General features: G+C 32.5%; 4 protein-coding genes and 1 long non-coding RNA gene across 6 annotated transcripts in view; 3 read left to right on the top strand and 2 right to left on the bottom strand.

The window, feature by feature from the left end:
• Positions 1 to 4,633: 4,633 nt before the first annotated feature.
• Positions 4,634 to 6,037, bottom strand: LOC139500137 (uncharacterized). The gene is made up of 2 exons (XM_071288875.1): positions 5,510 to 6,037; positions 4,634 to 5,242 (listed from the first exon to the last, which is right to left on the bottom strand). The coding sequence occupies exons 1-2, from the start codon at positions 6,035 to 6,037 to the stop codon at positions 4,634 to 4,636; spliced, it is 1,137 nt and encodes a 378-aa protein (XP_071144976.1).
• Positions 6,038 to 16,776: 10,739 nt separating this feature from the next.
• On the bottom strand, positions 16,777 to 43,748 carry LOC139501618 (GMP synthase [glutamine-hydrolyzing]-like). Its single transcript, XM_071290737.1, has 16 exons — positions 43,650 to 43,748; positions 37,618 to 37,707; positions 36,455 to 36,546; positions 34,132 to 34,246; positions 33,440 to 33,537; positions 28,829 to 28,932; positions 27,906 to 28,099; positions 26,329 to 26,494; positions 25,588 to 25,739; positions 24,931 to 24,991; positions 24,190 to 24,408; positions 20,935 to 21,050; positions 20,321 to 20,446; positions 18,898 to 19,013; positions 17,886 to 18,189; positions 16,777 to 17,532 (listed from the first exon to the last, which is right to left on the bottom strand). Exons 2-16 carry the CDS (start codon positions 37,699 to 37,701, stop codon positions 17,431 to 17,433), a joined length of 2,049 nt encoding a protein of 682 aa, XP_071146838.1. The 5' UTR covers positions 37,702 to 37,707; positions 43,650 to 43,748; the 3' UTR covers positions 16,777 to 17,430.
• Positions 43,749 to 50,718: 6,970 nt separating this feature from the next.
• On the top strand, positions 50,719 to 62,648 carry LOC139502118 (uncharacterized). Of its 2 annotated transcripts, XM_071291483.1 has the most exons (7): positions 50,719 to 50,804; positions 54,654 to 54,757; positions 55,240 to 55,459; positions 56,031 to 56,183; positions 58,130 to 58,334; positions 59,517 to 59,546; positions 61,626 to 62,648. In XM_071291483.1, the coding sequence occupies exons 2-7, from the start codon at positions 54,662 to 54,664 to the stop codon at positions 61,663 to 61,665; spliced, it is 744 nt and encodes a 247-aa protein (XP_071147584.1). In that variant the 5' UTR covers positions 50,719 to 50,804; positions 54,654 to 54,661; the 3' UTR covers positions 61,666 to 62,648. The 2 variants fall into 2 exon arrangements, with proteins under 2 accessions (XP_071147584.1, XP_071147586.1); XM_071291485.1 differs by lacking the exon at positions 59,517 to 59,546.
• Positions 62,649 to 65,743: 3,095 nt separating this feature from the next.
• Positions 65,744 to 66,163, top strand: LOC139500136 (profilin-like). Its single transcript, XM_071288874.1, has one exon. The coding sequence runs from the start codon at positions 65,744 to 65,746 to the stop codon at positions 66,161 to 66,163; it is 420 nt and encodes a 139-aa protein (XP_071144975.1).
• Positions 66,164 to 69,237: 3,074 nt separating this feature from the next.
• Positions 69,238 to 72,089, top strand: part of LOC139501411 (uncharacterized) — a 4,390-nt gene continuing 1,538 nt past the window's right edge. Inside the window, exon 1 of the long non-coding RNA XR_011658556.1 lies at positions 69,238 to 69,285. This is a non-coding gene — a long non-coding RNA (uncharacterized lncRNA). The remainder of the gene's footprint in view (positions 69,286 to 72,089) is intronic.

The raw sequence follows: 72,089 nt of genomic DNA, 5'->3' as shown, positions 1-72,089 counted from the left end.
AATGTTTCTATATAAGCGGGAGGTTTGGCTAGCCATAAAACCATGTTCAACCAACTTTCTTTTTCTTTAAAGGTCCTGTACCAAGTCAGGAATGTGGCAGATGTTATCAAATAGTTCGTTTCTATGTATGATGCATTGGCGTTTGTTTATTTTGCACTTCAGTATCTGTTGTAACGTTGTTTTCTCTTATAGTTTGTGTGTGTCCCTCGTTTCAATTTGTGACTCGGATTTGTTTTCTTTCAAGTGATCCTGTTGCTTTTATTTAAGTTATGCAAGAATTCATTATGATTCAACTTATTGTTCGTTCAGGCTGGTGGATATCTCATTATCAATAGTGCACAATTGTAGAATATATTTTTTCTAAAAAATGTTTTCAACTTCAAATATGATTCAGCAACCAGGTTTATCTAGGGAATACGAGGGCCATAAATTGGTATTGCCATCAGCCAATTATTGTCTCTCAGTCTAGAATCTGACAAATAAGTCAGTTTTGCAGTTGATCTATTATTTTTCATTTCTAAACGAAACTACATGAAAAGTGCAAGGGGTCTCTTATTCCGTCAAATAACTCCGGATCATGTATCCTCATTCTAATCATTCATGAAATATTTTACACTGGACTTGAAAGAGTCAACAGGAAATCAATTAGTGACTCTCATTGATCAAAGATAATTACTTAATTTACAAAATACAAAAATAGTAACTATTAAGAATTCATCAATGACATTTCCAACTTAAGACTCGTAATTGATATGGTATTGAAGCGTTATATTATCACTAAACAGCTATCAAAGGTATTTTCGTGGGTATCAGCTGAATTGCTTAATCTATATACAGAAAGTAAACAAACAAGATAGAATTAACTACATATTGCTCAAGGTCCTTTTTGACAGCTATACGTCTTTTATAATGTAATGATGTGCTAATGAGTTGACGTCTTATTGATGCGAGAATATGGGTAACACAAACACAATTACTTAATACATAAATAAAAATTAAACAAAAAGTTTAACGTTTACTGTCAATTGTTCAAGGTTAATGTTGACGGTTATATGTGCTTTTTCTAGTGTTATTGTGTGTTAATAAGTTAACGTGTTATTGACGCGGGTATACATGCAAACATTTCATTAATTCATGTATTATTTCCCGAGGTTATCACCAGCCCAGTAGTCATCACTTATGTGCTGACATGAATAATCATTGATATGGTAATATTTATAAATTAACTGTTAGAATTCGAGCGATACTGATGAGTTTTTGTAACGGTAAATTTTGTCTCTTTTTCTGATATGTTTAATAACGATACATGAATTGAAAAATATTGCACCACTTCTCACAAAATGTTTCAATATAGTATTGTTATATAGGTTGCATTTCTGTAAATATTGACAATGCAATTACCCATAGGAACTCCTTTTACGACTAAAACTGTACCACTCTTACCATGAAGTTTTGAAAAAAATCTTATCCTAGAATTGAAAGTTCATATGCACTACAATTTTTTTCAACAGGTCAAAATATAGGGCTGTGCGGCATATTTTCAACGTTTATATACCCTGAACTTCTCAGAGTTTAAACTTACACTAATTTTCTTAACTACCCCAACCTCGAATGAAGGGTTAACACATATTTCAATGTAAACAATGTGCACATGTATATTTACATATTCAAAAAAAGCACAACTAGGAACCAGCATATAAACAAAATTAATTTTCTATGCATATTCAAGATCTCCCCAAAAGAGGCGTGGTTTGAGAATCAGCTGTATTTACAAAGCGCAACCTATAACGATTGCATTTTTTTCATATGTTGTTCCATAAATATTAATTGTTTTGATTTGGTTACAGCGAGTGTGTGTTAATTTGAAACTTTTATTCGATTTGGCAATTTTTACTTTTACTTTCACTTTTACTGAGAAAAAATCTTTTTCAAGAGTTTTAAATACTTGTATGTTCAGAGAGACGAACAAACACATGCTATCATTGCTAAATCGTTATTTCATTATGTTTCATATGTCTTGTTAAAGTGAAATTAGTCTTTGGTCTGGTCACCCTCAAACCAATAGGCTGCTGTCCTTCCCTTTATTTAAGATCTGCAGAGGTTGCATACTATTCAAGCAAGGGGTACTCAATTAACAATCACAAAACCATCCCCTTCACCCTGAAAAACACGTTCTGAACTCAACGATTATTCTATAAACACTAAAATCAATCAATAATTTACTTCCCCTCCCTATTTATTCTATCAGTTAAAGCTAAATTCCAATCAAACAATTCCAGGTATACAAGTTCTATTGCTTGTTAAAATATTGTGTTACTTTAGATAAGACAGTTTTTTTAGACAAGGATAAACTGTCTTTTTATGATATAAGTTAACTGTTCGATTATGGCGTACTCTGTCATTATATATGAGGACATTGTCTTTAAAATCACAATAGATGTCGTCTTTGAATAGCTTATCGTGCCTGTTATATCCTATTGGTTACTGTCAATTAGCTTTTAGGGAACTATGTCTTTTAAATAACAAAGATACACTCTATTTGGGTTAATAGCCTGCTAAATCCTCAACAAAGCTTGTTAAATCACATAACATAATGGATTTACTTTATAAAAAAATGATTAATCGGTTCACTATTGTGTGTTTTTTTTTTTGCTCATTCATTTCATGCTCTCAATAAAGATTCATTAAACACATTTTCGTTGGTTACAACTTTACCTTATTTATAAACATAATACATAAAACAAGAGGCTGTCAAGTGACATTAAACCGTTTTATCCTGCAGATGTCGAATCCAGAACAGTTGAGCCGGTATGGACACAACATTTAAGCTTAAAACCTCTCTGAATTCGGATTGTGATTATATATCAAAAATGGATTATTATCTAAATAATAATGAATATGATATTTGCAAATCTAAATCCCTAACAGGATTATGAAAAAAATATTTATACAACCAACCAACCAACAGCTGTGACATCTACTTTCATAACTCACATGACTTAAAAAATAGTATGTAATCATTACTGGTTAATGGAATAAGTTTGAGTTATTTCACTTTGAACAGAAATGTGATTAAACATGATTTAACATAGCACTCTTACATTAAATATGATGTGACTTACTTGACTTAATCCACTTCGTCCCAAGGGGGACATAGGGCGACTACAGTTTCTCTCCATTTCTTCCTGTCCATGGCTATTCGTTTTGTTTCTTTCCAGGTCATCCCAATTTTACTCAGCTCGGTTGTTAGTCTCCTGCGCCAGGTGATTTTTGGCCTTCCCCTTTTTCGATGTCCTTGGGGGTTCCACTCTAGGGCTTGCTTGGTAATGTGTGTGTCTTTTTTTCTGAGGGTATGCCCGATCCACTTCCACTTTCTTGCTCTTATTGTCTGGGTTGTTGGCTGTTGTTTGGTTCTTCTCCATAATTCATTGTTGGATATTTTGTTTGGCCATCTGATGTTGAGGATGTTTCTCAAACATTTATTGACAAAAGTCTGGATAGATTTGATGGATGCAGCTGTTTCTCTCCAGGTTTCTGATCCGTATAAGAGTACAGATTTGACATTGGTGGTAAATATCCTTAGCTTTGTGCTAGTTCTTAAAGCATTACTCCTCCAAACAGGTTTAAGCATGGAAAATACCTGTTGAGCTTTCTTTTTTCTTGCCGATATGTCTTCATCTGTGCCTCCTGATGTACTGACAAGACTTCCAAGATAGGTGAATTGTTGAACATCTTCAACAGTAGAGTCGTCGATCTTAAGACAATCTTGCTGGTTTGTATTTAGTCTTATTGATTTAGTTTTCTGTGCGTTGATGTATAGGCCTGTTTGTTTTGCTACTGTTTCAAGACTTTTGGTCCGATGTTGTGCATCTTGAAAGCGATGGGATAGTGCACAAATGTCATCAGCAAATTCGAGATCTTCAAGACGTGTTGTGAGGGTCCATCCGAGGCCTTTTGGATCTTTGTAGGCTGATTTACCAACCCAGTCAACTACAATTAGGAAAAGGAGAGGAGAGAGAAGACAACCTTGACGTACCCCAGTTGTAACAGGGAATGATTCGGTCATAGTTCCACCATGTATAACTTGACAGGAAAATTGGTCGTAAAGCAGTTTTATCATTTTGATGATCTTTTGCGGGATTCCATAGTGTGCCAGAATGTCCCATAGAACCTGATGGTCAATGCTATCAAAAGCTCTCTGGAAATCCACAACATTTAGGTATAGTGTCGTCTGCCATTCTATTGTCTGTTCTATAATAATTCTCAATGTGGCTATTTGGTCTACACATGATCTTTCTTGTCTAAAGCCAGCTTGTTCATCTCCGAGTATCTTGTCGACTTCATTTTTCATTCTGCTAAGGATGGTGCTACAGAGCAGTTTACTAGGTATGGACAATAAAATGATACCTCTCCAGTTTTTGCAAAGCGACTTGTTACCTTTCTTAGGGATTTTTACCAAAAGTCCTTTACTCCAATCATCTGGTATTTCTTCTTCTTCCCAGATCTTATTTAGAAGTTGTAACAGGCTAAGGACAGATGTATCATCCAAGACTTTTATAGCTTCTGGTGGTATGTTATCAATGCAGCCTGCTTTTCCATTTTTTAGACTTTTAATAGCTTTGTTAACTTCAGTTTATGTTATTGTGCTGGTTTTGATGTTTAATATTGGACAATTTTGTAATTCAGGTGGATCTGTAGGTCGGGGCCGGTTAAGAACCTGCTCGAAATGTTCTTTCCACCTTTCAAGTTGATCTTCCAGTTTAGTGATGATATTGTTGTCTTTATCTTTGATAGGTGTATTTGAAGTTGGTGGTTTACCGCTTAATTGCTTGGTAATGTTGTATAGGGTATTGGTGTCTTCCTTGCTACAAGCAGCGTCGGCTTCTTTGGCTAGTTTTTCTACGAAGTTTCTTTTATCTTGTTTGCAACTTTTCTTCTTTTTTTTTTGCTGTCTAGTTATAGCAGTTAGAACTTTTTCTTTCACTTGTATTCTTTCGTTGACAATTTTCCAGGTATTTTCTGACATCCATTGCTTGCGGTTTTGTTGGAGATAGCCGACAGTTTCTTCACATGCTTGAACAATAGAATCTCTGGTCATTTCCCATGCTGTGTTGATGCTAGTTTCTTCATCATGTAGATTTTCAAGTACACCAAATTTGTTTTGCAGTAGAATGTGGTAGTCTTGAACAACTTTAGGGTCTTTGAATAGATCAACATTAAATTCTTCTAGATTTTGCTTTTTCTGTTGAAAGTAGTTTTAGTTGTATCTTTGCAATGATTAGGTGGTGATCTGATGCTATATCTGCTCCTCTCTTGTTTCGCACATCTTGTAGAGATGACCTCCATCTTTGGGATATAGCGATATGGTCTATCTGATTTTCTGTCACTCCATTCGGCGAAACCCAAATAACCTTGTGGCAGTTTTTATGGGGGAAGAGTGTACCGCCTATTACTAGACTGTTGACAGCACAAAAATCAGCAAAGATTTCACCGTTCTCGTTCATTTCACCGATTCCATTTGGTCCCATTTCTCTTTCTCTCTCTCTGTCCTGTCCTTACCCACTTTTGCATTGAGGTCTCCTAGTATCATGAGGATGTCTCGTTTTGGCACAGAATTTACAATGGTTTGCAGAGAGTTGTAAAAGTCGTCTTTCTCTTCTTCATCTGCATTATTTGTTGGTGAGTAAACCTGGATTATGGTTGTTTTCTGAAATTTTGTGTCAAACCTGGCAGTGATTATTCTAGAAGACACAGGATTCCATTCTAAGAGAGACAGCTTTGCCTTTGTAGTAAGCATGAATCCAACACCTTTATCATGAGTGTCAGTGGCGTTTTTGTTACCAGAGTAGATGATGGTATGACCAGTGTTTAACGTTGTCATGCCAGATGTATTCCATCTTACTTCACTGAGTCCTAAAATTTCAATACTGTATCTGTCCATTTCTTTGGCTGTCTGCAAGCTCTTTCCACTTTGATACAGTGTTCGTACATTCCAAGTCCCAATTTTAGTTGGATATTTAGGTGAGAACAACTTCATCGGCCTTCGCGTCATATGTTGTCCTCGTGGTTTTGATTTTGTGTTTACCTCTATCTCAAGCCGTTGACGAGTAAGACGGTTTTCTTCTGTAGTCGTTTCTGTAACGTAATATTTTTTACAAGTTAGGGGTGTTGGCCCTAAGCTAAACCTTCTACGTGAAGGGTCGGGTTGTTCTGTAGGGGTTTTCCATCCCTTAGACGATTGCTGTTGCTAACGAGTTCCATCTACCCGGATTTTCTATTTGGATTTACTTCCATAGCCTTTGACTATTCCCAAGTCACCCACAAGGCAGTGGGGCATTTAATCCATAGCTGGGGCAAGGTTGATGAGAGCCAGGGCGTGTCCACTCGCCGATGGGCCTGCACTCTGCATCTCTAAGGCCCTTGCTGCTCTGAGATCCCTTGCAAATTAGCCTGAGATAAATATGATGTAATGACTAAAAATAGTTCTATAAAATTAGATATGATGTACATGTAACACAATGTATATATATTTTCAAATTATAATCAAATAAAAATAAAAGTTCCAAATAGTTTTTCTTTCATTTGTCACAAACTAATATAGATCTGCAACCTATCTATCAATATTAACAACTTTAAATGTAATGAAATATATCTTTATATAAAAATATATTATTATCCAATTAAAAATGTTCACCTCAGAAAAACAAATTATATATATATAGCATTTAGAAAACTAGTTTGTAAATATGATGTAATTCAAAAATTTAGTTTGTACAGAATATCAAAGAAAGAAACCGACCACAAAATTCTTCAAACATTTACCAAAAAAATCCAATTAAAAAAAATGCCATTTATCATTAAAACAATGTCTAATTAAAATCTTTTGAAAGTGAGTTATTTTGTACAGAAATGGATTTATTCATCGAACATTGATTTTTTTTAGCTAAAACTGAACAACGACAAAAGCTAAAATCGTGAAAATTGAATTTGACCTTTGTCACTGAAAACATTTCTAAATTTGAAAAAAGTCTTAATAGCATTTACATGTGAATGAACGGACACTGTTTGGCAGACGCCTGCCCGCCCGCCGTACAGCCCCAAATTATTAATCGATTTTTACCTCTAAAATCCGGCTAATAACAGGGTAGAGTTGTTCGCTGTTCTTTGTTGACAGGTAGATGTCTTTTCTAAAGTTATTGTGGTAATGAGTTACCAGAACCATCTAATTAACGCGGGTAACATATATCTTATTTTGTTCTTGTCTTACTTGAAAGCCGTAAAAGATAGTTTCGTTGGTAACAAGATACAGTATTTATTAACATAAAGTTAACAGTTAGAATACGATAACAGCTAGATTCTTTTCCAGTTTTATTTAAATGATAAGTTGTCATTTCATTGATTTTTGCCATAGGCGAACGTCTGTATTTTGGTTCCTCATTTCGTTATTCTATAATTTTGTTTTGTCATTTTGTAATTATTTTTTTTGTTTTTGGCTTTACTTCTCGATCTTTTTCAGTCCCCATTATTCTTTCCTAAATGAGTGTGGCTCCTATTTTTCTTTTCTATAATTGTTTTGCCCAATATTCTCTATTTTGAATCCCTATCAAGACCCTTATTATATCTTAGTTTCCTCTTGCAAATTACTATATTAAGTTAAATGACGTGCTTTGAAAGAAAGGAGAAGACCCGCTAGCATATAGTCAGCTATTAATGGCCCTAGCATATTAATAAATGAGTACAATTCCTACGAATAACTAATGGCTTAATTTATGAAAAAGCAATAAATTGTTCTTATCATTTTTACTGGCCTTGAACAAGCTTAAGCCTTTTAGTGACTGTCAAATTTGTGTCTTTGTCGTTGGGATTTCAACATGTATAAATGCCCTACCACGTCCGGTCAATGTTTTGTTGATTTTTTTCTGCTTTTTTATCGATCTGATGAGTTAAGCCATTCCAACTGATATTTGTAGCTTGATTTATGTTTTACCGTTACACCATTGTCACAGGTCAGATGGATGGTCGGCGCTTTCAAACATGTGTAATCCTCTGTATTATTTATGTGTGTATCTGAACTAGAAGACTGCAGTTAAAGTCATATGAAACCTCAAATTAAAAAAAAAGTGCATGTTTTTTATAACTAAAGGGATAGTTTTCATTATACAACTTATGTTCTTTAATTCGTCCACATTTAGAAGTACTTTACTTTTTTTGAATTGCTTCCTTCCAGGAAACAATTCGCCCGACATATTTTCCGTATGCATAGTGACCTGAGCGTGACACTCCTCGTAAAACTGCGGTGATCGCAATACGCATGAATCTGTCATTGAAATAAACAATTATCTGATTATACATGTTTAACACGTGCGCAATACCCATGCCTTTTGTTATTTGTTTACTATAAGGTGACAATCGGTAAACGTCGGCTTCAAAACACGGCATTCAATGAGCAGCCATATTTGTTAAATCATAACAGACAGAGAAAAAAACAAAATGACGATTATACGATATATTTGCGTATAAAAATGATAAAAATCTTGCACAGAGGACTAAGTTTATGATAAATACATGCATTGGTTCAAGAATTGGATAAACATTATTTTTCACCACTCACTTATGACTGTAAGTGGTTGTATTTGGTTCATATGTCTGTTATATTTGTAATTCATAAATTGATTTGTTATAAATTAGATCGTTAGATTTCTCGATTGAATTGATTTACATTTTTCCTGTCGGGATCTTTTATAACCGACTATACGGTATTGGTTTGTTAAAAGCCGTACAATTGCCTATAATTTCTTAAACCCCGATATTTGAACGTTGGTGGAAAGAGGTCTCATTGTCAATCCTAATGCATCTACCTATTTTTATAATGAAAAAAAACATGACTGCGGAAACTACTTTACACCCTCTTGGCTCTAGAAAGCCACATACAGAATTTTTGTATAGTTGCTTTCAGATTGTTAATTTGATATGCGGTGAATAATAGTTATCAAAGGTACCAGGGTTATAATGCGATACGCCAGACGCGCGGTTCGTCTACACAAGACTCATCAATGACGATCAGATCAAAAAAGTTATAAAGCCAAACAAGTACAAATTTAAGCGGAAGAGAACTGAGGACCCAAAATTCAAAAAAAAGTTGTGCCAAGTACGGCTAAGGTAATCCATTCCTGGGATAAGAAAATACTTAGTTTTTCGAAAATTTTAAGTTTTTTCAACAGGAAATGTATTAAAATAACAATATAATGGATATTCATGTCAACACAAAAGTGCTGACTATTGGGGTGGTGATACCCTCGGGGACGAAACGTCCACCAGCAGTGTCATCGACCCAGAGGTGTAAATAGATATTATTAAGTGTCTCACTGGCAATGTTTATTTTCATGGTGTGAGTGCTCAATTCTCGCCTAACTTGGAACAGTGGTATAACAGCACTGCACACACAATTTGGGTTCAGATTGGCACTAAGCACAGAAACAACTAATATAGACAGAAGATGCAAAGTACAAATCTAAGAGTACTGCCAGTTACTGAAAGATAGTTTTGGTATGTAAGTTAATAAGAGAGTGTGGCGTTATTATTAAATCCCTATAGTTCACAGTCGTATAACTGTTTAACTGTATTATCCAATAAATAGAGTATACTGTTAATCGACGAATCGAGTTTTGGTTTATCAAAAACAGGAAATACGATCTATGTGACGACAGACGAATGATTTTCGGAGGAAAAGGCGTGATAATTTCTATATAAATAAAATAAGCATCGACATTAAATGATTTTAATGCTCGGTTTGTCAATGCAGTATTTGTGCAAAATCACATAATCCATAAGCAAAGGTTATTTGTCGGAAAATTTCCATTTTATTGCGTTGTATTTGTGACCGAGTTTTTGCTTAGTTCTTCGTCTTGAACTTATATATTTATGGAAGTCTTTGTCTCCTTTGATATGCTTTGCTCAGGTACAGAAAGTCCCTGGTCTTGCAACAATTTAACATTTCAAAACCTACCAATTAAACCCCCTACATAAAAAATATAGTAATGATTAAGAACAAACAAATTTGTTAAGGTCCAATACCTACAAGAGCCATCAAATCTACCATCTGCATTCCGATAGGACATGTCTTGAAGATACACTGTATTTTAAACTTAGCCTTCGTAAAACTAAGATTTTACTGTCGCAATTCTAGTTTACCTATTGACGCGTAATATCGCGGGATTATTTGTTGGTGGGTTTATAAAACTAGAGGCTCTAAAGAGCCTGTGTCGCTCACCTTGGTCTTGTGCATATTAAATAATGGACACGGATAAATTCATGACATAATTGTGTTTTGGTGATAGTGATGTGTTTGTAGATCTTACTTTACTGAACATTCTTGTTGCTACAAATATCTCTGTCTATAATGAACTTGGCCCAGTAATTACAGTGGAAAATATTTTCTACAAATTTACAAAAATTTATGAAAAATGTTAAAAATTAGCTATAAAGGGCAATAACTCCTTAAGGGGTCAATTGACTATTTTGGTCATGCAAACTTATTTGTAGAGCTTATTTTGCTGAACATTATTGCTGTATACAGTTTATCTCTATCTATAATAATATTCAAGATAATAACAAAAAACGGCAAAATTTCCTTAAAATTACCAATTCAGGACAGTAACCTAACAACGGGTTGTCCGATCCATGTGAAAACATCAGGGCAGATAGATCTTGACCTGATAAACAATTAAACCCTGTCAGATTTTCTCTTAATGCTTCGGTTTTTGAGTTATAAGCCAAAAACTGCATTTTACCCCTATGTTCTATTATTAGCCGTGGCAGCCATTTTGGTTGATTGGCCAGGTCACGCCACACATTTTTAAAACAAATTACCCCAATGATGATTGTGGCAAAGCTTAGTTTAATTTGGCCCAGTAGTTTCAGAGAAGAAGATTTTTGTAAAAGATAACTAAGATTTACGAAAAAATGGTTAAAAATTGACTATAAAGGGCAATAACTCCTTCAGGGGTCAACTGACCATTTTGGTCATGCTGACTTATTTGTAAATCTTACTTTGCTGAACATTAATGCTGTTTACCGTTTATCTCTATCTATAATAATATTCAAGATAATAACCAAAAACAGCAAAATTTCCTTAAAATTACCAATTCAGGGGCAGCAACCCAACAACAGGTTGTCCGATTCATCTGAAAATTTCAGGACAGGTAGATTTTGACCTGATAAACACTTTTACCGCATGTCAGTTTTGCTCTAAATGCTTTGGTTTTTGAGTTATAAGCCAAAAACTGCATTTTACCCCTATGTTCTATTTTTAGCCATGGCGGCCATCTTGGTTGGTTGGCCGGGTCACGCCACACATTTTTTAAACTAGATATCCCAAAGATGATTGTGGCTAAGTTTGGATTAATTTGGCCCAGTAGTTTCAGAGGAGAAGATTTTTGTAAAAGATTACTAAGATTTACGAAAAATGGTTAAAAATTGACTATAAAGGTCAATAACTCCTAAAGGGGTCAACTGACCATTTTGGTCATGTTGACTTATTTGTAAATCTGACTTTGTTGAACATTATTGCTGTTTACAGTTTATCTCTATCTATAATAATATTCAAGATAATAGCCAAAAACAGCAAAAATTCCATAAAATTACCAGTTCAGGGGCAGCAACCCAATAACGGGTTGTCGGATTCATCTGAAAATTTGAGGGCAGATAGATCTTGACCTGATAAACAATTTTACCCCATGTCAGATTTGCTCTAAATACTTTGGTTTTTGAGTTATAAGCCAACCAGATGCTCCGCAGGGCGTAGCTTTATACGACCGCAGAGGTTGAACCCTGAACGGTTGGGGCAAGTATGGACACAACATTCAAGCTGGATTCAGCTCTAAATTTGGATTGTGATTAAATAGTTGACACAGCATAGGTTTCTGACACAGAATGAATGTGTTCTAATGAACTTAAAATTTGTGTTTTCTCTAAGAGCAATTCACTATGCTGTTGAATATTAATCCTCTCAAAAAAATGTTTGAAGAAATTTTCTTTTTTATTTATGAAATTTCAAATGAGAAAAATTGAACCCAATTTTTTTAATCACATCCCCCTTTCCCTTATTCCAAAACTAATCTCAATTGAAATTTCTAATGGAGTTTGCAACAATAACTACTCATTTAAATACATCATAAAATATTAAGATGTAAAAAAACTGCTTGTTATCACTGAATGGTAAAGATTATTTTAATTTATCAGTTGGTAGTAAAAAGTGAATATACATTGTATATTGTATATAACAAAGATTTAAGTTGATTCTGGACAAAGAAAGATAACTCCAATTAAAAAAAATCTTGATATTGCACAATATTTTGCAATTAGATATTTCTTGCTTACTATTCTGGACAAAGAAAGATAACTCTAATTAAAAAAAAAATTGCTATTTCACAATATTGTGCAATTAGATATTTCTTGCCATTGCGCAATACTGTGCAATTGAAAAGACTTGCTATTGCACAATACTTAATATAATAATTTTAGATCCTGATTTGGACCAACTTGAAAACTGGGCCCATAATAAAAAATCTAAGTACATTTTTGGATTCAGCATATCAAAGAACCCCAAGATTTCAATTTTTGTTAAAATCAGACTAAGTTTAATTTTGGACCCTTTGGACTTTAGTGTTGACCAATTTGAAAACAGGACCAAAAATGAAGAATCTACATACACAGTTAGATTTGGTATATCAAAGAACCCCATTTATTCAATTTTTGATGAAATCAAACAAAGTTTTATTTTGGACCCCGATTTGGACCAACTTGAAAACTGGGCCAATAATCAAGAATCTAAGTACATTTTTAGATTCAGCATATCAAAGAACCTAACTGATTCATTTTTTGTCAAAATCAAACTAAGTTTAATTTTGGACCCTTTGGACCTTAATGTAGACCAATTTGAAAACGGGACCAAAAGTTAAGAATCTACATACACAGTCATGACAGTTAGATTCGGCATATCAAAGAACCCCAATTATTCAATTTTGATGAAATCAAACAAAGTTTAATTTTGGACCCTTTGGGCCCCTTATTCTGTTGGGACCAAAACTCCCAAAATCAATACCAACCTTCCTTTTATGGTCATAAACCTTGTGTTTAAATTTCATAGATTTCTATTTACTTAAACTAAAGTTATTGTGCGAAAACCAAGAATAATGCTTATTTGGGCCCTTTTTTGGCCCCTAATTCCTAAACTGTTGAAACCAAAACTCCCAAAATCAATCCCAACCGTTCTTTTGTGGTCATAAACCTTGTGTCAAAATTTCATAGATTTCTATTAACTTAAACTAAAGTTATAGTGCGAAAACCAAGAAAATGCTTATTTGGGCCCTTTTTGGCCCCTAATTCCTAAAATATTGGAACCAAAACTCCCAAAAACAATACCAACCTTCCTTTTGTGGTCATAAACCTTGTGTTAAAATTTCATAGATTTCCATTCACTTTTACTAAAGTTAGAGTGCGAAAACTAAAAGTATTCGGACGACGACGACGCCAACGTGATAGCAATATACGACGAAAATTTTTTCAAATTTTGCGGTCGTATAAAAACTGCATTTTACCCCTATGTTCTATTTTTAGCCATGGCCGCCATCTTGGTTGGTTGGCCGGGTCACGCCACACATTTTCAAAACTAGATACCCCAATGATGATTGTGGCCAAGTTTGATTTAATTTGGCCCAGTAGTTTCAGAGGAGAAGATTTTTGTAAAAGTTAACGACGACGGACGACGACGGACGACAGACGACGACGGACGACGACGACGACGACGGACGACGACGACGACGACGGACGACGACGACGACGACGGACGCCAAGTGATTGGAAAAGCTCACTTGGCCCTTCGGGCCAGGTAAGCTAAAAAAAGAACATTACGAAGTTTTACCTTAAATTTACGTTGCTAATGGTAACTGTTATAATCTTTGAAAAACAGTTTGTATTTTTCAGTACAACATTGAAAATTGACAAATAATCTATCATCACACCGAATGAAAATATATAGCAGTTTTTACCCTTAATTGCCATGAAAACAAGCTTAAAGCTTTGTCTACACCTTTGTCAAATATCTTTAAATGTCTTATGAACATGGCGACAAAATATTGTACCACCAATCAAAAATGTTTCAATATTTTCTTGTTTTGCATTATCAAGATTTCATCTTTTTATATGGTGTTTCATAAGTACGGTTTGTTTTGATTTGCTTATTTACAGGCTGGTTTTATTTATAACTTTCTTTAATTCAATTTTGCGATCTCGAAATTTGACTTTATATTTTAAATAACCAATGTATTGGTCTTGTTGAACTGCACTTTAATTTCAAGTGTCCAAAATAGTATTATACTAGCTATGGTCTGATTGGAATGGCAAATACAACGGTACTATAATTAATGTAAATCCCTCATTCCTTTAGTTTTCTATTTCTTTCTAAGTGACCTTGGCCTTTGGCAGTAAGACCCTAACGCCAATAAGCTTCTGTCTTTCACAGTATCTGAAATCTGTAGAAGAGTTGTTCTAATCAAGCAAGGGTTGTACAAGTAATACAATCTGGAAACATTTTTTTTTCGGATTCAGAGACGTAACGATTACATGAACCATGTGCACTATTTGCTAAAAAAAAAACTCACCTCATTAACATAATACCATTTTGATATTTATTTTTACCTTTATTGCAATCAGTTATATTAGTTAATCGTAATTAGTGACATCCTTGTTTATCTTGCATTGATAATCATATTTACTGTTTTTGGGCATCTTGACTTATTTGTTAATATAATTGTGCTGATTTGTTTTGGCTTTTTAATATTTCTCTCGACCTACATTTCCGCAAAAAAATACGCGAATTTGGCACAAATCACCTTTCAAGAGAAATAACTCTTCTGAGGGTCAATTGTCAATTTAAACAGATTGACTTATTGTTGATCGTATCTTGCTTTACATTTAAATATGTATTGTTGCTCACTATCTCCAAACTACATAAATTGGTTATTCAGGGGCAATTTCTTCAGTATAAGACGTCAGTTGACAATTTCGGCCATTGACAATTATTTGTAGATCTTTTATTGTTCTAGTCATTAAATTTATCAAAATTTTCTAATACTGTTATAAGGACTTCGAAATTTGGAAAACAAAATTATGAAAAATTTCAGCAGATTAAAGAATTTACTTCGTCACAATGTGTATCTTAAAAGAATATATTGTTTGTCAAATATCTGTGTACCTGTAGGTACATGTAACATAGCCTTTTAAATAAAGATAAACTGTCTTTTTATGGTGTCAATTAGCTTTTTGATAATAGCGTACTCTGCCAGAATATGTTTCAGGACACCGACTTGTAAACACAATAAAATGTTGTCTTGAACAGCCTTTTGTGCCTTTATACAAGTGTTTACTGCCAATTAGCTTTTAAGGAATGAGGCCTTTTGAGTGACAAAGACACAATCTCATTAAGTAAATAGCCTGCTAAATATTCAACACAGCTTATTAAATCACATAGAATAATGTATTTAATAGCGTATAGTCTTTATAAAACAAGAGTGCACACACTGAAATGTCTCGCCTTCTTTACTGACCATTGATTTTATGTTGATAGTCATAAGTATAAAGCTTTGCTACAACTATCACATAAACAAAACATGATTCAAGAAAATGTGGTCATTCTCAAATAAACCCAACATGAAACAAGAAAATGTGGTCATTCTCAAATAAACCAAACTGACAATACATGAACACATTACAATCATACCATTCACCAAATATGCTTTAAATAAAGTTGACCTACATTTTGTTTTACACAAAGTATGTTATAAACAAACTAAGGTAATCAGGTAAATTTATCATTCATCAATGAACTATAAAAATGAGATCAGGGTCACATGAGCCCTGCCAGACAGACAGATCTATTGTATATAGTATCTTAGAAACAAATTTAAGCAGGAAAACTTTAGATCGACTAATGAACCATGAAAAGGAGGTCTTTGTCTGGTGATAATTGCCAGACAGACATATCACCTTAAAATCATTCCTTCACAAAATAAAGTTGATCTATTGCTTATAGTATTTGAACACAGACCAGAAAAAAACTTAATATTGAGCAATGAACTGTAAAAATTAGTTCACAGTCAAATAATACATGCCAGACTGACAAGTATATCTTAAAATATTTTCATACACCACCTCAGCAGAAAACTGACTGGAGAAGAACGCACCTGCCAGTTGCAAGTTCAAACTCACAACCCCTAAAAATGACAGGATATTAATAAAGTAATTGAAATACTCAAACCAATCTGCCACTGAGGTCCCTGGGAAAAAATAAATGTTAATATGTAAGAAAAAGATAATGCAAATAACAAGGATTTTATCAAGAGTCTATTTGACAGATCAACTAAAAGAATTGAAGAAATTCAGGGGTTTCTGAGCAAAACTGTTTGATGCATTGCATACTGTAATCCGACTCATTTTCGCCAATACTCCTTTTCACATATAGCCTTTTCTGTCCCAATTTGAGGAGATTTCATTTCCGCATTTTCAATTAATTTGATGTATATAGTTAGCATATATATATGTAGACAAGGAAAAATCCAGGTTTTCAGTATTTGCAACAATGTATATTCATGTTTTACTACCGCTCACAAATGTCCTGAAAATAATTTGCTCACCAAAATTAGTTGGTTTACAGTACTTATAAGGTAGAGACAATGGAGTAACACAAGTCATCTGTTAAGTTGGAAATGTAAGAAGTCAACAATCTTAATGTGTTTATTGAGACAATTTCTAGTCCAAAAAGAGACTGCTTCTTATCAACAAAAACATTCAATAAGTCAACAGTTTTACTAAACAAGTAACAGTAAATTTGTTCTGTAATTGTCAACCCTGGTGTTGCTAGAATAGTACAGCAGAATGATCATGTGAAAACTAAATATTTCTATTTTTTTTAGCATGTACTGGTAACACTGCTCTTATGTTTGTGAATATTGAGGAATCTTTGAAGTTCATGGGTACAAATGTTTTGTGGATCCAGAAAAAATTAAAATTTGCATGGATATTATCATAGTTTTGCCAAAGTCTATGTGATAGCCTTTTAAAATTTGTACTGAACATTTAAATAAGTGGTTCACCTATGCACACAAAATGCATAAAAATTGGTTACCTACAAACAATAATGAATCCACAGTGCTTATAATTTTTGTTTTTGACTTGCATTGTTAACACTCTCTTATATTTATGAGTAATGAATTTATGAGTAATGAATTAACAACCAAACTGGTTTTCACAATATGTAGCACTTAAGATAGATACAATTGTATCGTGAAGCATCTAGACAGTCTTTTGATCTGCCTTTTTCAATTGATTCAAGACAAAGCTCAGTTTTAGCAATGACAATTTTGGCAAATGTTCTTATTCCCATTCTGTAGTACCAGGAGGCTTGGATGTCAGATCATACATAACTCTTGATAATCCTGGCACTGTTAAAATCTCTGTGACCATTCTATCTAGCACCTGGAAATAAAAAACATTATGATTGAATGATATTTGTTGGTTTAAATGCCACTTTTAGCACTAATGGCTTTATAATGGGGGTCATAAATAATAATTGACCAAAATGACCAAATCATAAACTAGTAAATTGCTGACGACATTACCGCCATGGAAACAGGACAGTAGAGTCTTGTTTTCTAGAATTCATAAAGGTGAGACATTAAAAAAAAACACCTTTATTTTAAAAGGCATAACTAATTGTACAGGTTTTTCAAGCCCAATAATGGCTCTTATTGAACCTCCTCCTTTGCCCTTTCCTTGAAAGAATACTGTCATTTCAATATCACTATACAAGTAAGGTTAAATCAAATTACCTTTGTGTCTATATGCTGTCCAGGTGTCGCTGGTATACCTGTCATGAAATCATTTGTAATGAATGTGCGTATTGCAATTGACCTTTGACACGATGGAAGGTTCAGCGCAGGATCACGATCAAAATGTAATGGCGTTATAATCACTGGCATTTGACTCAGTTTATGAACACATTTTTCTTCTATTAATACTTTTGTACACAAATAGTCAGCTTGTCTCAAGGTACTTAGCACTCCACTTGTGAGGTATGTTGGTGTTATATCCTCCAATGGGTATTTAACACTACCACCGAAGATATAGACAACCCTAAACATCAAGAAGACAATGTCAAATGAATGTTAAACAACATGAAAATTAATTCTGTAAATTCAGAAATTTGGTCAATGTTGTGATTATTGCTTAAAATTGCAAGGGAATACATATATCAACTACGTGTTCATGTCCAATTTAAACTGTTGACATCTTAACTCCAGTATGCATATAGGATGTATAAAAATTATTTTAATATCAGAAGCAACTTAATCACAAAACACATAATAGAAAAAAACATACATTGTTTCAATTTATGACACAAAATCAATACATTTACTTGTGTAACCAAAAGCATGCCTCAGATTTTTGTCTTAATCTGATAGACAACTTTTGAGTTTGATGCATTTCCGTCAAAAACTTTTGTTTTAGTGAACAGCATGAGTGCATTTAGGGGCATCCTCTCTCCTGTTAAAATGTTAAGCAAGTGATTGAAAAAATATCATGCTATGTTATTAAATTAAATTCTTATAATTACTCATCAGCACTGCTGTCATTAGAGAATTGTGTTGAATTACATACAGAAAAAACATTATTTCTAGTTTATCCTGCATAATGATGATTACAAAGAGGTTTCATGAACTTTAATAGTGCAGGGATAAAAGTGATCCCCTCTATATGGTAAATGATATCATAAAAATTTGCAAAATTGACGAATTTATATGTAGGACATAAATCAAAAGTGGTCTATTGGATTCCATTTACCTGTTTATATTGTGACAGATACGTGGTATAAGCTTGGCAAGATACATAAGACTTGTCCAGGGTGGTTTCTCATCTGTTGATAAACCAACAACATAACTGTAGGTTCTACAATCACCCTAAAATAAATAGGTGTAAAGATTTAACATCATTAACTTGATTATGCACAACCATGTTTTCTTTTCATTCATGAAGCCTGGGTTATCTCCAATTAATTCTTGAACAAATAATTCATTTGAAATATAAAACAACAAAATTTTTGCAGTTTCGATAGAAAAATATGTTCTATTCAAAAGATTAAAGTTGATTATCAACAATTTGAATATCATTAGCTATAATTGTGAAAACTTTATGAAAATGCCTACAGCACACAGAAGTTAAATCAGTAAAATCAGAGAATCTGTGTGATTGCTGATGATTGAATGGTGAAAACATATTGATTTCTGTGACCTTATGCAAAATAATCATAGAATATACCACAGCCCATAGTGGGCAAGTTGAAATGACAAAGTACATGTGATCTATTGTTTATAGAGTTGTGTATCTGTACTTGATGATAAAAGGTAAGTAAAGGATCATCATGCAGCATAATACTGTAAACAGGGAAATTTTCACGGTAGTTTTATTTTCGAAATTTTCACAGTAAGAATTGAAACGCGAAAATAAAACGACCATGAAAATATCAAGGAAAAACTCTTTTTATTACATTTACTTTTACAAATTGTGACTTGGTTAGAGAGTTGCCTCATTGGCACTAATACCACATCTTCTTATATCTACGTATAAGAATAGAATATCTATAGGACTACTGTATAACACTGATTTTTAAACGACACATATATAACTGAAATCATAACTGTATATCTCTTAATGAAAAGCTTTGTTAGAAGTCATGTCTTTAACTCAAAGCAGTAATCTCAAAAACATGCAAGCAAACATTACGGATATTGTTATGTAAACAACACACATTACAATTACATGTATGTTAATGACACCTGTCGATCAGTAATAAAAGTATCACCTCGTTGATCTACTACAAAGATTAATCAGATCAAAAGATCGATTAATAAGCATTAATCCTGACAGTTTTTTATTATAATTCATTCCTAATTAGGTCTACTTTTCTATTATTGTGTTTGTGTTTTTACAAGCATTGAAACACGACAAATTTTTAATCTACTTCAACATTAATGAACCAAAAACAAAAGATTTCTGATTGATTCCATCACTTGATTTAAGATATGTATAAAGCTGTTCACTTTCCAAATCATTTATGAAAATATTTTTATAGGCCACTGGGAAATCGTGAATTCAAAATGGCAGGAATTTGGATTATGTTAGTAAATCATGAAATAAAGATGGCGGGAAAATTTCCCAGTTTACAGTATCCAGTTCTCTTCTCTTTTTTCTTTAAAATACATAATACCTGTACACCAACAGTCTTTATTGGCAGTAACGTGGACGTCAAGTTACACTTGGAACTTATTCTTTTTAACTCTTCTCTTTCTTCTTCTGTTGTACTATCTTTTATTCTTGTAATTAGTAAATGAGGCTGAAAATAAAATAAAGTCAAATACATCAAGGAAAATTATGCATGAAGTTAAATGCTATACATTGTACATGTGTGACAAGATACTCATTTCAAGTCTTTCAGATGTAACGTACTATTTAGTTATTTCAAAATAAACATTATCTTCTAGCCAATGCTTCAACTAATTTTAAAAGATTGCACACAAGTTTTGTATCAGAAATGCAATACAAGTCATTCAATTGAAAACAATTCACTATATTGTAACAAAATTGTCCAGCTGCCATTGTTAAATCTACATATGCAGATAAATTAAAAAAATTCTCTTCGTCTATTCTAAAAATTATAAGGACAATAGACTCCATCAATCACCTAAGTTGCACAATATAATATTTATTCACTGTTGACAGTGGAATTTTGAATATCTTAAAAGCTAAGAAAGCCTCATGTTTAAATTTCAGAATTTAAATATCTCATTGCAGTGGTAGAATCTAAATATATATTCCACCTACCGTTTTTAATGCATTTTCATAATCCACTATAAATCTGAGTAGTACACTGGTTTCTCCAAAGTCTTTACACATGTATGGATGATCACCACAAATCACACGAATAGCTAAACCAGGACCTAGTAACAAAAAGTAGATTCATGCTTATAATTCTAGCTTTGAAACTTTCTAGGTTGTATAAAAGAGCCTGTGTCGCTCACCTTGGTCTATGTGCATATTTAACAATGGACACAGATAAATTCATAACAAAATTGTGTTTTGATGATGGTGATGTGTTTTATACATCTTACTTTACTGAACATTCTTGTTGCTACAATTATCTCTATCTATAATGAACTTGGCCCAGTAATTACAGTGGAAAATATTTTCTAAAAATCTACAAAAATTATATAGGGCAATAACTCCTAAAGGGGTCAACTGACCATATCGGTCGTGTTGACTTATTTGTAAATCTTACTTTGCTGAACATTATTGCTGTTCACTGTTTATCTCTATCTATAATATTATTCAAGATTATAACCAAAAACAGAAAAATTTCCTTAAAATTACCAATTCAGAGGCAGCAACCCAACAACTGGTTGTTCGATTCATCTCAAATTTTCAGGGCAGATAGATCTTGAACTGATAAACAATTGAACCCCATTTCAGATTTTCTCTTAATACTTTAATTTTTTAGTTATAAGCCAAAAACTGCAATACCCCTATTATCTATTTTTAGCCATGGCGGCCATCTTGGTTGGTTGACGGGGTCATCGGAAACAATTTTTAAACTAGATACCCCAATGATGATTGTGGCCAAGTTTGGTTTAATTTGGCCCAGTAGTTTCAGAGGAGAAGATTTTTGTAAAAGATTACTAAGATTTACGAAAAATGGTTAAAAATTGACTATAAAGGGCAATAACTCCTACAGGGGTCATATGACAATTTCAGTCATGTTGACTTATTTGTAAATCTTACTTTACTGAACATAATGGCTGTTCACTGTTTATCTCTATCTATAATATTATTCAAGATAATAACCAAAAACAGCAAAATTTCCTTAAAATTACCAATTCAGGGGCAGCAACCCTACAACGGGTTGTTCGATTCATCTGAAATTTTCAAGGCAGATAGATCTTGACCTGATAAACAATTTGTCAGATTTGCTCTTAATGCTTTGGTTTTTGAGTTATAAGCCAAAAACTGCATTTTACCCCTATTATCTATTTTTAGCCATGGTGGCCATCTTGGTTGGTTGACCGGGTCACTGGACACAATTTTTAAACTAGATACCCCAATGATGATTGTGGCCAAGTTTGGTTTAATTTGGCCCAGTAGTTTCAGAGGAGAAGATTTTTGTAAAGGATTACTCAGATTTACAAACTAGAGGCTCTGAAGAGTATGTGTCGCTCACCTTGGTCTATGTTAATATTAAACAAAGGACGCAGATGGATTCATGACAAAATTGTGTTTCGGTGATGGTGATGTGTTTGTAAATCTTACTTTTAATTACAATTATCTCTATCTATAATGAACTTGGCCCAGTAGTTTCAGAGGAGAAGATTTTTGTAAAAGATAACTAAGATTTACGAAAAACAGTTCAAAATAGACTGTAAAGAAAAAAAACTGAATTTTACCTCTATGTTCTATTTTTAGCTGTGGTGGCCATCTTGGTTGGTTGGCCAGGTCACGCCACACATTTTTAAAACTAAATATCCCAATGATGATTGTGACCAAGTTTGGTTTAATTTGGCCCAGTAGTTTCAGAGGAGAAGATTTTTGTAAAAGATTACTAAGATTTACGAAAAATGGTTAAAAATTGACTATAAAGGGCAATAACTCCTAAAGGGGTCAACTGACCATGTTGACTTATTTGCAAATCTTACTTTGCTGAACATTATTGCTGTTTACAGTTTATCTCTATCTATAATAATATTCAAGATAATAACCAAAAACAGAACAATTTCCTCAAAATTACCAATTCAGGGGCAGCAACCCAACAACGGGTTATCTGATTCATCTGAAAATTGCAGGGCAGATTGATCTTGACCTGATAACAAATTTACCACATGTCAGATTTGCTCTAAATGCTTTGGTTTTTGAGTTATAAGCCAAAAACTGCATTTTACCCCCATGTTCCATTTTTAGCCATGGCGGCCATATTGGTTGGTTGACCGGGTCACGCCACACATTTTTTAAACTAGATACCCCAATGATGATTGTGGCCAAGTTTGGTTTAATTTGGCCCAGCAGTTTCAGAGGAGAAGATTTTTGTAAAAGTTAACAACAACGACGACGGACGACGGACGACGGACGACGACTGACGCCGGACGCAAAGTAATGGGAAAAGCTCACTTGGCTCTTCGGGCCAGATGAGCTAAAAATGGTTAAAAATTGACTATAAAGGGCAATAACTCCTAAAGGGGTCAACTGACAATTTCGGTAGTATAGACTTATTTGTAAATCTTATTTTGCTGAACATTATTGCTGTTTACAGTTTATCTCTATCTATAATATTATTCAAGATAATAACCAAAAACAGCAAAATTTCCTTAAAATTAACAATTCATGGGGCAGCAATCCAACAATGGGTTGACCGATTCATCTGAAATTTTCAGGGCAGATAGATCTTGACCTGACAAACAATTTAACCCCCATGTCAGATTTGCTTTAAATGCTAGGTTTCTGAGTTATAAGCCAAAAACTGCATTTTACCCCTATGTTCTATTTTTAGCCATGGCGGCCATCTTGGTTGGTTGATCGAGTCACTGGACACAATTTTCAAATTAGAAACCCCAATGATGATTGTGGCCAAGTTTGGTTTAATTTGGCCCAGTAGTTTCAGAGAAGAAGATTTTTGTAAAAGTTAAAGACGGAAGACGACGACGGACGCCAAGTGATGAGAAAAGCTCACTTGGCCCTTTGGGCCAGGTGAGCTAAAAATGGTATTTGTACATTGAAAATAAATATAATTCGCTTTTCATGATCAAGATCCCCTTTATGTTCCATTGTCCTATTCAAACTTTTTTCAAAATCAGCATAACTGGAAATTTTTAATTACATTTTCTGGTACCATTTCATTTTTACAATTCATGATCTTTTTCAAATAACTGTTTAAAAGACCTAATAATTCAAAGTTAAATGTACATATACATGTATACAATTCAGCAGTTTCTTTTTAATTTATCTCTTTCCTATAATTTAAAATAGACTTAAAACATGGGATACGAAATCTGACTTCATGGAAAACAACTAAGAAATGTGGTGTTCTTGTAATACCTGGGAAAGGATGTCTTTGGACCATCTCATCTGGCAGTCCTAAGTCTTTTCCAATCTGTCGGACCTCATCTTTATGAAAATCTTTCAAAGGTTCAACAACTCTGCCTTGTTTTCTCAATTCCCGTACTAATTCTGTGTCGTTATGATGTGTTTTAATGGCGTCTGCTTTACCACTGGCTAATTCTGATGCACTTTCTATCAAGTCAGGTCGTAATGTACCTAAATAGTTTGTCATTAAATGTTAATATAAGGTATTGGCACCTATTCCTTGATAACTATGAATCATTAGGGAATTTGTGTTTTTTTATACAATATTTGCTCAGTGTAGGAAAATGTCAAATATATTTTGTACCCGTTAAGCTTTTCTCCTATTTCTTAGTGAGTTATCTGTACACATTTGAAAGTATGGTAGAAAGTTACTTTTGGGAATGAAGTGTTGACAGCAGATAGAACTTTCATAATTCCTGTTCAATTTATTATCTACCTTTTAGATTTGGGGGTGATTTAATGCTAATGGTTTACTTTTTTAAAATTGTTATTTGGATAAAGAGTTGTCTCATTGGCACTCACACCACATCTTCCTATATCTATTGGCTTAAACTCTAACATATGTCTATCAATGAAAACTGCATGTAGACCTTTAGGTGCCTTTTTGTTATTTTTGTTGAGTTGCTGAAACTTAAAGGCTTGCATACAAAATTCAAAATCCTTTGAAAAAGTTTCATAGAAAGCAAATTTTACCTTGACCTAAATATACATCTTCTGTCTTGAGGTTTAGCTCTTCAACAAAATCATTAGCTACCTACAAATATAAAAATCTTTAACTTATTTTACCAAAACACAGTGGATTTATTATTCTTCATGGGATGCAAATTTTCACGAATTTCATGGGTGAAGCTAAACCATAAATTTAAATGTTAAACAAAGAAGAAACAAGAATGTGTCCAAAGTAAACGGATGCCCCACTCGCACTATCACGTGTTCAATGGACCGTGAAATTGGGTAAAAAATATAATTTGGCATTTAAATTAGAAAGATCATACCATATAGAGGGAACATGTGTACTAAGTGTCAAGTTGATTGGACTTCAGCTTCATCAAAAACCACCTTGACCAAAAACTTTAATCTGCAGCGGGACAGATGGACGAACGGATGCACAGACCAGAAAAAATAATGCCCCTTTACTATCGTAGGTGGGGCATAAAAATGTATAAATGCTTGTTTGCAGACTTTAAAACTTTTCATCAATCTAAGAACATAAATGAATCCACAGTAGCTATTAAAGTAATTTGTACAAAATGTCAACAAAAAAATCCTACGTTAAGTTTGTGGCAGCAGTTATTTATTCTAAGAAGACAAATCAAGTTAACAAACATAAATGAGTGAATCCTAACTGACCTTCATAAAGGTATCCCCAATGATATTTCTTTTTTCCTCAGGATTTTCTGTTGTATTCAGAGTACTTGTTTTCCGTTTCCGTGAGGTACCATCTGACTGTGTAACAGGCACTGCTGTACTCCCAGTATAAAATGTGTGAGCTGAACGGATCACTGAAATGATAATAAAGTTTAATCATATTGTAATCATAATCAACATGTTTGTTTCAGAATTAAATTCTTCATTTTTTAAATTTTATTGGAGTGTAAATGAAGTGACTGACGTACATTTTGAATGAAGTGCGTAAAATTACAAGAAAAACATTCTCATTTACTTGCTACAACCATTCAATTACAAATTTAATCAAGTGTTTCATTTATTTTATTTGCATTCTTACTGAGAACACCTGCATAGTTGTTGCATTTTATACATATATTAAAACTTGATCATGTGTCTGTCCTATTTCAGTAATTAGTGTGATGTTAGATCTTTCACAATACATTCTCTGTTCAATTTATTCTCTCCTCCAACTTTCCAAGCTGGAATTTTAAGGAACAGTCCAACAAGTCACCCTATCTTACTTAAAGTCTGAGCTCAAAAATAAATGGTCCCTTAATTATTTGGTATGAAGTGACACTTGAGGTCAGGGCTAATCAATTAAATCAGATGTGATTTTATAAAGGACTTTAAAAATCTGTGACGTCTTATTAATTCATAATGGAAATTGGTGCTGGCTTGGGAGTTACGGTATGGTTTTTATACCTTTGACATCAAGACCTATTTCTCTCAAGGACACTTCTACATGGTTACTCTCATTTTTCCTCATAAAACCATTGTCTATGTGTACTGCTATCACTTGGTCATCTTTCAGAGCTTTGTGAAGTAATGCTGCACAAACTGTTGAATCAACACCACCACTCAGTAACATCTGAAAGACACAAAATATAAAATCAATTGTTACATCATTCAGTTATCATGGTTATATTTGAAAAGAAAAGAAAACAAAATTTTTAGTGATTTTTTTTATCAACAAAACAGCCGAAAAGAAGGCATATTTTGAGACTCGTTTATACTTTGAAAACATAATCTAATTTCAAAAAGTACCAATATTGAGTGCATATTGTATCCTTTAAATTTTTTTTTTTTTACCAAATTTCAAAACTTTGAACAATCATGACAATACCAAAATTGGGTGCATATTATGTAAGTTTTCCGTAAACAAATGCTAATAAGTGAAAACACATCTGACACACAGAAAAGCATACTCTCAAGCTTGATTCCAAACTTCAGAAAGCCTTCAAAAATGTGTAGACCCTGAGAAAATTGCAACTAGAATTTCTAATGATTATGATCCCCAGCAGTTTCTCTGATGTATTTGACACAAGTTTCCTCCCTAGATTCCATGGTATACTTACTAAAAATTTATGATCCCCAGCAGTTTCTCTGATGTATTTCACACAAGTTTCCTCCCTAGATTCCATGGTATACTTACTAAAACTTTATGATCCCCAGCAGTTTCTCTGATATATTTCACACAACTTTCCTCCCTAGATTCCATGGTATACTTACTAAAACTTTATGATCCCCAGCAGTTTCTCTGATATATTTCACACAAGTTTCCTCCCTAGATTCCATGGTATACTTACTAAAACTTTATGATCCCCAGCAGTTTCTCTGATATATTTCACACAAGTTTCCTCCCTAGATTCCATGGTATACTTACTAAAACTTTATGATCCCCAGCAGTTTCTCTGATATATTTCACACAACTTTCCTCCCTAGATTCCATGGTATACTTACTAAAACTTTATGATCCCCAGCAGTTTCTCTGATATATTTCACACAACTTTCCTCCCTAGATTCCATGGTATACTTACTAAAACTTTATGATCCCCAGCAGTTTCTCTGATATATTTCACACAACTTTCCTCCCTAGATTCCATGGTATACTTACTAAAACTTTATGATCACCAGCAGTTTCTCTGATATATTTCACACAAGTTTCCTCCCTAGATTCCATGGTATACTTACTAAAACTTTATGATCCCCAGCAGTTTCTCTGATATATTTCACACAAGTTTCCTCCCTAGATTCCATGGTATACTTACTAAAACTTTATGATCCCCAGCAGTTTCTCTGATATATTTCACACAACTTTCCTCCCTAGATTCCATGGTATACTTACTAAAACTTTATGATCCCCAGCAGTTTCTCTGATATATTTCACACAACTTTCCTCCCTAGATTCCATGGTATACTTACTAAAACTTTATGATCCCCAGCAGTTTCTCTGATATATTTCACACAAGTTTCCTCCCTAGATTCCATGGTATACTTACTAAAACTTTATGATCCCCAGCAGTTTCTCTGATGTATTTGACACAAGTTTCCTCCCTAGATTCCATGGTATACTTCCCTTCAATCTTGGCTATGTTATGTAAGAAATTTTTAATCATCTGTCTACCATTGTCTGTAAGATCTACTTCTGGATGGAACTGTACACCATATAAATTCATCTTCTCATTGGCTATTCCTATTGAGAAAGAAATAAGGATAATTATAAAATCTGGATTGACTACAATAACATCTTAAACATTCAATGTTAGGGGAAAACTTGCACTCCTCCACCTAAAAAAAAGTAATGTACTAGCACTTCTCTTGTCATGGAAACACTTACATTCTACAATATCATTTTAATCCTTAAGCAACTCCAATTTTAAGGAAACATCACATCAAATAGTCAAGCCTACATAAATGATTACAACACCCATGTCCAAGAATAAAACACTCCTTTCTAAACACCCCTTCACACATTCACTCAAAATTTAAAATCCTCACTGACTTTCATATCTTGTGAAAACACTGCATTATTTTCAAAACATGTGCATTTTGGAAACATTACCTATTCTATTTCCACAGAAACCTAAATTACAAATGACATTATTTTTATTTTGGATTATACCATAGTCCATTAGATTCTAAAACAGCAAACAGCTAGAATAAAATTTATTTGACAATTTAAATTTCTTAAAATTTTGACAAATATTTACTTTGGCCCTTTTTTAAAAAAAAATTTTGAACTATACACTTTTTCAGAAAACTTTCATTAGATATATAACAGTTTGATGAACACTAATTTTGATTAATGAGAAACTTAATATTTCCTTAACAATCAAAGGTGAATAAAAAATTCAGCTGATTTTTTTAAAGTTATCTCCCTGTACATAGTGTTATGTACAACTTTAATACTATAGAAACCTACCTGCTACAATATCCCCTGAACTAGAAATTGATTTAAATCCTTTAGCTACTTGGTCTATACTGTCACCATGTGTTAGTAAGACTGACTGCTGCTTGTTTAGACCCCTGAAAACAAATAAATTATATAAATATTTATAGAATTACAGAGTTCTTGAATTTGTTTTTATATCTGGTGAAAAGTGCTGGTCCTCACTATCAATCTTTTAGAAAGTACCAAAATCATGTCGGTCCTTTGCAAATTTTGGTGGTCAAATCCCTCGGACCACCAATTTTCGAGAACTCTGGAATTGTGGTTATCAATTTCATTGGTCATACAGCAAAATATAATTAATATTGCACAATCGCTTTGATATTCTAATACCATATCAGAGGCGGATTAAGAGGGGTTTATTTAAGGGCCCGAGCAAGGATCCGGAAATTTTTTCACCTAATTTCGGTCATTTTCATATAACTTAAAAGTTGGCGTCCCTTTTAAAAAAATGATTGTCAAAATCACATTACTGCAAGAGACTCGTGATGTCACTGATGAGTATGCTCATACTCGTAGCTTCAACAAACTCGTTTCACTGTTGCATCGCATTTACTTCATGATTTATCCTACCATTTTCCTAAAATCGATCAAGAGCAATTAAGGGAAGGCAACAGTTTAAAAATAAAATGATTTTAATGACTCAAAACGATAATTTTCTCAGTCATCGCTTAGGTTTCTTTCGATTCTGAAGTCGAAATTCAAACCGGATGTAATGCAACAATACTAAAACGAACAATTCCGGACTCATTTTCGGGATTAGTTTTGTTTATCAAATTCACAAGAAGTCATCGGCTTTTTAATATTTACGAAGACTATCAATGAAAATAGTTGTACTTGCTTTATTTAGCATGAAATTATTTTAAATTTACGATTTAGTGTTAAATCTGCGGAAGAGAATTTCAAGCATGCATATTACATAGTAAACAAAGCACGTGCGTTTGTAGTGAAAAAATATTTTTTCCTACGTATATAAATCAAGTTTTAATTTAATTTTAAATCATAATTGACAATTGTCTTAGCTGTTAAGTAATTAAATAATGAAGCCAGTTTGTATGGAATTTTTATTACTTCATAATATTTGTTCAGAGCTTGTGATTAATTACCAGGTGTGAATTGAAAACACAGGTAAAGAGATAAGCGATCATTAGCCAATAGCTCCCCGAGGCATTACTATAGTTATTAGGAGGATTATAACACTTTACTGGAGTGGCAGTTTAATTACAGGAAATCAATAACAAACCAAAAATATGTTCAAAATGGCGATTTTGAAACTTGATCTCAACGAAATGACCAAAATTATTACTGTTGAAAAAATAAAATTTGACCTAAATCCCAATTAAAAGTTTAGGACATTAAACTTTAAGTTTAGGACAAGACTGGCAAATATGACTGTTTCCAGACCCTTGGGCCCGGGTCCCTCCCACCTTTTGTGGGAAAAATTTGGTTGATTATATAGGGAACCACTGCAGCATGACTGAAGCGGGCTCCCTCTTAGGCAGTCATTGGGCTCCCTCTTACCAAAATTTCTGGATCCGCCACTGCATATATCAGATTGTTTTTGCACCAGTAGTGTTTTGGGTTAAGATGGCTGTTCAATATTCATGTTTTGGATTTTGTATATAAATACCAGAAAAATGGTCATGTAAGATAATTTTGCCTTAGGCCACACCAATTTAATTTCTTGTTCTACGGATTTTTGGACTCCAAAATTTGGGGCGAGCGAGCGATTTGAAAATTTTAATAAAAAAATATTTAATTTGCAAATTTTTGAGGCAAAGCTTGAAAAGTAAAGGCGAGCGATTATAATTTTTTTTGTAAACATAAAATAGTAGGTTTTGACAATATTAAAGCTTGATTTCTCACTTGTACTTTGACATTTCTTTAATTTCTGAAGTATTTTTTCCCTGTTCACCAAGAAATAATTAAATCTGGTCTATGTATGTGCGACTGACAATGAGACAATTCCCCATCCAAGTCATAATCAGTTTGGGGACAACCCCTTAATGTTATAAATATCCCTTTTACATGTTTTATGAGGGATCAATATAAGTTATAATATATTTGTTTGTACAAAAGGGCTCATATTTTCTCAAAGAACTATTTATCTATCTGGTATTAAATGGTCAAAACATGTCCAAGAATTTTGTAATATTCCTGGACTTGAACCATGTTAACACATTTACTTTAACAGTTTAATATTATTCAAAATAAGTGGACCCCTCTTTTAGAAAAAGTTGTTTAAAATATGATGTAACTCTCCTCTTTTTGGGTACAAAATTCTAAGTTTTCAAAGGTTTTGTATAGAAGAACTATACAAATCCTTGGTATTTCTATTTTCTTTTCTACATCAGTAAAATGACCCCTTGTCTGAGGGAGGGTTGTTCTCAACCTGATAATAACAAACACAGGTCAAAGTACGGCCTTTTACACAGGGCTTTGATACAGACCAAACAGCAGGCTATAAAGGACCCCAAAATTATTAGCGTACACAATTCGAACAGGAAAACCAACGATCTAAGTTATATATCATGTATATCCAAACGGGAAAATACCAATGAACAACATCAACAAACGATAACTGCTGAACGACAGGCCCCTCAATCAATCAGGACAGGTGCATAAACATGCAGCGGCTATGGATAGTTTTGTTTCGCCAGCATACAATATAATTGCAGTTGAAGGCAAATCCTTCAGAAGTTCTTTGTACTTTATTCTAACAACGAAATTTTTTTGATAGAGAATATAAGTAAGGGGGAAAGTAACCAATTTTTTGTTCTTTACAGGTATTCCCGCTGATATAAATTTATATCGGAGCACTCCCGCTTTAGATAAATAGGTTTCATGCTGAAACAAATATTCTCACAGATATTTACAAAGTGTGGTGGGGTGCTTTTATGTTTAAAATCGTTATATACAGGTTAGACTGTGATTTTAAAAACAAATGTTGATATCTTTTTATAATATTTACAAAAAAACTGTGCGGGAAATGGACATGATTACATTTCCGGATGCTGGAAGCGGGAATATAAAAAAAATAAAAAAATTCTGTTTTGAAAAAAATAGGTGCGGGCGGGTCCGTCGAACAAGGAATCAAATTGGTGTGGCCTTATTATCTAATAATGAATCCACAGTAGGCAAAGGGAAACCATTCAATATTTCAAACAAGCTTAAATTCTTTGAATGTTTACTATGGTAGAATTAATCAGATGATGAAATTTTAATTACTAGAACTGACTTTGTTTGGCTAATTATCAATGATCCCTTATTGTCTCTCTTTGGTCAAGTTCAAAATCATAAACCAACAAATTTTTATAAAACCATGTTAGAGGGCTATTTTTCTGACCATGATATGTTCTAAGGACAAAGGCCTAAATCGTATACATGTAGTTCTAGACCACATTTACCAATACTTAAAAAAACCTGCTATAAACTACATTTGGTATCCACAGTGATTCAAGTATTATTAAATGAAGTTCAAACAACTGTAAGAGTTGAGAAAGATACTTATGGCATTTTCTACACACAGTGTTAAGAGGTCTCTGTAAAGGGAAGATATTAAAATTAATTACAAAATATTTATAGACTCTTCTGATCAGGGGACTTACTTAAATGAGTGATTTTCTAAATCACTGATTCAAGTAACATTTTGTTCATAAAGGTTGAAAGTAAGAGTTGTCTTTCTTTAATAATCACCTATTTAAGTAGTACAAATTTATCACTAGACTAAGTGATTTAATTTTATTGTAGTTTTAAATATAGAATACTAATGATCCAGGGACTAATTATGTTTCTAAACTTATCAGAACCAACATCTGTGTTGTCTAGGATGACCAGGTCATTTCAGGTGATGACCTTGTACTGAATCTAAGATAATGACATAAAAATCACTTATTTAAGTACATTGAAGTACCAGACCTCAATTTCCTTCCCAAAAATCACTTCTTTAAGTATCATTATTTTAATAACCCCCACTAATTTCAACATCCCCGAACAGTGAAATTTTTTATCGCGAACAGTCGAATTTTATTACATAATCTGAAAGATGAAACCTTGAACTTCACAGGAAAAATACTCCCACTGCTGGGAAAAATCTTTTAAGAAAGTATCAGTTCATTATGTAAAAAAATCACTTATTTCAGTAAGTCCCCTGACTGCTGATTTCTTTATAGAGTTATAAAATAGGTAAACATATGGATACATATATTAATGTGGAAAGAAACTAGCTATACACTGAGGAATGACAACTTTTAGTATTATATTGTAAATATATGGATACATATATAAATGTGGAAAGAAACTAGCTATACACTGAGGAATGACAACTTTTAGTATCATATAGTATTATGAAAACAGATCTTTTTTATAGCTGACTATGCAGTATTGGGTTTGAAGGCAGTATAGTGACCTATCGTTGTTAATTTTTGTGTCATTTGGTCTCTTGAATAAAGTAGTCTCATTGGCAATCACGCCATACCTTTTTTTTATACTTATATAACTATTTCGTATTTACATTTTTCACCTTGAGTATCAATGTAATGTTTGTCGCTGGAAATTTAGACCATCAATAACAAAGTATCTTACTTAAATAAACTACATTTGGTATCCACAGTGATTGTGAATTGGCCATCTTCCCTGGCCTCTTTCTTTTTTACAGTACCATTAAATTCTTTGTTTAACATCTGAAAAATTTCAATTATGTTAAGATAACATATACATGATCTATATATGTATATAAAATAAAGAAATCATGCCTCTTTCTGTAGATTAAAATTTCTCGTATTTAACAATTTCATACCAGACATTTCTGTAAGAAATGCAAGTAAAAAAAATCATGAATAGCAATGACTGTCAGGAACATGAAAAACTTTAAAAGATCTTCCATTTTTGTATGATGTAATTTGAGTTATGAGTTATTTTCCCTTGGCTACTATTGTGTATAAATCAAATCAGTGTTTACCTGCTTTCTGTAATAAATTTACTAACTAGGAACACCAAGCGTTTGAGATGTCAATGGATAACACATCTTTAGCTACCTGCTTCCCATAACAAATACCCAGGACTAGAAGTCCACATCTGAATATGTCCTTAATAGGAGAACCACATTTGGATCACATAAATGTATTTACCATTTACCTACATCCCATTATAAATACCCAGGATTTGACGTCCACACTTAAACATGTCTGGATCATATTTGCATTTACCTGCTTTACACAACAACTATCCTTAATAGGAACACTTTACATGTCTATGGATCACATATCTTTATTTACCTGCATTCCATAACAAATCCCCAGGACTGGAAGTCCACATCTAAATATATCTGGATCATATCTTGGAGCATCTTCAGCATAAACAGAACTAGGCCCACCTGATATTATAATAGCTCTGGAAGTAGAAATTGATGAAATTCTAATTTAGTAGAAGAGGAAAACAGAGTTTCTTACCCTTTAGAAGCACCTGAGGTCATCTCTGTTTTTTTATTGGGTTTTTGGTGCTTAGTCTTTTTAAATACCTAATATGGTTTTTTTCAGTAATTTGTTTGTCTTTTGGTCATTTTCATTTTTTGCAATTTTATAATACATGTAATATAACATCCTTTAAGTTATCAAATATGCACTGCTAAAATGAAACCATAGTGTTTCCATACATGTAGCTTCACCCTGTACTTCAAGACCTCTCTTCTTTGTACCCGGTGCTTTGCTTTTGCGCCAATTGGCATTTCATTTGCGCCAAAAAAAATTTCATTTGCACCACAAACAATATTTCATTTGCGCCAAAATAAAACCTTTTAATTGCGCAAATATTACAGGTAAATGCAGGTAAATAGCGTAAAAAATATATTTAAAAAAGACTTTTGATAATAAAAGTTTTTGTTTGCAAAATTAAATATATTCCTCAGAAATCAGTCGACATTAAACTACACAAGTAGTGTTAAAACCTTAATGAAACACAGTTCTGTTATATAAATAAACGTGATCATATACCTAATATGAAACATGAAAGAAAACAGTTTACACTGGAGTTATTCTAAGCATGATACAACTATTGTAAAGTTATACGTCTACCCTGGCACCAAACTTGTAAGCAACGGCCATGATGTATTCATGTCTGGAAAATTCCTCCTCTCAAGTGCATACCATATTGATAAAAAAGATAGTCCGTTTTTTCATGAACTGCGGTCAATTTCAGTTGTTATACTGGCTTTGCAAGGTTTTATTTATTTGGAGTACCAATAAATGACTTGGTCTCCATTTTTCAGAACGTATGATCTGACAATAAACTAAAAGTGTGGTCATCAAATATTACACACTTAATTCTCCTGTTTTATGTCTAAATTGTTTATGTTCATCTTGACACCTCGATCATGTGAACACTATATAATTATAAACCTTAGTGACTCTCAGCTTCAGAAATGAGTGTGGCATTGAACTCACCCCATTATCCAGAGAAATACTGTAAAGACAAACCTTTTAGTGCAATAAATATTTTAACGCTTCAGTTATTGCTTGCCTGAATTACCTGTTAAATGGCGCAAATGAAGTTTTTATTTTTTGGCACAAATGAAATATAACCTTGTGGCGCAAATTTAAGATTGTAATTTTCAAAAATTGGCGCAAATGCAATGGGCCCCTTTGTACCTTGTCCTGAAAACACAGATATTTTCCATGAAACCTTGGAATTTACTCAAAATTTGGAGAACAATATTTGTGCTAGAAACACTGAACCCAGTTATTTGATTGGTTGATTTCGGAGTCTTAGAATGAAAATTGTACCCCAATTTTTTTTTACCACAAGGTCTGCTGCTCAAAAATTTTGCAGTCTTTTTTTAAGTATTGTTAAATAAATGGATTTTTTTTCTCAAAAATAACACCCCTGTATCATAACTGTTTCCACTTAACCAACTTGTTGCTTTTTGAAAGAATAAACTTCCATAACTCCTAGAGTCATCAAAGTTCTAAAAGTTGTGAGTTGTTGTAGTACAAATGTTCTATAGCCTTTTTTGCCAACTTTGACAAAAAATAGAAATCCAATATCCACGAAAATACATATTTTCCCCAAAAACACAAAAATAAATGAATCCTCATCAGTAACCAAGTGATTTAAAAGAGGCATTAAGGTGGTACCTAACACTACAGGGAGATAACTCTGTAAAGTCAGCTGAACGTTTTAATTACATTGTGTTGTATATATTAATATTAATATTAAGCTTCTCAATGATCAAAATGATAAAAACAGTTGGTTCAAAATTTTTTATATTTTTTAATATTTTTGTTAAAGGGTCAAAGTAAATACTTTGACAAAATTTTATTAAAATTAAACAAGCCAAATTAATTTCAGTGAAAGTGTTGGGTACCACCTTCAACACCAACAATTAATGTCTTTAAATTCATAAATTTGTTAAAATTTTATAATGTTTTTAAAATAATTATACCGTAGGCGGATAGATTTCATAAATATAAATTATAATGCACTATTTGTATGTAGCAATTCCTGAATTAGCAATAATGAAATCATAATATTGTCAATTGTTCAACATACACAAACATAATGCATGCAAAATTTCTGAATTTTCAGAAAACATAATAAACATACCTGTATCCTTTTTCCTTGATTGTAAAAGCAGGAGTATCTAAAGGAAGGACATCTGATTCTATATTCTGTTCTCTCACTCGTCTGTCTATAACCTATAAACAAACAAATAATGTAAACCAGGGTAGGATATAGTAGGCTAAGAGGGCTATGTTTCTCATGGTTTATATGATAACTTTAGCATGAAATCTTCCAAAAAATTTGTCTATATATATGTACTACATTACTTTTTTTTTAACAAGTGAAACTGCGAGCTACTGCTCACTGATGATACCCCCGCCGCAAGTGGATAATATTAATAGTGTAAAAATATGCAAGTGTTCGGTAAACAGGAAGTTGTCGAGTGATGAATCTGAAAACGCATCACACAGTATAGCTGACTTATATAAATACTGAAAGCAAATTTCAGAAATCCTTGTATTGTAGTTCCTGAGAAAAATGTGACGAAAATTTTCAACTTGGTTATCATGTGTAAAATCATACAAGTGTTCGGTAAACAGGAAGTTGTCGAGTGATGAATCTGAAAACGCATCACACGGTATAGCTGACTTATATAAATCCTGAAACCAAATTTCAGAAATCCTTGTATTGTAGTTCCTAAGAAAAATGTGACGAAAATTTTCAACTTGGTTATCATGTGTAAAATCAGACAAGTGTTCGGTAAACAGGAAGTTGTCAAGTGATGAATCTGAAAACGCATCACACGGTATGGCTGACATATATAAATGTTGATACCAAATTACAGAAAGGGTGGATGTGTAGTTCCTGAGAAAAATGTGACGAAAGTTTCATGGGACGGACTGACTGACGGACGGACGGACTGATGGACGGACAGAGGTAAAACAGTATACCCCCCCTTTTTTAAAGCGGGGGTATAATTACACATAAATGCCAGTTTTAAAAAAAATCTTGGACCTGCACATGTACAAAATGTATATCTAACTGTATTTATACATGTTATATATATGTACATGAAGTAAAATGATAAGTTAAACATGTTAAAACTTTTAAACGATTGTTATTTTTTAAATACATGCATGCTTTTGGGTTGCTGTCTTATTGAGGTACAGATTTTCCAGATAAGGCAGTTTACTATATTCAAATTTTCGATCTATCCAGTCTTGTGGAAAATAAGTATAAAGGGCATCATACATTACTGTTCTTACCTTTCCATACTGTGCTCCTGCATCTAGAATAACAACTTTGTCTCGGTTTTCTGTCTCTCCATTAACACTGGCAGATCCATTCATTGCACTCTAACAATAAAGTAGATTATAGAAATTAATATCTTTAATTCTAGTATATATAGTATAGTAAATTATATGTTCATGTAAATTGAGAACTCTGTTGTTTTATTGTATTGTGGCTTGACGGTTTCATTGTTGTTCTGATTCACCTTTTATCTATACATGTTATATTAATATGTCATGTATGTATTAAAGTATGATGTTTTATCATATTTATCAAATTTTATACAGATTTACAATGTATGCACAACTAATTTTTTGACCTACCATCTTCCATGTCATCTTCCCTAGCCAAGGGTTACGATCCACTCACGTTCTCTTCACCCTTGGCGGATTGAGATAAAATTTTGGAGGCACAAGGTAAGGATTTTTATTGGTTGCAGTAGAAACTTGCTGCATCCAATAAAAAAGCACCAATAACATGATCACGTGAAGATGTAGAAAGTGTTTGTAAACAATTGCCACTTGTTTATTGTGCAACAAGTCTTTACATCACTAAACATACGACTATATTTAGTGACAACTTGAATGTTTTTAATCAACTAATAGAAGTTCATGTGTATGTTTCATGCACAAATGCATGAATGTTGACGTATATTTTCGTTTCCAGCTTTACCAAGTGTTTTTACCTCCAAATTGAAGAGTTAAAGTGCTACCATTGGTCAAGAATAATGTTTTCGGAATGGGCGTGACTTTAATCTTCCGATAGATTCCGATATGGCGCAACATTGATATCACAAATGTTAGCTCAATCTGCCAAGGGTGAAGAGAATGGGAGTGGATCGTAACCCTTGGCTAGCGGAGATGCTTCCATGTACATAGAATACCTTCAAGAAGTGTTGAATGATCATGCCAAATTTCCTCCCTGAACTCCAAGGTGTTTTAAAATTAAAGATAAGAAAGGATTTGTAAACTGCATGAAGATAGTAATGCCCATTTCTGTCAGGCGTCAAACCGCTTTTTTCGGCTACTGGTAGCGTCAAATTGATAAAATTTTACCATGATTTGTCAAAATATCCTTATCTAATTTGTTAGAGGTCTCAAATAATTATTTTTATTGTCTAAAAAAAGTGCATATTTTATAGTCTTGCACCAAAAATTACTATTAACGTCATTTGGCCAGAATTTTTACCGTTATTCGTCATGAAGGTACCCCCATTACCACCCTCCTGCATGGACAGATAATTCAATTACTATAGGAATTCTGCTGATTCAACATTTATGGATTATGGTCATCAAGGTCAAAGCTATAGTCAGCCTGTATCTGATGTGTAACTTAGTTTGTCCAATTTGAATACCTACATCATGTACATGTATGAACTGTGTCAGATAGAAGTCAACCTTGTGAAAGTACACATATTCCGTATACATGATATATACAGTTGTAATGGTGGTTGCTTTCGCTAGATGTCTTCTTTATTCATATAATATCATTCACGCATATCTATTTATCTTTATTGTATTTAAATAGTTTCCCATGGGCGCAGCCATTTTTATTAGGGATTCGCCGGTCCACTTCCTGTGGCCAGGCCGGGACATTTTAGGGTTTAATATAAGTACTCCGATCCTGGTGGCCGGCAGTTCCGAACCCGGTAGCAGACGATACACAAGTGAAAACTATTACAGAAGCAACAATATAAACATTTAGTTATCAGGTAACCAGCTAAGCATATTTAAGCTATATATTTAAGGCACCACCATACACTCCCGTAAACTTGTATGCTTTAACTATAGTGTATTACAAATGTTCCATTTGTAGAATGTCAAATAAATCATCATTGAAACTTAACGGTTTAATTCTTTAAAATCAGAGAACATCGGGAATAGTGATTCCCATGACACAGTACATGTACAATACTTTAATTGATTTATATAGAAAATTCATATACATGTATAAATGAATATCATGTTATATATGAAACATGTGATATGAAAGATACATTTTGGTCTGTTTTGATTGGTTCTTATCTCAACTCAATTTCCAGTTACAGACTTTGCATATAGCTTTTTCTACTCAAATTTTAAGTTAACAGATGTACTAATATATATTTGTAAAAAATTTATTTCTATTGGACGCAGCTCATTTGTTAGACAACAGCACAGTTCAGAATCATGGGGTTTGTGTTGTTTATTCTTTAGTTCTCTGTGTTGTGTCATGTGTACTATTGTTTGTCTGTTTGTCCTTTTCATTTTTAGCCATGGCGTTGTCAGTTTATTTTCGATTTATGAGTTTGACTGTCCCTCTGGTATCTTTCGTTCCTCTTTTAAGACATGCAACTTAGAATAGAATGTGATATTCAAACTGAGTTTATTTGTCTGATCACTGCTGAATTGTAATTAAAGATCATTTGACATGTATGAAAAATTATATCTTATAGCATGTTGAATGAACTAATAATTTTTCATTTCTATGATTACAATACACCTTATCGCTATCTGTCCTCCATTACTAGACATCACAAAGGTTCCCTCAAAATTTTGGTGTCATAATGCAAAATATCTGACGCCACAATGGAAAATTTATTGTTTTATGAATTCAATAGTTCAACAGACACAAATTTCAAAATAGCAATAAGGTGTATATGGCTAAGTATTCAGTAAAGTGCTGTTTCAATGGGTGTCCCAGAAAAATGCATTTTTTTCATATTTTAAATTATTTTGGGTTTAAATGCAGGTAGCTAATCAATCCACTGTATAATGAAGAGATAATATAAACAGTCTCATATGAAAAGTTTATTGTTGAATAAAGTATTTTATAAATGAAGTGTTGAATTCCCTGCTTTGTGCATGCTTATTTTGTGACATGGTCAAATGACCCAAAATCAAAATTGTTTTATAAACCTTTTTTTATGAATGGCAACTACCGGTAGGTAAAAAGGATTTTCAGGTAATACAATAGGGTTGGCAAGGTTTAGGACACTAAAACATGAAAAATCTTCGAAAAATAAGGATTAAAAACAATTTTAAATGGTCATGTTGTCGGACTAACATTTTCTGTCTTCTTCCTCAGAGAAAATGAAATATAAGTTATGTAACAATAGAGGGCAATTAAATGCACAAAATATCTTGAGGCTTCAGCTTATTAACTAAAATGTGATAATTCATCATGAAGATACAGCAGAAACTTTTATTTTTTTCAGGAATTGTCATTAAAGTTTACTCTTGAAAAATCTGTCCAACCGTAATGGGCGAAAATTTCAATTTTCATTTGCAAGTTGCCAACTCGGTTTAAGTTTTTTTTAATGTTTATGACAACATATTTTAAGACAATCGCATTGCGCATTTGGTATTGCTGTCAACTGTTCCTTTTTATTCGAGGTCAACGACATCGAAGGGGTGAACGCTCTTTCTGTCCAACCAAAAGATGGAAGTTACATCCGAATTAATGTTACGTCCAACATCCAAGATATTCTCTACAATGGCTACCACAAGTCACAGAATCAATTTCACTTCCACTTTGACAATAACTTAACCTTAAATACTACCGTATATATGAAAAATAAAGAGGTTTTAAACTGTTGACAGTGTAAATTTGACATAATTTTGAAAATTAGGACGTAACAAGAGTCCTATAATGTTCTGTTGGACGAACCTTAGGACAAAATCTCTAATGTCGGACGTAACAGCTTTTTAAAAGTAAAAAGAAACTTGTTAACAACTAGCAAGTCCACATAAATTTAAAAATAGTTCTCAGACCCTTCCTCATCTCTTCTGAAGAGGTGCCCATTTTTAAATTGCCATTAGGATCAGTAAAATAATGAATTCTGTCCTATGTTTGTCCCACAGGGAACATAATCTGTCCTATGTTTGTCCTACAATAAATGAATTCTGTACGCTGTTCATCCAACAGTTTTTTATGGTTTCATTTTATCCATTTATTTAATAATGAACCATTTTACCTCTTGCTGAGGAACACCAGCTGTAGATATTAGTATAAACAGCAAAGTTCTGATTTTGTTTTTGACTTTGAATGATGCAAATGGAACAAATTCTCATCCAAAAATGTCCCTCCTGTTTGTCCGACATATTTTAAGATTTTTCAAACTTATAAGTTAGTTTTTGAAACATTTAACAAAATGATATATACTTTAATTGAAGATCTTATGAACTGTCAGAGAAAAATTAATATATTTATTAACAAAGCCTTCATATAAAAGGAAAATATTCATTTTTCAATGTCCTGTTACGTCCAACATAACCTCTGTCCAACATGCTAATTAGGTCTAATTTTATGTTTTCTGACTAAATAAACTATCTTTTTACATGTAAAACCCTAAACTAGAATCATTCTCCTTTCAGAAAATCATGTTATTATGATTGAAACAGCTACTTTTAAAATCATACATTTTGTCACACACTGTCAGCACTATACTGAATACTTAGCCATATGGATGATACAGTCATGACAGTCAAGTAAAGGATGATTGATTGTTGGTTCATTAACGTCCAGCATCAATTTTTTCAAGCATTTTCAGGACAATCAAGTAAAGGAAATTTGCTTGTCCATTAAGTCAATTCATATGGTCTACAAACCTTTAATTGAAAGGATAAATGAAGCCAGCATGAAAATGTAGAGCATCTTTGACATTATTTGTCAAATTGAAATTGATTTGCACAAAAGAATGTTTACAATCACCTGATTGCAGTGTCATTGATGGAGTATAAGATGTAGAGTGTGGTGCTCATATTCGCCATGGACACAATTTCGCTGTTTTATGATTTTGAGGTGTAAAAACTTCAAAGGATGGTTGAAATGGAATAAATATGCCGTTAAATTATATTTTTATAACAAATATGATTAATTTTGAAAATGAGACTAAATTTCGGCACTTACGACAAAGGATCGAAAAATGGACAACGATTTTCACACAATTTCCTGAATGACAAAAACGATTTCAAAGAAGCATTCCTTAGTAATTCTTTGACTGATTGCCCTAAATTTCAGTTTTTTACACCTTTCAAATGTCTTCTATTCGTCTATAATGAAATTTATTTGATGAATATTGTTTAAAGCTGCAGTTATTTGGTTTTAAATAGATATGTAAAAACGGCGAATATCTGTTCCCCCTTGACAAAAAATTAGGAAATTTCAAACACCCTTTAATCCAACTTTTCAGATGATTTTACTCAAAACAAACACGTTTTCAAGCTAAGAATATTTTGCATTTGAAGTTATCTTCATATAGAAATATCAGTATACTTCAAAAACATAAAGACCTGAACATAAACTGAAGAAAACATTGAAAGATATGGCAAAAATGAGCACCCCACTCTATATATCCTCTATGTAAATGCATGCAATGTCAGTTACTTTTAAAAAGCATGCTACACCACTGCGCTGTGGTGAGGCCAGCATGAGTGTTCTACAATCGTCCTATGATCTTGAACAACGTGATATGAGTGTGATTTAGTCATGGTAGAAGTGTGGTTGGGTCACTGAGAACTTGATGGTCGTAGTGAGGTTGTAGTAATGTCGCTGTTAGATTGTGACACAGTCTTTACGACTAAAATTACGCTTTCGCTACACTCTCATTATAATTGAACAGCTATCTTTGCAATGTTACCTCAACATTATTGCGCTCTACGCTATACTTTAACCTGATTTTGGATTGACCGCAACACGATTATTTTCATCGTTTTGAACATGTTCAAAGTTGGTCCTCTCTCATCACAATCATGAAGACCTTGCCACGACCGTAGCATGTTCTTAATGCGTGGGCAAGCTGGATCGTCAATAGTGAACGGGGGTATGAGCTGCCAACAAATTATTATGTGTAGTGACTAGTGTGTGTAAAGGTTTTCCATTTCCATTCTCAATTTTATTTGATTCAGGTCTCTTTTTTCATAAGGCGCATATTCAATATTGCGTCAAACATCTTTAAAAATATGTTTTTAAGACAGTGTTCCTGTTTCTACTGATTATGCTTTTTAGTCACATAAACCCTAAATACCTTGTGATCGACCAATGTGTCTAGCAGAACGAAATTAGGTGCAGTCAATGTGTTTTTGTAAATTCGCGGAAAAATAGAACATACTAAAAGTCTGATTGCATAACCGTACTCGCACCCAAACTTACCTTCCGTATAAAAAAAAAGATGTTCAAAGCGAAAGATCTTTTTGGGCGACTAAATAATATACCTATTTTTAAAACAGATTTGATTCAGATTTGAATATTTCGCCTAGTATAAAAACATACATACATATGCAGTATACAGATGATGTTTTCCAAGCCCGAAATAGATACGTGTACGATCCGCGTAAAATTGTTTTAAAAAAAATATGTTAATCATCGTTTTTACCTGTGCATGAGCTATCAAATTATCAATCAAATGGTGTTTGACTTTCCGACAATGTTGAGACATTCTTTTTCTTTTTATTTTTCTTATATAACTGAGCACGCCTAATTCATGCGTAACCGGCCATCTCTAGCCAAGGAATTAAATTGAAAGTCACATGAACACGGTTTTAATGGGGTCGAATGATTCTCTTGCATGTGAATAATTCATCAGCGATGTTTCTTAGCTTATTTTGATATGATTGAACCAAACTGGTTGCTGAAGCCTATTATTATTTCACTATTTCACTTTTAAATAATTTTTTTCAAATCTCGTAGCGAATGCCTATCAATCAAATGACAGAAAAAAATAGACACAATTAAGATTTCATTCCAATTCAACAACTAGGACAAAGGTTTGTATTTATTAATTCTGTTTAAATCAGATGTAATCTTTCCATATCGTCGGGGTTGACACCCATCAGATATAAGAGGCTTACATTTAATACAAAAAGCAAAGCAACATAATATACATATATTCAACACACCAAAGCATTAAATTAAGCAAAGAAACACAATATATATATACATATATTCAACATACAAAAGCATTAAATTAAGAACATAATATATGAAATAGCATGAAATAATAGTAGTATACTTGCCTGTACATGTCTTCACTAAACTAACCACGACGATGTCTTCAATTCCTTGTTTTGTTCATGAAGTCAAATATATTTGTGGATTAAATGCACTTTTATTTTAAATCTAAGTCAGTGCGCAGACACGAAAGTTGAAGGCTTCAATCTTATATTTCCTTTATTAAAGTGATGAGATTATTCCTTGATCTTGATACAATGGAGACGAGAGAAAAAATATGCATTTTAATACAGTAACAAGGAAATAATGGTAGATGTCTATAAGTGTAAACATATTTTATTAAATGAATGATATTCACGATTTTGCACATTATATGCAATTGTAATATTTCGATCATTTAGACTTTCAATGGCTGCAATTTGTATTTGAGCTGAGTTGATATTGCCGTGTATATATAATGTTGATAAAAATAGAATCACTGGCATTCCGGCTCACCAATCCCAAAACGACCATTGTTAGCTTTCCCTGTCGTCGTCAGTTAATTCTTAAAAAAAATCTTTTCTTAAATGAAACTTTTTTGGCAAAAAAATCAAACTTCGCGATACTCATTATTTTGATTTTTATTTTTTTTTTTATGTCCGATGACTCTACCTTCGAACCAACATAGCAGAAATAGCACATTAAGGAGTAAAATGCAATTTTTGGATATTCTCTTAAAAAAACCGTTAAAGCCATGATATGAAAAATCTGACAGAAGAAGAAACGTGTAGAGTGATCGATGAGACCTACCTTATGTCCATTTACACCAAAACTGTTAGACGACTGCATGGTTGTAAAAGTTATATATGTTACAGGCGTTTCTTTTAGGTATTTTGTAAAAATGCCTGAAAACTTTAGGCATTTTCTAACCTAACCTTAACAGGCATTTTGCAAAATGCCTAAATATACCTAGTTATTTTGTAAAATGACGTAAAATGACTGAAATTTTTAAACAAAATTCGACAAATTGCCTGTTCAGTTTCATCTAATCTATCTAATCAGTCAATTAAGAACAATCTTCTTTTTCTCTGCTTCATATGTTTCATTTTACTGTTTTGAATCTAGATTTTCTAGAAATCTGATTGTAAATTTTGATCTAATGACAGAACAATTTTGCCATTTTGACAAAATAATCATAAATTCGCTACTCGTATCTGAAATATCTGAGTGTAGAGCATTGGAGTGAGTAAGTACTTGACGTAGTTTCACTAAAAAGAACATATCATATGATATGCACACCTTCTCAGTTGGTTTTGGAGGATAAATTAATTCTACCAAACCATTAGTTATGTTCTTTGCAAGATATTAAGATTTTGTCCACTTCTAACCAGGATTGAAATCGTATCAATCTTTTCAAAATATAGATCTCTGATTACTCTGACGTTATACTACATCAGAGATCTATATTTTGATTAGATTGGAAATTTTATATTTACGCCAGACGTGCGTTTCGTCTAAAAACGTTCTCTCTAAAGACTTTATAGCTATATATACAATTAAATTAAATAATCGATATAAGAACTTAAAATTGAAAATTAACTTTAACTTTAACATGGTCAGCTTCAAAATTTTGAAGCCTTTGCCGAGATATTTGAATACATTATTCTCAGCTTCGGAATAAAGTGCCGACTTTCGTCATATCCCTTTCGCATAATAAATTTGACCCCTGTGTTTGAACAATAACTCGGTATTTTCTTACTTTACAATTTGGTCCGATTCTTTTAATCATATGCAAACCCGACTTGATATATTGCATACTTATTGTATTGACTGGTGTCTAGATGTAAACTTGTCCAAAACAAAAGTTTTAATTTTTAACAAGCCTGGAAATTTTTTGAAGGAATCATTTTATTTAGATAAAGAGGCTATAGAATGTGTTAATAAATGTAAATATTTAGGAATAGTCTTTACTTCTAGTGGTCTTTTTCAACAGGGGAAAGAAGAGCTATTCAAAAAATCCGTAAAGGCAAAATTTAAATTACAAAAATCCATGTCAGCTTGCAATCCAAGTATTGATACTGCAATTCATTTATATGATCACACAATAAAACCAATTTTATTATATTGTAGTGAAATTTGGGGTTCATTTAAAATTAACTCTGCTGCTTTCAAGAAAAAAAGTGATTATCTATTTGAATTAATCTACATAAATGATTATTTGGAAAAATCACATTTCAGATATTTAAAGTTTATTCTTGGTGTAAATAAGAAAGCCTCAAATTTAGCAGTGTTATCAGAGGTTGCAAGATTTCCTCTTTATTTTTCTGTCATTATATCTATGGTAAAATATGTACACAGGCTTAACAAGTTGGACAAATGGTTACTTTATGATGCTTATGTTTGTAATAAAATTTTAGATGCAGAAAACATTAATTGTTGGTATCCATCTATGAAATATGTACTTCAATCACTTGATATACAAAATTTAGATACAAAGCTCAATAAATTAATTAAATTTGTAAATTTAAAGGTCAACTTTGTAATAGTATTCAGGCGCGGATGCAGGAATTTTCGAAAGGGGGGGTGCTAACCCAGGGCAAACAGGGCAAAGGGGGGGGGGGGGGGTGCAAAACATATGTCCCGATACAAATGCATTGATCGGCAAAAATAAAGGGGGGGGTGCGCACCCCCGGAACCCCCCCCCCCCTGGATCCGCCACTGGTATTAAAACATTTTGGTTGGTTAAAAGATCTGAAACTTTATCACAAGGTAATAGTAAATTAGAAAATTATTTCAACCTCAAGACTGACTTTGTAAAGGAGGCTTATTTATCAATTATAGATTTTAGTATAAGAAGAGCTATATGTAAAATGAGTGCTCATGATCTTAGAATTGAGAAAGATAGATAAAGTAAAAAATACATAGAGAGAACTCAACGTCTATGTCATCACTGCTTATCACATGGATCAAATTCTATTGAAGATGAGACCCATTTTACAGTAAATTGTCCATTATATGATGAACAGAGGAAATTATTATTTGATAAAGTTATCACTTTTTGTACTAATTTTAAAGAACTACCTAATGATCAGAAATATTTCTGGCTGTTCACAAATGAGCATTAATACCAACTCTCATGTGCCTAGGAAATTACATTATTAAAGGTTTAGAAATAAGATTCAAATGTAAACAAAATTTATGAAATAATATAATATTTTATTGTTATAAGATTTAATATAATAGTTATATAAAACACATGTTGTGTTAGGCTCTGATCCTGTCCATATATAACGTTATAGTATGGTATTAGTTTTCTGTTTTGCCTTTTCCAATCATATATTGTGTTGTAAAATGATGCCCTTTATGGGTTCTTGATTAGATTAATAAAATTCTTATCTTAATATCTTATCTTATCTTATGCATTTGCTTTGTTTATGAATGTTTTTCATTGGATAATATAATAGTTTCTCCTACATTTTGTCCTATTATATTTTATGATAAATAGGAGTTTAAACTTGTGTATCGTTTCTTTTGTTGACTAATATTTAATTCATTCAAAATTATGATACAACACATCATTCATAGGTTCTGTTGGACAGGACAATATTTCAAGCCCTCCACAGTGGCGGATCAAGATTTTTTTTGCAAGTGGGAGCCAACTTACTGCAAGATGGGACCACTAGTAACGGATTTCCTAGATAATCAACCTAATTTCCCCCACAAAATGGGGAGAGGGGAGCCTCTTGTGCCCCGTCTAAATCCGACTCTGCTCCTTTTTTCAAAAACTATTTTTGTTGTTGTTGTTCTGATATATATTCATGGGAGAGAAGATATCTCATCTTGTACCGGCTTATCGCATATATGTCATATATAGTCGGCGACTTTATAAAAAGAGGAATAATAGCGGAAACGAGTCACGCACACTGACACAAAGGAAATTTAACGAATTCGACATGTTAATTAGAATTATGATTCCTCCTAGAATTCAGGCGGTAGGAAAATAGGTGGTATTAAGATACGTAGTCTGTGGAACCAGAGACATATAAAATATTTAGTATACATGTCTCTGGTGGAACTGAAAGTCAATCGCACTGAAATACGAGTTATTTCGAATATATTTATGTTCGTATTATACAGTATATAGCAAATATAAATCAGAGACATATAATACAAAGAAATCATGTATTATAATATCCGGCAAGTGATTAATAGGAGAAAAACGGATTTTGGAAAAAAAAGGGGGAGGTCGAAAAAAAAATCTTTCCCAAAATATCGATTTTTTTTAATTGCAATTTGTGCAATTTTGAAACATCAAATATTGTTTAACCAGATTTTTTTATATGTCTCAGTTCAAACTAATGTTTTGGTCTTTACAAAATCGAGTTACATGAAAAATTAGACTGAGCACTTGGGTTACTTCCCCCTGAATATCTATGTAACAATGTATTAATTATTTCTTCTTTGAATAACATTTTCTTTACTTTTTCATACAATTATCCTAATAAAATAGTATATTACGCAAGATTATATATCAATTTAGATAATATAGTATCATTTAAAAATGTTTTTGCAATTAAACGTTTTGTTATAGACCGATCTCGTAAGAAAAGCAAACTAAATCCTGGTATCATTTGAAACCGTCTACGCTGTCTCATTGGCGATTATACCACAAGATATGTATAATATCGCTCTATATTTGATATGCGCCTCGGTGTAACACCGAGGTCACAATAACAACAACTAACTAAAAAAAGGGAACCAAAAAAGAAGCATGTACAATTAACACGTTCATGCTACATTTATGTTTCAATTCTCGCTTTGTGTGGCTTGGTCTGTTTTCTGTTCGTTGGTCGCGTTGTTGTCTCCTTGAAACATTCCCCGTTTCCATTCTCAATCTTGAAAAAGGGAAAATTAATAGTTTACAAAATCAGCAAATCAGCACAACTACGTATCAGAGAATAAGATTAGATTATTCGATATTGCAAACTTTTTGTAAACTGGCACATATGTATGGTCTATTGTAACCTTAAATGATACCGAGGGGGGGGGGGGGGGGGGGGGGGCTCAGCTATTGCCATCACCTGTCGTCCGTCGTCTGTCGTCGTATTCCCTCGTCATTATCGCAATTCTCCTTTGAAACTACTTGACCATTGGCTTGCGCTGAACAGAACTTGGTCACCAATCGTATTATAATAAAAATAAAATCATTGCTTGTCAGTTACTATATGCTGCCTACCCCGGGCCATTCAAAATTCGATGTATTTGGGGGCGCTGACTGACCTAAGAGGGGGCCGCTCCAGTCATGCTTCAATGCATGATTCCCTATATAATCAACCAAATTTTTCTCACGAAAGTGGGGGGCCAGGCCCCCCCCCTGGATCCGCCTATGGTTTCGATCGGACTCCGGTCATTATCATACACTGTCAACATAAACATATACATCTGTCGACTGTACCATTGTTATGTACATATCATAGCGTCATAATTAAAATTAGAATCGATAATGACTGAACATTCATGATCAGTATGATACACACATATCGGCTGACAGTAAGGTTATGGGTTTTACAGAATAGAAAAAAGAATATATAAAGTTTGGAAAATATAATGGGCAAAACGAATAAAGAAATATATAAAATTGTATGAAAATAAAGAATACAAAAATGAAGCTCCATCCATACTCTTATAACTGATACGGTGACAGAACAATAGAAAAAAAACTTAACATTGCCAACCTTGCATTCTCCGCGGTTGGAAATCTTTTTTTGGGGTAACAATCTGCTCGATCTATATCACACGCTCAGCTTTGTGTTATTCATATAAGTTTACTGTGCGACACATAAGGTGTTATGTCATCGTTGTCCTATATAGCTATATCTCCTAATTGGATAAGAAAGATAGCGAATAATTCAGTCAATATATTATGTCCATCGCAAATTTATTAATTCATTGATTGTATATAATAGAAATCTATGATCCGAGTTCAGAATTATAGTATGTCTTTTAGGTAGTTCTTTTTTCAGAAACGGGGTGAATTTTCCTGGCTATTTAAAAATCATTGGAGAATAAAATAAGAAAACACTTTACTTTGATAACTTGACTAACAATAAATATCTAAATATTATCAGCGGCTTGATATTCTTAAAATAACTTCAGTAAGTGTTGTCAAGAGACCGCAGAGAATGGTTGTAGCAACGGTTTACTTCCGGTCTCTCGTTTTTTCTTAGCTTTCCTATTGACTGTCAACAAACAGGTAAAACTTCGCCAAAACCTTGTTCAATGCTCCATCAATCTTCACATATGAAATTATACCATTCTCAGTTATTTTAAAGAACTTCACAGAGAAGGCATATCCAGCATACCTCTCTTTCAAACTCTTAACAGGTGCCCGTATAAACGTATTTACATTATTGGTATTTGGCTGACTTTTGTCTCCGAATGAACTTTAATAGATCTTCTCAAAATAACCTTCTGATGTCAAACAACAATCACTTTAAAATTGTGATGTTAAACGTTTTGAATTGTATCGTCAAAGTTTACAGGAACCGGTGTACATGATGGCGGACAAATTTTCCTAAAAGTGTAAATACGTCTATTCAAATGACTTGAAAAGTTCACTACTTTGTTCCCATCATAGCCTTTGAAACCCCTTGAGAACAGTTACTTGAAGAATCTTTAAGAAATTAATTCCAGAATTGTTATATTAACGGAATCTTTTGTATAATATTGTTTCTTTTGTTGGGAAATTTAAACATAAAACATATGGCCGACTTGTTTGGTTGCCTACTATGTTCAGTACCCCCTTTACCACTCTCTAATAATAATAGTAATAATTCACCAAGCAAATTTGAGATGTCTAACACCTGTCTGCCCTTTTATCCTAGCCTGCAGAAGTACATTCATGCCAACCCTACCAATGAAGACATTAGAATATCGATTACTATTTGAATTTGTTGCCATAAAACTGAAATCAGTATCCAGTCAAAATGGCATCTATTAAAAGGAATCCGGGTCCGTCCGCCCTGATTCTGGTTCGCCCTAGTTTCTGTTCGCCCTAATACCTGTTTGCCCTGAGTCCGTTCGCCCTGATTTTATTTTTAAGTATAGTGTTGCGTTGTGTGTATATAATTGAATGTGTTGAAGTCGGTCTACAATTTCGCCGAATATTTACGATGACGATGTATCATGTTAAATTGTCTAAAGCTAGCTGCTTTACATGCTATACTAGGTTATAAGTTTCAGTACATTTCAGGACTATAAGTTTTTGAGGACTAAGTTTGTATCTGTATGTAATTACGTTACTAGGAAATATAAGTTTCTGTAAATTTCAGCACCACATTGTATTTTTAAATGTAAAACAACTGAAGACTAAATTATTTGTATGTAATTGAATATGTTGAAGTTTACATTCACCGAATATTTATTTATGATGTGTTCTGTGGTACTGCTATATATTAGGAAATAAGTTTCTCGGAATTTCAGCACTACATTGTATTTTTAAATGTGAAACTACTGAAGACTAAGTTGTTGTCTTGCTTCTACGAGGATAGGTTTCTGACTTATACCTGACATATTTAAACAACTAAAGACTAACATGACTAAGTTATTTATATATTTAACTTTATTGATACATTTTAACAATTTAAAAATATTCAGTAACAGTTATAACAAGATCAATTCCGAACTGTACGTCGCACACATTTATTTCCTAAACAAATATTTAAAAGCACTAAATAGAATTACTATTAGTGAAACAAATACCAAAAACACAGTCACACTAGCTGCTGTACATTGATCACTTGTCATCAGTGTTTTTACCCATCCTTTTTTTTATTTATTTTTTTATTTCAAACTGAATTTTACCCATCCAAGCTGACTATTTTATTTGAGAAAAATGTTATTCTCATTATTAATCCATCAAAGACAATTTATATAACAATCAGTGATATCAAAGGTTTCAAATGACACCTACTCAGCAATCAAATTCCATCAACAGTAATATAAAAAGTAATTATAAAATAAAGTATAACAATGCAGCCAAGACTTTTTTATTTAATTAATATAAATTTGGCAAATATTCTGTATTTAACTTTTAATAGATATACATAAATTTTAATAAATTTTAATATATATATATTTCGTTCATTGATGTAACATACACATATCATAAATGAATATAGGGCGAACGAACCCAGGGCGAACGGACTATCAGGGCGAACAAACTCAGTGCGAACGAACCTAGGGCGAACATGTAATCAGGGCGAACGATCCCGATACCGGTTTGGTTTGAATCCGGGTCAGTCCGCCCTGATTCTGGTTCGCCCTAGTTTCTGTTCGCCCTAATACCTGTTTGCCCTGAGTCCGTTCGCCCTGATTTTATTTTTAAGTATAGTGTTGCGTTGTGTGTATATAATTGAATGTGTTGAAGTCGGTCTACAATTTCGCCGAATATTTACGATGACGATGTATCATGTTAAATTGTCTAAAGCTAGCTGCTTTACATGCTATACTAGGTTATAAGTTTCAGTACATTTCAGGACTATTATATATATAGTTTTTGAGGACTAAGTTTGTATCTGTATGTAATTACGTTACTAGGAAATATAAGTTTCTGTAAATTTCAGCACCACATTGTATTTTTAAATGTAAAACAACTGAAGACTAAATTATTTGTATGTTATTGAATATGTTGAAGTTTACATTCACCGAATATTTATTTATGATGTGTTCTGTGGTACTGCTATTAGGAAATAAGTTTCTCGGAATTTCAGCACTACATTGTATTTTTAAATGTGAAACAACTGAAGACTAAGTTGTTGTCTTGCTTCTACGAGGATAGGTTTCTGACTTATACCTGACATAAAACAACTAAAGACTAACATGACTAAGTTATTTATATATTTAACTTTATTGATACATTTTAACAATTTAAAAATATTCAGTAACAGTTATAACAAGATCAATTCCGAACTGTACGTCGCACACATTTATTTCCTAAACAAATATTTAAAAGCACTAAATAGAATTATTATTAGTGAAACAAATACCAAAAACACAGTCACACTAGCTGCTGTACATTGATCACTTGTCATCAGTGTTTTTACCCATCCTTTTTTTTATTTATTTTTTTATTTCAAACTGAATTTTACCCATCCAAGCTGACTATTTTATTTGAGAAAAATGTTATTCTCATTATTAATCCATCAAAGACAATTTATATAACAATCAGTGATATCAAAGGTTTCAAATGACACCTACTCAGCAATCAAATTCCATCAACAGTAATATAAAAAGTAATAATAAAATAAAGTATAACAATGCAGCCAAGACTTTTATTTAATTAATATAAATTTGGCAAATATTCTGTATTTAACTTTTAATAGATATACATAAATTTTAATATATATATATTTTGTTCATTGATGTAACATACACATATCATAAAAATATAAAATTAGACTATCAATTATAGAAAGTATTAATAATCAATAGATGATTGAGCAAAACATCATATAAACCATGGGTGCTGATATAACTACCTCAGGTGCGGAATTAAACAGGTCCCGATTTTACTACAAATTGTACATGTAGGTGCAGAAATTGACTAAACTTGTTGCTGATACATGTATGACCAGGTGATGATTTAACCACATGCTAAACATGCAAAAAAGACTAGAATTAAAAAAAATCTCCTTAGTGAAACCATGAAAACATGTACTATTATTCAGCTGCAACCTGCTAAATTTGTTTTTTATTTCACTGGCAAGTCATAAGATAAAAAAGATTTCTATATCTACATGTATTATAAACTGCCTTTTAATTTTACAATTCGCTTTTGTTTAGCTGCAGAATCGTAGTCCTTCTGTGATATTTTTTACAATTAGCAGTTCACAAATGTAAAAAATGTAAGGATCACAAGACCTACATGTACATGTATAGCTATCTTTTATTGTGCTTTTGAGTTGCTATTATTTAAGTCATTGATAGACATCCAACATTTTATTTCATTCTACTAGATACAATTTACATTTTTGTTGTGTAATTTGAATAAAAGAAGAAATACATAATTGATGTACATGTAATCAAATGTTTGTATTTTCAGATTTAACCATGGCAACAGAAATCGATATGATTACTAAAAAGCCTAGGACAGCAAGAGATCCTTACACAACACTAACAGATACACAGATCGGTAATCTAAAAAAGGTATAACCATTATATTTAATATGATATATATACATGTATGTTACAATAGTTATCAAAGGCACCAGGATTATAAATGACTACCAAAAAAAATTTAAACATTTACTCTCAAATTTATGGATTAACAAATTTTTGTAATTCCCAATCAAAAGATTTGTAAAGTATTTTAAAAATAGAGACAACTGATGCAAAAGGGACATTCAACTAAAAATAGAAATAAACTGACAATGCCTTGGCAAAAACAAAAAAAAAAACACCCAAAAGATATAGATAAACATGACGGCAACAATAATTATTTGAGAGAATTATGATAAGGATATTTTGACGAATGACGGAAAATTTTTAACCAATTTGACGCTAACGGTAGCCGAAATGACTGTTTGACGCATTACTACCCTCTTAATTCTTTTACTATTGCTGATATATTTTTGTATGAATCAAAATTGACCAGATTAGTTTTAAAGTAATATTTTTTTTTTTTGTAGGATCCATCAGCATTTTTCATGACCAGTAAACCTGAGAAGGCATATCCAGATAAAGGATGGACTTTGGACCGGTATGCCACATGTACCAATGAACATTTGTTTAGAGGTCACCTGTCACAACCTCATTGCTGGATTGACACACAGTGGCAAAGAGATCCAGCTAAAGACCACAATAATAGTATATTAGGGGCATCACAAAGATGGGGACCTGATAAAGTTGGTTAGTGATCAATCTATAAAAGCAGTACTTTTGCTGGCGGTCACCATTTTGCATTATGCCAAAAAAAATATGCTTTATTAATGGCGATTAAAGATTTTGATTGGCAAAATAAAAACAACATTTAACATTGTCCATCTTTTTAATTTTGTTAGGTTGATGAGACAATATTCAGATTTCACCTTGAACTCGTATCGATTTTGTCAGATCATAATCAAATGGAAAGAAAGAAATTAACCCTGGGGTAACAGTGTATAGATCGAAGTATCAAGAATGATACTATACAAAGTTTGTGAACCCCTTTGTAAAACACTATTGATAAAATGTTTTGTGGGAATAAAGAAAATTCATAGAATCCTAAAAGATAAAATGACTACCCATGCAGCAAATCAGACTGTTCACATCAATGCAATACATATCCAGACCAAATATAAAATCATTCTTTGATAAAGAATTAAAATCAAAAGTTTTTGAAGAACACATTTACAGACAGACAGATAAAAGACATTGCTATTTGTGACTATCCTGTGTTTTGTTTCAAAAAGTAAATTAGTGTCGTTCATTTGTTTTTCAGGAGTGAGGACAGTTCAACATTTTAACAGACCAGAAGATCCTAATAGATTTGTCAATACAGAGTTATACAGACGACAGAATACCAACAGACCAGGAACAGTTCACATGAAACATGGTCGACCAGGGGAGGGGTACTATTTAATGAGGAATCCAAGTAATTATTGTTATCCTGAAGTCATGTGAAAGGGCAAACATTTTTTTTGGGGTCATGAATAACAGTTTTCGTTATTATTATTTGGTCCAGATTGTACCTCTATTCAGGCTTAGAAAATCTTTTAAAATAATTAAGTAAAAGAAAAATAAGATAATAAATAATTCTCAACTACATATTCAAATTTTGTAACTTTTTTTACCCTAAACATACATTTATTTTTACTGTATGTGTTTTTCATTTTGTATCATTCATTCTTTTACGTTTAAAAATGACAATTTATAAAATTTAAGTTGATTAAAAAGGCAGGTACATTTTACCTTCTACCTTTACATGTACTAAAATTCAAGATTACTGTTGATGTCATTTGGATAGATTTTTTACCTCCATCACAACCCTCTTATATATTGTTCGATTCTAATTGATGATGCAGCTGACCTGCTGTTATAAAGAATAGAACAAAGTGGTGAAAATTATCTAAGATTGCTCAAATAAAGCACTTTTTACACCCGGTAGTGTCCTTTACCATAAATAATAACCTATTCATTTAAAACTGAAAATGAGACAGGTTGGGGGAGGTAGTTTAAGTTTGCAGAGAATAAGTTGGGAAAAGTTAACTGAATATGTATAGCTCATTAAGATGTTTTGGGTTTATTTGTTGGCTGCGGTTCACACTAACGTGGAAATATTCATTTATTTATTTGTGAAACATTTTGATGAAAGATATCTTTATACACAGTTTATAGATGGTTGCATAAATGAAAATTTAAACAGGTATGATTAGAAACAATATTTAAGCTAAAATTTTAATATCTCAATATATTTGAATGCATGATTACATTTACATAAAATCACAATATGAAGGTGCATGATATGGTCACTGCTTTTTCAGACAGATGCTTTTTAAAATCACTGAAGTATTATGCTATTGCATAATATTAAGTAATATATTTCAAACTGATTAATTTCATATATTTAATAGTTATATCTGCTCAATCTTTATAGGAAAGATCTTTCAGAGAAGGTATTTTAAATCACAATAAAAATGCTTCAAAGCTTTTATTTACAGTTATGCATTTGTTAGTTTTGATATCGAATGAAGAAATAATGCTTTTAAGTTTACACTTCATAAAACCACTGTGCCAACATTTATATCAGTACTTAGATAAAGATTTATGAAATCACTACACAAATTAATGATTATATTCATTCTGCATGTTTTATATTATTTAAATTCATTATGATTTGAATATTTGAATTTAATGACTTTTGTTTGAACAGCTGAAAACTGTAAACTTCTGACATACAGATTTCACTTATAAAATACAGGATTTACCACCATTCTTGGTTAAATTTACCAAAAGACTGTCATTGGGAGTTGCTGCGGCATGCCTCTTTTTTTCTTACATCCCCATTATTATTCATGTCTATAAAGTTCACTTCATCTTTGAATTTACTACCTTGAAAAATACACAATTTGAATTAATTCAATGAATAAACCATAATTAAGAGTCTGGATTGGGTGGGACAACCTCATATCTGTAACTATATTAATAACTCTTGATGAAATTTAGACTGAGCAAGTGTAAGAAAAATGTTAATAAACACATGAATGACTTATACAGTACCTATATAGTTGCAACCATAGAATTCTTACATATTTGAATCGTAATTACCATCGCATCACAAATACCATGATTCATAAATTCCATTGGATCACAAACATCATTTAATCACAAATAACATTGAATCACAAATGACATTGAATCACAAATTCCATTTGATCACAAATTCCATTGAATCTCATATTCCATTGAATCACAAATTCCATTGGATCACAAATACCATTGAATCACTAATATCATTGAATCACAAATACCATAGGATCACAAATGCCATTGAATCACAAATTCCATTGGATCACAAATACCTTTGATTATTATTTACAGATTCCCAGACATGGTTTGGTTCCACAGTTCCACTAAACAGAACGGGTATATTACAAGACATTAGACCTAAAACAATTGGTGAATATGAGGCAATAAGGAATCAACATAAATCTGAAGTGTTAGAAAGGAAAGGAAAATATCCAGCGTATTCAGAATATACTGATAGTATTGGCTTGAAAACTAAATTAGTGCCAATAATGACAACGTAAGTATAAAAGTCACAGATTGAGGATGAATTTCATTTTATTTTAAAATGTACAAAATATGTCAATATAAGAAAATAATATGTTATAACATATCATTATAGAAAACAATCTTTTTTTGAATTAGTTCATTTATTATAACCAAAAATGTATCAGAAATGTCTAATGGTCAAATGGTAACTTTATTTTTATGAATGGTCAAAATTGGTTAGTTATAGTTATACATTAATGAGGTTATTTGAAATAAGCTGCAGCATAAAAATTCCATTGAAATTTTGTTATCTGCATCCAGTATTAACCTTTTAACCTTCAAAGTAGGAAATTTCTCTCTGAGGAAAATTTTAAAGCAGGATATATGACATAGAATATATTTCTGGTAGTTCAATCTTTGTTTTTGCAGATAAATTATTTTAAATGTTAACAATAATTAGCCAGTATTTAATATTAACAAGAATATTAAGGAAAAATACTAATTTAAATTAGATAACGATGAAGGAGAGAGATCTTTTCTTGAATGTTTGATATTGACCTCCTTTTTAGAAGAGTCCCTCAGAGAAGATACTGAATGAAAAACATGTTTTTGATTGGTGTAGATGTGTAAAATGATCAGAACAACATGATTTTATAGATACATGTATATACAAGTTTTATCTTATGGAACTTGAAGTTATCTCCCTTTAATAATTTAACATCAGCTCATCTTGAGTCAAACATCGGTTAAGTAGACATTTTTTCAATTTCCTCTTAGTTTGAAGATGATGAGAGTTGACTGTATTGAAAATTTATAACAATGTAATATACAAAACATTTCATATAACGAAATACTAAATAAAATTGTTTTTTTTTTTCAAATTTAAAGTGCATCTTTTTACAGATCATTTATGTTTTAAGTGTGACAAATGTCTTTCAAGTATTTTTTAAAAGTTTATCCTGTTAATGCAGAAAACAGAAGGATATTGTTTGATCTCAAAGAGTACATTAATATGCACTCAAAGCTATTAAAACAAGGGAGATACTATATACAAAATGTACAAAGTTACATTCTACTTTTCAATATATACATATATACTAAGGAATTTTTTAAATGCAAAAAACTTACATAGGTGACTGTTTTTTATAAAATTTGTATCAGTACATGTATCTCCTACTAGATTTAATTATATTTTTATAATCATGTCATATAGGGATGCTTTTACACCAGAATTGTTTGTCAGGTAAAGTCAGCACAATAGCAAGCTTTGTGTGTATTTTATTTTGAGCAATGCAATATATGATTACCTTAGAAATGAATTTTGAAAATTACAGCTAGAATATTATTGAATTTAAAAATTTGAAAATTTCGATTCTTTCCAATGATTTATAACATACCATATCTTTTCTTATATTCTTTGTTGATACTTTTAGAAATTATTAAGTTGACACCTCCCACCAGGAAAGTTGACCTTAAATGGATTTGATTATTCTTTTAAAGCCCCTTTTTTTCAGATCATAAACCACTTCATGTGTTCATGTTTTTATTCTTTCTTTGATGAAGAAGTTAGGTAAATGTGAGGTAATGTTACTTGTTAACAAGTTGTTTTACCTCACAAATATAGATTTAAAGATCTACCACATGTTTGATTAGCCACTGGTAATGGCACAAAGTTCACTTTTATTGCTTAAATTGCACTTTGTTTTGAATATACGCATTTATTTCCACAAAACTGCTTGTTTTTTTCATATTTGCATATGTATATATACACCTGAAAATTGATAAAAACACTTGTACTTTGTCTTCAACGCTTCCTCCTAAAAATTTGCATATTGTTCTATTTGTTACAACTTTAACAAATTTCAAAAATGAGGTATTTTTTCTGTAATTTTATAGCTAATGTAAAAATCAGAAGATGTGGTATGATTGCCAATAAGACAACTCTCCACAAGCGACCAAATGACAGAAATTAACAATTATAGGTCACTGTACATCCTTCTATATGTTGTGATTTATTGTGAAATGAGTATTTAAACACCATGTGATCGTTTTTTCTGTCAATCAAAAATATAATTGAATCTTATGAAGCATCTTTGAAACTTTATTATTGCCAAATATAATGGAGATCTAAATTCTTGTTGCCACTGAAGCAGTAAACCAAATTATCATTTGCAGTAAATAAATTTGTGATTTAAACTACACAACAATTTCAATTTTATGATTTTGTAAAAGCATACCTTTTCACATTGCATTAATTATCAAATTTAAAAGGAGTACATAGTCATAAATATTATTTATAAAAATATTTAAATGTTGTAGCTAGATTTCAAGGTGTTTTGCATTGTAGAAATATGAAAATTGATTATACTGAACATGTATTGAGGCATTCAGTCCTTTTTTATGCCTCCAACATTGAAGAGGGGGCATTAAGGTTTAACCTTTATCTGAATGTCTGTTCGGACGTCCCAAACTGGTTTCATTTCTCTTACATTTATGATAGTTTTCCTGTGTTGATTTTTTTTAAATTTAAGAAAAGATAAATCCCTGATTCAAAACTTAGGTAATCACATGAACTCCAAAAGGAGAAAATCTGGGAGTGACAGGGCGAGCCTCCTGCTATGAATGGCTCACCTGTCATATAAATCCATTGTATAAAGTCAAAATGTCATAATAGAGAATAGGACACAATCTGTAAAACAACAAATAAAATCCTTGTCAAGGTGAAATATAGATTTACTCATCAAAATCTTCTTTTCAAATAAAAAGCAAAAAAAACTTAATATCTGCATATTTATTAAATAACATGTACAGTTTTACCTGCCTAATCTGACACCTGAGTATTCCAACATCCTGCTTTAACCGACACATTTTCATGGTCCCAAAATATGCCTATCCTTGCAGAAAAAAATGAGTATTCGGACACCCTGCTTAATCCAGCATTATTTCTGGTCCCCCAGTGTTTCTATTTAGATAAACACATGTATCAGCTAGCGGGTCAGGTTATTTATTTAGTTGATTTACAGTACCAAATAATTAGCAATAATTAGCCAGTTGTAGACCTAAAAAAGCATTACATATTTGCCACTGGACAGTAAACTATCAATAATTAGCCAGTTGTAGACCTAAAAAAGCATTACATATTTGCCACTGGACAGTAAACTATCAATGATTAGCCAGTTGTAGACCAAAAAACAACAACAAATACCTGCCACTGGACATTAAACAATCAATGATTATTCTGTTTAATTGAACTGAAAGTAGAATGAAACAACTCTCCACAACTTCAATTTTTTTTATTTAAAACAATTTCATATTATTTCAGACGACAACGAAGGAAGATGTATCTAGAAGGAGAAGTCTAAATAACGGAAGTTAGATGATTATATTCACTGTTAATTGTTTTAGTGCACGAGTCAGTCTTGAGACAAGATTAATATGTATGAGAATTCTCAAAATACTGATGATACATGTTAAGCATTATGTATGTTGAGTATATGTTAAAATGTTATAAACTTGGGAATGAGAGAATGACAATTAGGAATAATTTACAGTTAACCCTACTTATAATGAAATCCTGCTGGACAGAAAAATAAGTTTGAATCAGACTGGTGATTAATTTATAGAGGTAAAATTAATACAGGTATAATCATTGTTTCATTATCTTGATGTCTCAGTTTAATTTAAACAGGTTTTCATATTGACAGGTTTTACTGTAATTTAGTGTCCATTAATTATTAAAAGTAGAAATTTGATATTAACAAATATATTTCACTATGTTGAAAAGTCTTTGATGTGCTTATGAATGTTTAATTTTTAGCTGATAATTTTTCTCTGTTAATAGACAGATGCATTAGTTTTTCATTGTTAGTGACTGTTAGTGATAAAATCAGACCGATGACCTTGCGACCTGACGTCTTATTTTAAAGGACCTTTGAAAATATTCAAAACCTAGAATCAGATCTGTTTATTACTGTAAAGTTTGCTGAAAATTGACATTGTGACCAAATATGGGTTACTTTTCATATTGTTGCACAACTTAAAATTAACTTAGATATATATAATGGCCAGTTGACTGTGATATTTAAAAGTCAAATGTGAAAACAAAGATTTTATTTTACAGTAAAATTGTGCTGTTTTAGGTTTATGTAAAATATTTATTACCTTTTAAAGAAATAAATCCCTGTGATGTAGCTTATATAATTGTCAAATTATCCGTCCATGAATGCTTGTTGGACAAATGTGTATTATGTTGCTATGTAATAAAATGGAATAGCATCCCATTAGAAAATGAATAGCAACATGTGATTTGTTATTGTCTGTTAGCCAAATAAAAACTTATATTTTACTTTTTGTGTTTGTTTTGCCAAATGTTATGTTTCTATTTTGTTTCAAAACCTTTTGACATTCAACATTTCAAATTGTCAATTTGTGATCTAAGTGATTGGCTCTCTGAAATGAAGGTCCCTTGCATGTCTTTTCTCCTAATTGTAGAATTATACCCTTGAAAACACTGAACTCCGATCTAATGATTTACTCCGGAGAACTACACGAAAAATAAAGAGCCAGTGATATCCATTAATCTTTTGTCAAGCCTGCGACTTTTGTTGCAGAAAGCTCAACATAGGGATAGTGATATGGTGGCAGCGTTAGCTAACTGCTTACAAGCTTTATATTTTAGAAGGTGGAAGACCTGGATGCTTTATACTTTGTGTATTAATGCCTCATGGTGCGAAGTTTCCGTCAGTCACATGTCCAATGTCCTTGACTCATTTTCATGGTTCAGTGACTACTAAAAAGTTAAGATTTTTTGTAATGTTAATTCTCTTTTATTATAAGTACTATGCTAACTATATTTGGTGTGTGCACACCTTACAAGCTCCTCATGCCTGTCAGACAGTTTTCACTTGACCTAGACCTCATTTCATGGATCAGTGAACAAGGTTAAGTTTTGGTGGTCAAGTCCATATCTCAGATACTACAAGCAATAGGGCAAGTATATTCGGTGTATGGAAGGACTGTAAGGTGTACATGTCCAACTGGCAGGTGTCATCTGACCTTGACCTCATTTTCATGGTTCAGTGGTTATAGTTAAATTTTCGTGTTTTGGTCTGTTTTTCTCATACTATATGCAATAGGTCTACTATATTTGTTGTATGGAATGATTGTAAGGTGTACCTATCTAGTGGGCAGATGTCATGTGACCTTGACCTCATTTTCATGGTTCAGTGGTCAAAGTTAAGTTTTTGAGTTTTGGTCTTTTTATCTAATACTATATGCCATAGGTCATCTATATTTGGTGTATGGAAATATTTTATGATCTTTATGTAAGTGGCACAAAGGGCCAAGTAAACTTTCTTATCACTTGGCTTCCATCAGCATCGTCTTGAGACTTTTAGTTTAGTTTACATGTTAAAGTTTGTTAATAGTTTAGTTTTTGATAAACTAATAACATTTATTATGCAATTGTAATACATATGGCATATCTTATATCTCAGAAACTATTCTGCCCTGTTTCATCAGTTATGGCTAAATTGAGTATTTTGCATATTGTACACATTAAAGTCATGAAAGTATTCAGGGGCAGATCCAGGATTTTCGGTTAGGGGGGGGCGCAAACTTAAATTTCTGCCGAGCGGAGCGAGGCGAAATTTATTTGGGAGGTATTATTATCGAAATTATTGAAATATTCTTCTAGAGAGGGTGCAATGTAGCTATCTTGCCAAGCGTGGCGAGAAATAAATATTTTGTGGTAAAATTAGCGAGAAATTTAAGTTTCAAGCTAAACCCGCATAAATCCACCCCTGACAATTTGTAATCACTATAATTAACAAGAAATCTGCGAGCTTCTATTCATTGACTCAATAATAGCTCAGCGACCAATATAAGATTTTGAAAACAAGAATTTCTACTTTTGCCAGCGATTTTTAATTGTCTTTTCTTCTATTTCCGGAGGTCGTGTCAAACTTTTTATATACATTTCTACCGCAAATCAGTAAAATCAGAATGAGGTCCTTGCGAAGATATGTTTATTTTCGTGGGATCCTATGTAATACGGTAGTACGGGTTGGTGGCCTTCGCTGTTTATGCATGCTTCGGCAAACTTTACAGGTTGAAAGTGAGAAACAAATATTGATATACAGAAATGTTAAACAATGATACAAATTAATAAACGAACCTTTCGCTTGAACCAGTATTCCTATCTATCATTAAGAAAGAATTTAAACAGGACTGTTTTCTTGGCCGTGCCATAATGAAATAACCAACCCAACCGCGGGTAGGGCATTTTCGCCTATTTCGTGGGAAAGTGAGGTAGGGTTTTTTTTGAACTTATCAAAGCAATTGTTTATAAAATCCGCAACTACCATGTCACATTGTTTTTCTTGAACTTCTAAAAGCCTATAATATTTGTTCACCAAACGCAGTACCGCGATGAAGTATAATATATTTTTAGAACTTATAAATAAACTGTAGGTCATATAAAAAAAGAAGATGTGGTATGATTGCCAATGAGACAACTATCCACAAAAGACCAAAATGACACAGACATTAACAACTACAGTTTATTAGTAATCACGTTGATTCTGTTAAACTTACTGTTTTATATACTTCTTTGAATGTTAAAACAGATGCAATGCGACGAGATTAGTATTCGTCGTCTGTTCAGATACTTTATTGAGCTGAGGACAACCCATGCTTTGCAAATTTTAGGGGGTGGGGGGGGGGCGCACGCCCGCCACGCCCCCGCCTAAATCCGCCCCTGGTATTGCAATTTTAATTTTATCATTTACATTTTACTATCAAACAGTATACATGCGACATATCTCTGTTTTGCTATTTTAATTTCAACATTTGCATTTTACTATCAAAATAATGTACAGGCCAGATATATCTCAGCATCAACAGTTTATTATTCAATTATCTGAAGAACATTTATCTGTCAGTAAGTGACATGCAAGAGCAAGTTTTAGATCAAGTATCAGTGTTCTCCCCCAGACATTTTCTTTAAGCATTCTGGGTTGCATTCAATATCGTAACGCCTACATAGGGCTACATAGATTTATGACTATTGAACGTGTAGCTAAACCTAGCTGCTACATAAATATTCATAGCAGGTAGGCTAGCTACTCGTTCAATAGTCATAAATCTACGTAGCACTACGTAGACGCTACGATATTTAACGCAACCCTGGTATGTTTATTTGAAATTTGCTACTTTTTCGCTAAGCATTTTGGAGTAAATTCATCTCGGATTTAGAACAATGTCTCCAGGTAGGGTGATATGTCTTCCAGCGGACTGTTTCCTTGAGAAATAGCACGTCGTTAAAATAGGACTCAGCGTGTATCATGACGGCGTGCACAAAATTGAATGCTCGGCTCCACCAACCTAGCAACAACTTTGGTTTTTAAAATTATATTCTAGGTCAATTTTAGCGGGCTTTCAATGTCGTGGGACAGTTATATAGGCAACATTATAGCTAGGTCAAAAGATGAGTTTGGTAATTGGTACACCGACAAAGCATGTATTATAGGAATTGATGGTAGTCTCTGGACGACTGCTGGTCATGCAAATGCGATAAGATTAACATCAAAAGAAGCAGCTAATATTGCAAAATGTTTCAAGGCAAAGGAGTTTTCTCAATTCATTTCATGTGGTATTGTTGCTGAGGGTCGTAAATATATCTTCATTAAGGAAATCGATGAGACAACTGTTTTCGCTAGATTGAAAAACTATGGTGCATTGACATTACAATGTTCTAAGACGGGTATAGTGATTGCTCATACTGTAGAAGAATTTCGGCCGCACATTACAATGAAAGCTGTCTATGCTACTGTGAAGTACCTAGAAGCGTCGAATATGTAGTAAATAATTTTTACTAGAATTATCAAATGCAGTTGAAGATTTCTCCAGTTAGAACAGTTACTGTTACTTTGGAAATCAATTTATTAAATAATGGTAGCACATAGTTGATTTTACTTGAATAGATATCCATAAGGACACTATAATAGATATAGGAAGATGTGGTGTGAGTGCCAATGAGACAACTCTCCTTCCAAATAACAATTTAAAAAAAGTCAACCCTTATAGGTCAATGTACGGCCTTCAACACGGAGCCGTGGCTCACACCAAACAACAAGCTATAAAGGGCCCCAAAATTACTAGTGTAAAACCATTCAAACGGGAAAACCAACGGTCTTATCTATATAGTACATCAGATTCCTGACTTAGGACAGGTGCACACATTTGCAGCGGGATTAAACGTTTTAATGGTACCAAACCTTCTCCTCTTTTCTGAAACAATAGCATAACATTACAACATAGAAAAACATACGATAAAATATCAATTGGCAGGCTTAACTCAATCAAAAAACGTAAATTAGTAATGTTTTGTTTCATTAGTTTATATTTTAAATTATGCAACATATATATAAATATATTTCAGCTGATATTTGCATAAGTCAGAACTCAAAGGAAAACAATTAAACATTACTTAATTTCTCCACATCTGTACTAGAGCAATAATATAATGTTTATTAAAAAGCTTTATATTAGAACAATACAGTGCACTCAAATTTCATTCAGACAACAACTGAACAACATTATTCCTCAAATGCGAATAACGTAGATATGGAACGTTAAAACAAATAACAATTAAACATTCATTTTCACTAAAATCTATCCAATTAAGTAGGTTTAAACTATGCTTCTTTTGTTTCACTTTTGTTATAACTTTTTCCAGAAATGTTTCAACCGATAGATATAGTGGATCTCTACAGAATATTTCTTTTCAATTAGAGTTTTTGGGAAACTAGATAGAGGGTGGTCTTTACACTCACGCTTGGTTACAATTTTTACAATTACCAATACAAAATTTCGGCAAAAGACCTTTCAATTCACAAGTCAACCCATAGCTTGTTAAAATACAATTATGATGTAATTCTTTCGAAACAGTTTATTAAACCTGTTTGTTAAAGAAATATGAACATAGCAAAATCAATTCAATCCGACAGTAAAATCCATGCCGAGGATCGATGAATTATTTGTTCTGGTCATGTAAAACTAACGAAGTAACCTCACACAAATTAGGATATACTATTACCAAAGGATCATAATAAGATAGTGTCCAGAAATAAATTTTGTAAACAAAATTCTGCTTATCCGTATTTTACTTATAAATGGACTTAGATTGTTTTGCCAGTTAACAAGCATTCACTCTGTGGTTAAAGTTTTTAAAACTGTAATAATTATAACGGCAATCATCCTTATCAAACATATCTTCAAATAGACTGTCCCTATGCAAATTAAAACGTAAGCTCCGCCCGATCAGTTGAAATAACATTGGTAATACTTATATATGTACTTACTTTTTACTTCCAGTTCAAATTACATACAATCTGCAGTTAAAGTTTCTTAATCATTTATTTGCTTCATAAAATGGGCGAAACACTGGGTTCTGGGGGAACCCTAATAAATTTTCAGCACTTAAAATTCTAAACGCATGATAAAAATCTTCTTCTCTAAAATTTGCAACCAAAAGGCTACCAAACTTAAAGTCACAGTACCCTAATTGCATCCATTTTGTGAAAAGTAGAGGAAGTTGCTATCCAGTAAAACAACATTCTTTTCTAAATCAAGTTTATTTTTCAAAAATAATAATATTGCAAATAAAACACGATTTTAATATAATCAAACAGAGAAAAATAGTGTCAAATACACTTACGTCCGATATGTTACTTCCGTAAACCACGAGTACACACATTTCAGCGGGAATTTTTTAAGCACGAGTTTCACGATTAACTTTTCAATGGCATTATTGAAGTACGTTAGTCTAAATTTAACGACAAGATTCACCTTTATTTTTATTTTGTATAGTCACTTTCAGCAAATTGTCAAAGTGGAATATCGAGATTTGATAAAAAAAAAAATGCTACAATGTTTTTAAAAAGTAATGTTGAATAAATCTAGAAAAACAGATTTTGTATAGCAAGAAAATAAATCTACAATTTTGCACCATATACATTGTGGATTTTAATATAATGACGATTTAACAGTACACATGTTTGGAAGATAGACGCGAAGTTGTCACTTATCGTCCAGTGGCTAATATGTCATGAATGTTCAGGACTATAGGTAAAACGCAATTATACGCTAAAATATTCGTTCCATTGCTTCGGTGTATCATATATACACATTAAAAAGGGGGGGGGGGGGGGTGAATATTACCAGAGGAGAGGCGATGATTCAAAAGTTATTAAACGAGCACCAGCATATGGCAAAGTATGAAGATAATCTTTTTTATTCATTTTCATTTGAGCGTTGAAAATTTTGAATCAAGGAAGTATTTGTGTTTTAATTTTTTCTTATTTTTCTGTAAGGGAAGAAGACAATGTATTTGCTTTGACATTTTCTGAAGTTAAACAGTGCAACATTGTAATATTGAAGAGTAGGGGAGGGGTCGGATTTTAGTCTTTTAGGGACATTTTATTCGTCTGACTACTAGATGTATTTAGGATATTTTGTAGTGTTACCTCCTCCGACCTGGTGGTATCATTTTTTAACCTATCGTACGTCCCGAAATTCTAAATAAATCTCAAGACAAGTCCAATTTAATAAGTGTCGTTGCATGTAGGATAATTGTCCGAAATTCCACGACTATTATCTAAATATGTCAAAATAAAGGATCCCTAAAACGAGTCTTACGTATGATTCGTCAAGCATACGTACCTTTCGTCAGTTTGTAAGAAAGCTCTATTAGAAGACAGCAACGGACTGTTAAACATATTAAATCAACTGTCAGTTTTTTTTCCTATTCAACTTCTTCATACGAATTAATATCAATGAAAGTATTGAAACACATACTTAAAACATATTTAAAACACACCAACTTAACCGAAACGAATACTTGATGCGTTTCAAAAGATATATACATTCCTCTCAAATGTAGAAGTCAACTAATAACCGATCAACATAGATTATATTCTAAGGTAGGTATAAAATTATCAATATTTTGCGAGACAGAATTGAATTCATTTTAATTGTGGGTAGGTATTCCTATAATATAAGCATTTGTACGTCAATATCTGTAACTTTGCAGATATTATAATGTTTAGTCGAAGAAGCACATATAACTCTATGTTTAAAAAGACAAACAGAGGGAAACAAATCCTTGCCAATAAACAAAACTTAGATATTTAAAGTAACACGAACATTGTAAACTCAGGTGCTTTGGATAGTCAAATTCCTACTTTGTCAGTTTGTTTTTGATTTATGAGTCTAACGTTTGATTTTTTAGTCTCTATGGATTTGAATCTACCTTGTGGTTCGGTGTTTTGTTGATATTGCCTTTTACTAACGATATTGTGGAATTATGTAATTTTAGACTAATACTTTGAAGTACAATTGTTCAGTAATTTGTACTTTATATTGAAGTGAAAAAAAGTACGGGGTCAGTATTTGACTCTGTTCAAATATCACTATTATATGTGCCTGTTCGTTAAAATTCATATTTGTGTTTCAAATTAAGTCATTTTATTAATTTAAAAGCTTGTTTTTTTATTTTCTAATCGATTTACAACGATTATGGGCTAGCGACAATTTTTACAGTTTTATGTACGAATTGGAAATTTGTTTATCATGATGGATGTTAAACTCCATATCTTATCAAATAGTTATCAAAGGTACCAGATAATACACAAGACGAGCGTTTCGACTACATAAGACTTATCATTGACACTCGGATCAAAATAGTTGTAAAGCCAAACAAGTACAAAGTTGAAGAGCATTGTCATTCAATAATATGCGTATTTTTGCTGCAACACCATGAAGCGTTACTTTGTTTTATTGATATTGACCAATTATTCACTATTTTGTAAACTTCATCCAGACATGTACAATCAAACTATGCCTGTTAATATAGGACCCAGAAGAAGTATTAATTACCATGTAGACAATAAACTTATTTCAAATTGATTATTTCAGCAGAGGCAGAACTAACATTTTACAAAATCATTTATACAGCTTGTATGTCTAGCCATTCGTACGTGTCATGTATCGAATAAACAAACAAGGTGGTGAACTATGATTGATAATGATAAAACTTTCCACTAGAGCCCAAATAACAAGGCTAAGACATTGCACAACCTTCAACAATGAGCAAAACCCATATCGTATAATATGAGCTGTAAAAGGTCCTGACATAATCACGTATGAAATAATGTAAAAGACAAAACCAACAGCCTAATTAATTCAAAAAAATAAAATAAAATACAGCAGTATAGCCGACCAACGACAACCACTGCTTGCAGGCGCATCACCTGGGACAGGCACATACACAATGTGGTGGGGTAACATATTTGTTAGTGCTCAATCCTACCATATACCTTGGATAATGGTGTCGTAACAACATAACATAATCACATACTATGAAAGCAAGTTGGAAAAGGCATGACTCATTACATCGATACTAAGCATATAAAAAGTAAAATCACAAAAACTCATAACGGAAAGTCCCTAATAAAATGGCACAATTAAAAGCTCAAACACATGTACATCAAACGAATGGGTAGCAATTGTCCTATTCCTGACATGTTTATGTAATAAACAACCATAACAAAAATACGAAACACAAATTGTGCTGATGCCATAGTACTCGTAGTCCTGACAGCTATTTTAAAGCCAATTTAAACTTAAATAAATACTGCTCTTCCAGACGAAAAATCGCAGCCATGGATCCCTTTTTAACTTATTTTTTTACAGTTCGTTCTTAAAATATGCTGTTGCAACAATGACCCAGGTAATAGATCTAGAAGGGTTGGAAATCTGCAAACATGCATTACCTGATCATATGTATGCTCCTAACCGAAAAGGGAGCCTGTTTTTTTGGGGTTGTCGTTTTTTGTTGATGTATATTTTATTGATAGTAACAAAAGGTAGATGTAGTGAAACTGCCAATGTGACAACCCTTCACAAGAGACAAAATGGCATAGAAATGGTTTGTCTATCGTTTATATTTGTTGCACTTCAGTGTTTCTGTTGTTCCGTTGTTTTCTCTTATAATTGATGTGTTCCCTAGACTTTTTAAAATTAAAATTTGTAAGCCAGATTTGTTTTCTTTCAATCGATTTATGAATTTTGAACAGCGGTAAACCACTGTGGCTTTTATTTGGATATGCATCAGGCCGTTGGGTTTTCAAATGTTTTTATTTTTCATTATATAGTGCCTTTCAAAGGTGGCTATACGATACTAGTTTTTCTTATTGTCGAATATTTATCATCTAAGTTATTGATCTCTGGTGGATAATTGTCGCACTGACAATCATACCACATTTAAAAAAATCATTATAAAATGAATAAATGACCTAAAAATATTAACAAAATAGGAGAACGGCAACATTTATACATTCTCTACCTGCTGCTTTCGTTTAAGATGAGAAAAATACTCTCTCTCAAATTTAAATTTCAAACAGTACACATCAAAAGGATTTAGTGTGAAGACCCCATAAACAACCCAAGAAAAGCATAACCTTCTGCAATGCTAAAATACAAGTACATGGTAAAGACAGAATCTATGACCATTACTTTTCCAAACTGTATAGCAATACATGATCAATTATTTAAATTTATCAACAACAAAACCGATATACATGTATAACCGAATAAACAATATTCAAATATTTCCCTACGGTGTGAAATTGATATCCTCTTACAATATAATGTATTCGAAAGATACGAAACATGACATTTAATAATTATCCTTATCATCGTCATGCATTTGCTACAATAAAGAAAG

Source organism: Mytilus edulis, chromosome 13, assembly GCF_963676685.1.
Source record: "Mytilus edulis chromosome 13, xbMytEdul2.2, whole genome shotgun sequence".
NCBI classification, from domain to species: Eukaryota; Metazoa; Mollusca; class Bivalvia; order Mytilida; family Mytilidae; genus Mytilus; species Mytilus edulis.
The sequence above is the reverse complement of the archived record's forward strand: the minus strand, read 5'-3'. Positions and strand labels throughout refer to the sequence as shown.

What these genes read in the sequence shown, in the direction of transcription:
- LOC139500137 (XM_071288875.1), bottom strand. Translation starts at nt 6,037, where the DNA reads ATGAAGTTGTTCTCACCTAAATATCCAACTAAAATTGGGACTTGGAAT. An exon ending in AATGGGACCAAATGGAATCG is followed by an intron (nt 5,243 to 5,509) that starts GTGAAATGAACG and finishes TACTTTCAACAG; the next exon opens with AAAAAGCAAAATCTAGAAGA.
- LOC139501618 (XM_071290737.1), bottom strand. Translation starts at nt 37,701, where the DNA reads ATGAATGGATCTGCCAGTGTTAATGGAGAGACAGAAAACCGAGACAAA. An exon ending in GGATTTGTTATGGAATGCAG is followed by an intron (nt 33,538 to 34,131) that starts GTAAATAAAGAT and finishes GAAATTTTTCAG; the next exon opens with ATGTTAAACAAAGAATTTAA. An exon ending in CCAAAGACATCCTTTCCCAG is followed by an intron (nt 21,051 to 24,189) that starts GTATTACAAGAA and finishes TTTTGTTACTAG; the next exon opens with GTCCTGGTTTAGCTATTCGT.
- LOC139502118 (XM_071291483.1), top strand. Translation starts at nt 54,662, where the DNA reads ATGGCAACAGAAATCGATATGATTACTAAAAAGCCTAGGACAGCAAGA. An exon ending in TTAGTGCCAATAATGACAAC is followed by an intron (nt 58,335 to 59,516) that starts GTAAGTATAAAA and finishes CATGTCATATAG; the next exon opens with GGATGCTTTTACACCAGAAT. An exon ending in ACACCAGAATTGTTTGTCAG is followed by an intron (nt 59,547 to 61,625) that starts GTAAAGTCAGCA and finishes ATATTATTTCAG; the next exon opens with ACGACAACGAAGGAAGATGT.
- LOC139500136 (XM_071288874.1), top strand. Translation starts at nt 65,744, where the DNA reads ATGTCGTGGGACAGTTATATAGGCAACATTATAGCTAGGTCAAAAGAT.